General features: G+C 46.7%; 2 protein-coding genes across 3 annotated transcripts in view; one reads left to right on the top strand and one right to left on the bottom strand.

The window, feature by feature from the left end:
• The window catches only part of GABRA3 (gamma-aminobutyric acid type A receptor subunit alpha3), a 17,740-nt gene extending 2,073 nt beyond the window's left edge, over positions 1 to 15,667 (bottom strand). Inside the window, exons 1-8 of the mRNA XM_081964244.1 lie at positions 15,538 to 15,667; positions 13,222 to 13,346; positions 8,435 to 8,502; positions 4,770 to 4,990; positions 3,437 to 3,519; positions 2,495 to 2,629; positions 1,687 to 1,839; positions 373 to 584 (exon numbers count right to left, since the gene is read on the bottom strand). Coding sequence (XP_081820370.1) covers positions 373 to 584; positions 1,687 to 1,839; positions 2,495 to 2,629; positions 3,437 to 3,519; positions 4,770 to 4,990; positions 8,435 to 8,502; positions 13,222 to 13,346; positions 15,538 to 15,626 — 1,086 coding nt within the window. The 5' untranslated portion in view covers positions 15,627 to 15,667. The remainder of the gene's footprint in view (positions 1 to 372; positions 585 to 1,686; positions 1,840 to 2,494; positions 2,630 to 3,436; positions 3,520 to 4,769; positions 4,991 to 8,434; positions 8,503 to 13,221; positions 13,347 to 15,537) is intronic.
• A 14,264-nt stretch (positions 15,668 to 29,931) lies between these two features.
• LOC309397847 (gamma-aminobutyric acid receptor subunit beta-4) lies at positions 29,932 to 64,511 on the top strand (the record flags this gene model as incomplete). Of its 2 annotated transcripts, none has more annotated exons than XM_081964241.1 (9): positions 29,932 to 30,029; positions 33,188 to 33,276; positions 44,007 to 44,074; positions 52,051 to 52,271; positions 55,243 to 55,325; positions 55,841 to 55,978; positions 58,888 to 59,040; positions 62,060 to 62,316; positions 63,755 to 64,511. In XM_081964241.1, the coding sequence occupies 9 exons, from the start codon at positions 29,932 to 29,934 to the stop codon at positions 64,130 to 64,132; spliced, it is 1,485 nt and encodes a 494-aa protein (XP_081820367.1). In that variant the 3' UTR covers positions 64,133 to 64,511. The 2 variants fall into 2 exon arrangements, with proteins under 2 accessions (XP_081820367.1, XP_081820368.1); XM_081964242.1 differs by having other exon boundaries at positions 29,950 to 30,029; positions 62,060 to 62,304.
• Positions 64,512 to 64,777: the final 266 nt, after the last annotated feature.

The following is a 64,777-nucleotide window of genomic DNA, read 5'->3' as shown; positions in this document are numbered from 1 at the left end:
ATGGACTCTGGGGGATGGTAGAGGAAAGGAAGGCCTGGAGGAACGTTGTCCATGGGGTCGCGATGAGTCAGACGTGACTTCGCAACTAACAACAACACTCCTGGTATCCGGGCCCTTCAGAAACAAACTTCTAATTTTTAGGACTGGGCACCCTCTGTTGGTGGTTTTTTCTGATGCAAATGCGAGAGCTTCGGTGCTTACTCTCCTCTTTAAAGTACTGGGACAAAAAGAGATCAACTGGATGGCAAACGCCCTATTCCCTTTTGCAAGTTGTAGCTTCTTACATTGTGGGTACATGGTCAGCATTTCTCTAGGTTACTAAACCCTGGCTCCTCTGATGCCTTTCCTTCCCCTCTGCCTCTCCCTTCTCACCTTCATCTCCTGAGCCTCCAGAACCTTCTTGCCTTCCCAGGCCCAGCTGCGCTTAGTGAAATAATTGACGGCAGCAAATTCAATCAGCGCAGAAAAGACGAAGGCATAGCACACTGCCATAAACCAGTCCATAGCGGTTGCGTAGGCCACCTTGGGGAGGGAATTCCGTGCGCTGATGCTCAGAGTGGTCATAGTCAGCACCGTAGTGACGCCTGTGAAAAGGAGAACAGATCAGGGGCAGCCGAAGAAAGCAGGCGTTTCCCACCCTTAAGCTCTCTCCTCTGTCTGGGCTAGCCGGATTTTCTTTTGTCTTGCTTCTCCCTCCTTAAATTGGGAAATCACTCCGTAATCTCTCAAAACACAACATCAATGAGGTTTGGAAACCTCTATCACGAATGACAAATTCAGGCACCGTTTATCTGCTATGTTTGTAATGCCTTGTAGTAGGTGATCCTTGTCATTTTGAATGAGAACTTATAATGCTGGTGTAATAGAATATTCCATTATGTATTTGTTTTATTAGCATACTCACACACAGTAGCTGCTCATCTCGCAGGCACATGGTTCAGGGTGGTGGTGTACAACATAATAACCGTTAAAAAAACCCCATGCAATTTAAAAATAATGAAACCGATGACCTCCACCAGCGACTTCATGAAGATGCTAAATAGGAGGGGGGGGGGAGAGCCTAATCCTACAGCACCCCACACAATAAGTGTCTGACAGATCTACATAGTTTCACATAATAAGGGTCTCTGTCCTTCCCAAGGCAGCCTATGCACTTATATAGGGGTGAACTTTGACACTGTCTTTTTCTGATCTTGTAATACATTTTTCTTATGATTGTCTTCTTGCCTTGAAGGATGAGGAGGAGGAAGAGGAAGAGGAGGAGGAAGGAGAGGAGGAGGAGGAGGAGGAGGAGGAGGAGGAGGAGGAGGAAGAGGAGGAGGAGAAGGAAGGAGAGATGGCGGAGGAGAAGAAGAGGAGGTGGAGGAGGAGAGGAGGAGAAGAGGAGGAAGGAGAGATGGAGGAGGTGGAAGAGGAGGGAGGAGGAGGAGGAAGAAGGAGAGGTAGAAGAGGAGAAGAGGAGGAGGAAGAGGAGGAGGAGGGAGAGGAGGAGGAGGAGGAGAGGAGGAGGAGGAGGAAGGAGAGGTGGAGGAAGAGGAGAAGAGGAGGAAGGAGAAGTGAAGGAGGAGAGCAGGAGGAGGAAGAGGAGGAGGAGAGGCAATGTCTAGGCAAGTAAGACAGAAAAGCTCAGACTGTGAGTGCCTGCTAGCTCTCTTCTCCCTGCAGCCTACTCAAGGACACACTCACCAAACACTGTTCGGGCTGGGACACTTTCCCTGTTGAGCCAGAAGGAAACCTGGGACAGAATGACTGTCATGATGCAGGGCAAGTAAGTCTGGATCACAAAGTATCCGATCTTACGCTTGAGATGGAAGTAAGTGGTCATCACAATGTAGGTTCCTGGAGAGAAAAAGGCCACGATACAGTGATGCTAATCTCTTGTGGACAACCCAGGCAAGCAATGTGTGCTACTTCAGCTGCCATCCTTATAAACGTCCAGGGAAGCTGCTCACTGGCCTGACCAACTGCAGTGAACGGTTGGGGTGCACCTACATTCCATATCTTCACGCTTTAACAATCTGCCTTTCACGTACCCCCATCTGTAATTGTTTTGTAAACCTGGTCTTTTGGTCTCACTGGATGCCATCAATCCAGGGAAATGAAAGAGCTGGCTATGCCCTTCTCAGGGTCTTCTACACTCTCCTTTCATGAAACCATGATGGAGTCGTCAAGTCTACTCAGTGAATTGGTTCACATACTTAAACTCCTTGAATTATTGCCCTAAAGGCTGGTACAAATTTCCTTGCCTGGTCCTGCCTTCTTCTGACAGTGACGGGACCACAGCTTAGAAGGACAGGAGGAAAGGGGTTTTTCCCCTTTCTTCTTGCCACAAGAAGGACCATGTACTACAAATATAACCCCTATGGAAATCAAACACGCTTTTCATGGGATCATCCAATAGTAAGGGCCATTCTCCAAAACTACCCCCTCCCCTCATTTAGTCCTGCAGCCTGCATCACCTCTGCTTCTGGTTGCCTTCAGCCACCCGAATTACCTGTGCTAGACTCAATGGAGTCTCTGCCTACATTGTGGCCAAGGAGGTCATATTGATTGAGGCGGGAGCCACCTTCAGCCACCTCCACTTTCCCCAGAGTCCAAGTGTAGATGACTTCGGTCGTGGTGTAGGCATCTAGGAAGGAAAAATTGCAGAACAGAATGGAAGATATGGCCCAGAAGGGCTTTGCCCAACTTTGGTTGGTTGGTTGGGCTAGTGGCAACCTCATCCAGAGGGGATTGCACTAAAGACGATGCCCTCAGCTTGCCGTAATTCATTCTAGATGCGGCTCTACTTGATGGTCACCTGCAGACCTTTGAATTGGGAGTCTCCCTGAGTTGATTACAAGAGGGGTGTGTATAGATGTTTTAAATAAATAAGGAACTTGCAAAATGCAGTGGCCTGTATATAGTACTTCTGTCCCATTACTGCCATTGGAACACAAATGCTAGGTATGAGAGGCTGCTGCTCGTGACCTACACAGCCCCATACAACTCAGGGTTTCTGCAAGATTGCCTTCCCCATAGGGCAGGGGGTGTCCAAACTTGGGAACTTTTAAGACTTGTGGACTTCAACTCCCAGAATTCCCCAGCCAGCAAGTTTGGACACCCCTGGTCTAATGATTTACATCTCATGATGTTCCTGATTCTCTTGTCTGCTGTGAATATAAATGCAACATGCATTTATTGATTTGAAACCACAAGTTTGGGTCAGTGTCTCCAACTTCCTTATGTGGTCAGCTGCTGCTGCTGCTCCTCAATTCCCTGACAGAAAACATTTCGCTTCTCATCCAAGAAGCTCTTCAACCCGAAGAAGTGGGAGCAGGCCAGTTCCCAGCTCAATCTGTAGATGTTGACTGTGAAGTCACTGCAACTTATGTGGGTTTAAGCAGGCAAAAGCCTCCCTCCCCTGCAAGCTAAAGAACAACGAGGAAGTACTTACAGCTCCCAAATTTCAGTGGGCAGGCATGTACGTCCATGGGGAAATCCTCCAAGTGCATAGGGCATTCTGCGTGAATGGTCAACCTGCAAAGGAGAGGGCCCACTGTCAAGCAGGGGGCTCCCGAGGCTTAGCCCTGAGACCCATGGCAAGCCCTTGGATGATCGGTTCCTTTCTCAGCGATCCCAATTTGTCTTTCCACCAGAGACGGCGTGGACTCATAAAATGTGTGCTCTTAAAACTGAATTAAGTATCTAAATATTAGATATCTAATTCTACACATAATCACGGCCGGGAGAATGACAGTCGCACAAAACTGGAAAAATAATAACACACCAACAGAAGAAAATGTAATTTAAAAAAAATTGGAATGTGCAGAGATGGATAGGCTCACGAAAGAATTAAAAGAGAAAGAAGAATCTGACTATTGCTCCATAAGGGATTTATGCTATAATTGGCTAGAGGAAAAGAGAGGAGAGGAGGGTAGGAAAGCAAAAAAGAAAGGAAGAAAGATCAACAAATTAAGACACAACTACAAAACCGGAAAATGATTAAAAGATAGAAATATGAAATGGACTGTAGCAAATAAATAATAGGAAATGGGTACAAAATGAGTCAAATGTAATGAAGGTTGTTATACATAGAATATATAGAATGTTATATGTAGAATGAAGAAAAAAGATGTATGAAATAATATAAATGCATATATATATATATATATATATATATATATATATATATATATATATATATATATATATATATATATATATATATATATATATATATATATATATATATATATATATATGATAGTTATAGTTATAGTTATAGTTATAGTTATAGTTATATAGTTATATAGTTATAGTTATATAGTTATAGTTATATAGTTATAGTTATATAGTTATAGTTATATAGTTATAGTTATATAAGACTTATATGTACAGATAACAGAATCACAACAGATATGTAAAAGAAGTGTAATGTGTTGCAAAGATGTGATGTTTGCATAAACAAAATGAAAAGTTTTTTTAAAAACCTGCCTCCATAGCCCTACACTCCTATTTCACTAAGACGCACCGCATTGTGGGATGGGGTGTGCAAAGGTCTGCGGTCACATTCGGCAAGTGCCGTCGGGAGAGAAGCAGCGGTTAATCCAGTCCCTCCATCCGACCTTTCAGTGGTCAATCTGTGGTTGCCTCCTGCTGCCTCCAGAGTCACGGCCACGGTGCAGGAAAAGCGGCGGGTCTCCCCTCCACCAAGGCCAACGGGGTTCCTGGCAGGGCAGCCTATGCCACAACCCGAAGGACGCCCAACCCCGGAGGCCCCAGCTCACCTCATGGTGTAGAGGAGAGTGCCATTATCCACCAGTCGGAGCAATTTGTTTGGTGTGGTCATGTTGTGGGCCACAGATTTCTTCCCATTGTGGAAAAAAGTGTCCGGGGTCCAGATCTTACTGGCTAGCAAGTTATTCAAGGGCAAAATCTTCATTGGACCATCAAATTTCAACCGCTCATCTCTCCAGGATTGCCGGAAGAAGACATCGATGGTGTACTCCTGCCAGTGAAGAAAGGAGCTGAAAGTGAGGCTGCCTGAGGAACAGGCCCTTCTCTGGCGCTGCTCACCATAAAGAAGAATCCTGGGCCCCACAGACATCACAAGGTGAAACCATAGCACGCCCCTCTAGGGCAGTGGTGGGTTATTCCCCCCGTCACTACTGGTTCGGTGCTCACGGGGCCTCACGTCCTTTCATGCAGATGCGCTGTGCACGCATGCGCACTCCACCGCCCTTGCGACGCTCAGCTGCTTGTCGGAGCTCACGTAGGCGCCGCAGGCGTGCGCAATTGGCCGGTTGCTTTAAAAACCGGTATAGAATGCAAGCGGGCGGGCCAAATGAGCCACCGTACTGGTACGCTGTCAGCTGCTCCCAGCTACTACCGGTACAGCCGTACTGGGCCGTACCGGCTGGAACCTACCACTGCTCTAGGGCCTCTGTTCAGTGCATGCCTTGCTCTTGGCTGTTCAGAATGAGCATCTCACAGCCCCGCAGAGCGAAGAACCCAAAGAGGCCTTTTGTGCCACCGCCCCAGCATCATACATTGAGGTCCACTTGACCTTCACTCTGAGACCACTCATAGTCCTGCCTTCCTCCCACCCCACCCCCACCCCTGGTCACTTCTGCCCTGTCAGCTTTGCTGCAGGCGGCTTCTGCCACTGTAGCTGGATTGCTGTCTCAGCGATGCCCTAACTTGACTGATTTGCCCTGTGGCTGGACGTGGGGAGGCTAAAGGAATCCAAGTTCACTCAGGGGCGCCCTAGTTACGCTCTTGCCTCTAGAAGCAGCTCAAGGGCAGAGAAGGCTGCAGGTGCTGGCATTTCAAACCTTCTTGGGAAGAAAACTGCCAGTGAGAGCACTCAGGGGATGCCCAGTTGCTGGGTTCCCCTCAGATCACGAAAGGGTCTGTGTGGCATTTTGCCTTAAGTGTGGAGGCAGCTGGAGGAAGAGATTGCAGGAGCCTGACAGAGCATCAGCTGCACTTCCCAGAAGCCAGTTTACAGGGGAAGGGGGTGGGGAGGGGGCAATCATCAAGCCTTCTCCTCCCGGACCCTCACTCCGTGCTGGGCGGCAGGGCTATATAGGCTCAGGAGGAAGTGCTGTTCTCTGGGTGTTTCCAAGCCCCCTCCCCATCATCACGAGAAAAGGCCCAGCAACAAGTGCAGAAAAACAGGCCCCCTCCCAGCAGTTGCCATGGCAACAATCATGTGGCAAGGAGCGCTAATGATAATGGATGCAGAGCGCTGCCAGCTACAGCAGCAGTTGCTCCCCTCCCCTTCCCCCAGAAAAGCTTAGCTAGCCCCCCGGGGTCCTTGGCCCATCGCCCCGTGGAAAGAAAAGGCTGTTCTCTCTCCAGCCAGCTCCTGTCCCTGGGCGGTCCCCCGAGGGAGGGGGGGACGAAAGGGGCTGCCAAAAGAAGGCCGATGGATGAGATGCGCCGGCTAAGGAGGAGGATTTGTGCAGAAGTGAAGCAACTGCTTGCATTCCACTTTATCACCCGTCTTCCGCTGAGTAAATTTTGTAAGATCACGTAGCAGTAGAAAATGCAATTCGTTTTCAACTCTTTTGATTTCTCCTTTTCTTCACAGTTCATTATACATGCTCCCTTAATCAAATATGCTTAAGTTTAGCGTAATGACAAGGTACTCCCTGGAGGTGGAATGATTGAATATATTAAGGTTCTTGGCTTATGGTGCAACAATAAGGCAGGGAGAGAGGGGGAGGGAGGGAGGGAGGGAGGGAGGGAGAGCGGTCCAAAATGAAACGGAGTTACCTTTCTTTGCAAGGGAGGCAGCCGTCCAGATTTTGGAGCTTCCTCTTGGGGTGTGAAAGTGAAGCTTTCGCTTTCTAAGCCCAAGTAACCCTGAATCTACCCAGCAGCTCTTCCCCTGCGCCATTTCCATTGAGCCAGCTGCCTCTCATCCTTGATCCCTCACCAGGATGGGTTGCACTGTGTCGGATTGACAGATCCGGGGTAGCTGGATGCGTTAGCACCCTCATTTAGTACCCTATAGATTAGGTGCTTTGAGTCAACCCTTTGGTCGAGCATCAGCAGAGACGCCTTCCTGCTTTATTTGCAAAAAGGAGATCAACTGTAGAAACTCTGCTGGCCTGGAGAAAGCCTGCTCAACCTGCACTGATGAAGGCCACAGGGAGACTGAGCAGGGCTGGGGGCTTCGAAGGGACTCAAACGTCCCATCCCACAGGCCGAGATGGAGAGATGCGAGGGAGGCAAATTCCGATCCCTTGACTCAGGAAGAAGGCAGGTTCAGAATCCCAGCAAATAAGGGCCGATGAGCTAGCGGTCTCGGCCAAGAGCTTTTCCCTGGGGCAGAGGAAGTCAGACTTGCAACCCAAACAAACCAGAGAATTCCCATCTGGACAGCAGGCTCAGCCTGTATTAGCTGGAGAACCCCAGGAAGAATCCCCACCATAATTCCACAAAGAGGGCATGGAAAACTAGTCCTGTCTTTTTCACATGAACGGGATTTTATTTCCTGGCTGTATTTATTTACAGTGGAGATTGCTCAGATCTCAGAGCTCTCATTCCTATTTCCACTCAAAGTCTATCCAGTTCTCTCCCTTCCCTTCCTTTCCTTTCCCTTCTTTTCCCTTCTCTTCATTTCCCCTCCTTTCCCTTCGCTTCCCTTCATTTCCCCTCCCCTCCCTTCCCTTCCCTTCCATTCTATTCCATTCCTTTCCTCTCCTTTCCCTTCCCTTCCCTTCCCTTCCATTCCATTCCTTTCTCCTCCTTTCCCTTCCCTTCTCTTCCCCTCCCTTCCATTCTATTCCTTTCCCCTCCTTTCCCTTCCCTCCCCTTCCATTCATTTCCCCTCCCCTCCCTTCCCCTCCCTTCCATTCTATTCCATTCCTTTCCCCTCCCTTCCCTTCCCTTCCATTCTATTCCATTCCTTTCCTCTCCTTTCCCTTTCCTTCCCTTCCCTTCCCTTCCTTTCCCCTCCTTTCCCTTCCCTTCCCTTCCTTTCCCCTCCTTTCCCTTCCCTTCTCTTCCATTCCATTCCATTCCCTTCCCCTCCTTTCCCCTTCTCTTACATTCCCCACTAGAGTTTGCAGCCCCATAAGATCTCTTTACTGCCAACCAAAGATGGCACTTTCAGGTTCAAACTTTGTTAACCTGCTCTTCTAGGTCAGAAGTTGAATTGATAGCCTAGCTCCTGGGACTTGGAGGATTCTTCCATTGGCCATGGATGCCATTGCCTCTGGTCCTACCAAGCCCATCAACACCTACCCACCCTCACAGAACAGTCCTCAGAACCTGCTGAGCTCCTGCTGGGAATCCCTCCACTATTGCTCCCCAGCCCTCCCTCTAAAGTCCAAGCACAGGAGAGGCCATAGTACCAAAATATTTTTAAGGCAATTCTCCTCTGCCAGCTGAGAGCATCCCTGTCCCGCAGGAAGCTTGCATGTAACAAAGCATCACCTACCATGTCAGTGTCTGAGACAGGGCCAAAACTTGTCACATAGATATTGGTTTTGACTTCAGTTACTGTATCTGAAACAACATAAAGCATGACATTTATATTTACAGAGCAAATATATCTCGATATAAAATAGCATCTCGTTTGTTTGTTTGTTTGTTTTGAAATGTCCATGCTTTGGGGGATTCTTGGATGTCTACAATGATCCCATGACTTGAAAGTAAACCAGAAGCAGAATTTAATTCAAACAGAAAATTGGATTTTTATGTATGTTAATTTTACAGGATTTCTATATATACACCCATGATGTGACCCATAGCTCTCCTGTCATGCCATCGGCGATCAGTCAAGAATAATGTTTCCAAATTCTATTAAATGGCACAGGCTAACCTATTTCTTAAAGCAGATGCTTCACATGAGACTGCCTCGGAGACTTGATTAATTCATTCAATATTTGAGCCAGACAATGGGATGGGGTGCAATCCTGCCTCAACAAGATCAGGGGCCTGCAGACCTGGACAGGGACTTTCCAACCCCCCCAAGGCAGGTCATAGGGCTACCCATTAACACCTCCCCATTCAGTTCTTCAAGCCAAGGGCTCTTCTACAGGGACACGTCTTCAGGTTTTTCCCCTCCAGCCACATAACCTTGCTACAAGAACAAAGAGTCGCTCCCTTGGAAAGAGGCCAATAATCACCTTTTCAATTAAGTATCGCCCTCAACCTGCAGCATCCGAAGATTTGGCAACTATTTGCATTCTGATAATATATCCAAGCAGCCAGAAAAAAACAAACTTGTTATGCCTGGTGAGACTAAATATATATAGTGAAATGGGCAGCTTAAGTCTTGGACGTCTTTTTTCTCCCATCCCTTTTGAATCCAAAGTCATCCCAGCGATAAGTATCAGGCCTCTTGAAGAGGTACCATCCCTGCTTTGTGCCACTTTCATAGAGAAGTTTTGGGCACAGAGAACTTACTTTCACTGAGACCACTCTTTCTAGCCACACACACACACACCCCTGAAAGCACCACATTTTTTTAATTCCAAGCACTGTGGCAATGTACTTTGGCTTCCCCTCTCAGTGCCTGCCTCTTGGGCAGTTGAGAGATTCCTAGACAGATAACCTAGGCAGGCAGAGATGGACTTACTCATTTTATTTGCCTCGGTATTATGTAGTCTCTGCCTCTGACACACAGAGCCAGGGGTGGGTTCCTACCAGTTCTAAGCTCTTCTATAGAAGAGGTTCCACAAATCTCCAGTGCCGTTTAGAACCGGTTCCAGCTCCCTCCCCCCGCCCGTCCGCACATCATCAAGATGAAGAGCCAGAGGAGGAATTCTGGGAGTTGAAGTCCACAAGTCTTAAAGCTGTCAAGTTTGAACACCCCTGGGGTTTTTTTCTAAAGGGTTAGGGGTGCAAGGGTCTTGTAACTTGACAGCTTTAAGACGTGCGTGCTTCAAATGCCAGTTTCTGAGCCAACATTTTGGTTGCTAAGCGTTGTTAAGTGAATTTCACCACATTTTACAAGTTGGCCACACCCACCCGGTCACATGGCTGGCAAGCCACTCCCACCCTGGTCACATGGCTGGCAAGCCACTCCCACCCGGTCACATGGCTGGCAAGCCGCTCCCACAAAGCAGGCCACACCTACAGAAGAGGTTCTAAAAAAATTTGAAACCCACCATTGCACAGAGCCCATACTCTAGCCCCATGATGGCGAATCTATGGCTCGTGAGCCACCTCTCTGCCGGCACACGAGTCATTGCCCAGCTCAGTTCCAACATGCATGCGCCTCCCGCTGGCCAGCTGATTTTCTGTTCTCTGTTGCACATGCGGGGGATATGCGCACATGCATGGGGGAGTGGAGGGGATCATGCACGCATGCGTGGGGGGCTTCATGGAGGCCTGCTAGACCCAGGGCCGGATTTAGATGAAAGGAGGCCCTAGGCTATTCCACTTATGGGGCCCTTTCACCTCCCATTTTTAAGTTTGTAAATTACACGAGAGATAATAAAACACATCATTACTGTGCTATATATCAATATATTAAATGAAACATGTTGTAATTGGTACTAACCTTTATAAAAAATGTGGCACGGATAATAAATAAAAATAAAAGGCCCCTCTTGATCTTGAAGCCCTAGGCTGTAGCCTAGTTAGCCTATAGGAAAATCCGGCCCTGGCTAGACCCAAAACAAAATATGGTGGGGGGGGCATGCGCAAGGGTTAGGGGGAGCATGGGGGGGTCATACATGCATGTGCAGGAAGGCGGGGTGCATTGCATTGTGGGTATGGGCTCATGCATGTGTGCTGTTTCACACGAGCATGTGATTTCGGCACGTGAGGTCAAAAAGGTTAGCCATCATCACTGCTGTAGCCCATAATCTCATGGCGACTTCATGCAAGCTCCCTGTTTCTCGCTCGGGGCCATGGAGAGCCAACTCCACCGATCCAACTTTGAGCCTGGTACAAATCAATTCAAGATCAGTTTATTTGGCCTCACTGCTTTGCCGGTTCTCTTGCTGGCTATCTCTCCAGGGAGGCAGCCAACGACTCTGGCTTATTCTGCAGCATATTGGGTGGTTCAGGTGATTCCCCCCTCCCCCCCTTGCCCACAGCTTCTGCTTTGCTCCAATTCTGCTCTGCCATTCTTCTTTTGCAGCCCTTCCACCACAAGGGCTGGGTGGGTGGAACCCAAAGGATCTCTCACCTAGCAGAGGAGTTTCTCCAGAAGGCAAGGGAGGGAGAACGAGTAGGGAGGGGTTTGAGCACACGCCAAGTTGCCCTCGGTAGTCCTGGACAAACCTGGGGAGGAGCGTCCTCCTTCTCCTGCACCCCTACTTCCTTTCTAGCATTTGTCCTGCATGTTCCAGTCGGGTAACTACGCTTTCTTTATTTTAGCAACAGCCAAGTGAGCTGCACCATTTCCCAGATAGAAGGGACCCAAAGTTACAGTTCTCTCCAGGTCAGAAAGGAATGGAGGTTTGCACAAAGGGGTGTCTTGACAAGGATGTGGAGTGAGACTGGGAGCTTGAACTAGATGGAGGGTGGACGAGTGAGTGCTCTTGCTCAAAGATGCCAAGCCCCTCCTGGCTGCATAGGCAAAGGTTTAGAAAGCTAGATGTGCCTGAGAAGGAGAGCAAGGCCTGCCAATCAATGTGCTCCCCCTGTGGCTCCACATAAGCCTTTCCCCACATTGTGAGGGTAGGCCAACCTTGTCCATTAATTCTCAGGATTTCTCTCGAGTGAGCAGTTATGTTGCCATGACAGCATCATCAGGCCAGAATTCAGGAAGCCAGACAGGTTCCCATGTGTTCTTCTGAAGGCAGGAGAATAGAAATCCCATGAGTGTGTGTATGTGGATTTGAGCTCAATTAGTGGCAATGCAGAAAAGGGGGAAAAGCCTTGGCCATCCCTGGACAGGATGCCCAGGGTAAGAAAGGAGTGGAAAACCCAGACTTCCCTTCTCGGGAGATGTGGGAGCCATGTCAGGGAGCAGAAAGGGATGGGCTATGCTAAATATACCGTACAACTATGGAGTCGTGCATGCCTTCAGCAGCACCAGCTGCCCATCCCATCCACGAGAGAGATTTAAGTCATCCCTCATTGCACTGGCATTAAAACAATGTTTTCCCCTTACTCTGCCACATCCAAGGGCAAACTCAAGTTACATAAACTGTGTTAGGCTTTGTCACCTTGGAGGAAAGTCAAGCTCCATTGGCAGCTGGGAACAAATGCAACCGAGGCAGGAGTAGGATCAGCACCAAGAACAGCACCTGATCTTCTGGTTGAGGAAAAGCCCACATTTTTTGGCCATGTTAATCCACCTTGATAGTTTCTTCTTGAATGAGAATAGTGCTTAGTGGTGGCCAAGAAGCTAGCTGCATAACTAATAACATGGGCCAGCTTGACCATCCCTTCCAGGGTTGGACTGCACTGTGATAACACATATTTTACAGCTTGATGCTATTTAGACAGTGGAACATGCTTTGCAAGAGATAACTAACCAGTTAAGGAAGACCTTGTGCTTCCTTGCATGACCACAGTTCCACGGAATATTGGACCGACTCACCGTAAAACACCAGCTACGGCTTATAAAGCCCAAATCAATGTGGGAAAAGGTTTGTTGAAAGGCAGATTCTCTTCAAATTAAGCCTGCTTAATTTTAAGATCCAGAGAACTCGCAGCCCTGCTTCAGTTGGAAAGAAAGAAGGATAATGTTCTATATTTCAGAAATAGATTAAGAACATAAAAGAGACGAAGAGCATACATCCCAGCCACTGCTGGGTGAATGTAAATCCCCATCAAGTCAAAATTAAGCACCAACTAATTTTGTGTCAAGGTGACTTGGAGGAGCAGAGCTTGGCAGTGGTTTGGCTGGTCCTGCCAATGACTTGGGTTGCACCTTGTAAACAAGAAAGAGCAGGTGAGATAACCACAGTGACCCCGAGCGTCACAGACTATCAAGAAGGATCTCGGTTCTTCAAGGAGGGACTTCTCACCCACTGCCCAGAAAAGTGCAGATGCGACTTGAGGAAGTAGAGAGTGAATGCCCCACGTGGCCAGAACTGTACCCATAGGCTGTGTTGCTGAAGGCTTCAGTGCCTCTCCCCCGCCCCCCAGGCAGGAGCAGCTGCTCACGAGCACAGAACAAAGTAAGCCTCCAAGAGTAGGTCGTATCTACATTCAAATAACAGAAACATCTTATGTACAAAGAGTGCAAAGAAGTTTGAAATAGCCCTTCGGCTCCTGGATGTAGAGAAGCCACGGGAAACACAGGTAAAATGGGCTTACCTCCGAGACCAGGTCTCAGCCGGTTGTCGTAGCCATCCAACAGACGATCCAGGATGCGCGTGAAGATGGTTATGTTGTCTTTGCTGTCGTCATCAATGATATCGGGACCATGTTTTTGGGCTAGTCTGTCATGACAACGGAAACAGGGGGGGAATGAAGACACACCTTCATTTCTCACATCTTATCTCTTTAAGGGGAGTCAGTCCTATTGGGACAAGTCCCCTTCCAACAGATTTGAGGAGGAGTTTTGGGTGGTGATCAACTGTCCCAGACCCTCTCTAAATGGATTTCAGGTAAGTCCCAAAGGCCAGCCGGCATAATCTCTTCCATGTTTCCAATCCCTGCATACATTGACAAAGGCAGCTTACTGTAGACAACATCATGAATAACATGGTGAAATCTGGCCTAGTTGAAGCTTCTGTTAGATGCAATCAGCTGCACCCAAAGAGGGCTTGTTAAGGATGCCACTTCAGCTGGGTGAGGAGGCTCAGGTGAAGTGTTGCAAGGCTCTGTGCCACTGATGGAGAACCTTTTCAGCCCCGAGTGCCCAAACCACAATGCATGTGCATGTAAGCGCATGTCTGTGCCGGAAACCCGAAGGGCAGCTAGCCGATCTGTGCATGCCTGGTTTTTTTGGCTGTTTATGGCCATTTTCTGGGCTGTTTCCAGGCAGTTTTTAACCTGGAAAAAAAACGGCTCAAAAATGGCCTGAAAATGGCCTCCAAAACGGCCCAGAAAACAACCTGAAAAATGGTTTTTGGCTGTTTTGGGCCATTTTGGGGGGGCATTTTCTGGACCCTGTGAAGACCAGCTGGCATGCACGCTGGAAACCAGAAGAGCAGCTGGCTCTGTGTGCCACATCTGGCACAGATGCTTAGGTTCGCCGTCACAGCCCTATGCTGTTTAACCTTTCTATTCATGATCTGGATGAATGGGTTGAAAGAAGGATTATCTAATTTACGGATGACTCAAAACTCAGGGGGGCAGGCGGCTAACACTTTAGGGAGAAAAATGCATTTCCAAAAGATCTATACCTATTTTACACTGGGACCTTCCTCCCAAACAAAACAAACTAACACAAAACAGAAAAGCACCCAACCCAGAATGACATTTAGCGGCAGAAATAATCCAGTCCTCACTTGCCTATAGGTGTACGAAGGTGTAACAAGTGCACATTCGTGCATACCATTAGGAATGGGGAGATCTGGTTTATAACAACGCAAACGTGTTGTGGCTGTTTCTAGTAGGTCACAAAGTGAATGTGTGTGTGTGCCAGCTGTTAAAAAGGCAGGGGCTACGTTGGCTTGTCCTAACGGCATAGAGGGAGTAACGGTTCAGCTTCCCTCTGCTTTGGGATCTACTCCAGTTTTTCATACTCTGCTTAGTATTAGGTACTGCTGGTCTAAAAGAGATGTTGACAAACAAATTGCAAATTGGAGGGAGGGGGGGGCTACCACGATTCTGCAGAGACTGGGAATAGAAAGAAAGAAGGAAAGAAAGAAAGAAGCATCAGAGTGACATTGGAGGGAGGAAGAAAAGAAAGAAAGAAAGAAAGAAAGAAAGAAAGAAAGAAAGAAAGAAAGAAAGAAAGAAAGAAAGAAAGAAAGAAGCATCAGAGTGACATTGGAGGGAAGGAGAGATTTAGATGCTGAAACCTACGAGTTGCAGCCAAGACTATCTTCATGGACAAATGCAAGAAGGAAGGGCAAATGATAAACCCTGGGATTCTTTCTCTTCAAGCAACTCTCCCCTGCATTCAGAGTGGGAAGAGCCCAAGGATCCACAGATCCATCACTCTCTTGGTTGGGGTAGAGTTCCAGATTAAAGTCTCCCCAGCCTCTGTCTGAAGGTGTCCAGCCAAAAGGAGTCACCCCCCCACCCCAACCTCTGCCCTTGTGGCTGGCTGTGAGAAAGTCAAGAGGCTGGGCTGATGGGGGCCTCCCCACCCCAGGCGCCCCACTCCACTCAGTGTTGCTCTGCCTGATGGGAAGCAAATGATGAATGGAGGCCCAAGAAAGCTCCCAGCAGAACTGTCCTATTTTTTTTATTTTTTATTTTTTGGCCTCTGAGAAACTCCAGGGGCTGACCCAGCAGTACATTCAGACTGCTGAATCACCCCTTCTCTAGCACAGGAAGGGTAAAAACACAGAGCAGAGCCATTTGTCAGCCAGTCTCCAAATAAGCAAATCAGTCCTGCGGGGCCAGGATACGGGTCCAATTGGAGGCTGATGCTTCCCTCCCCAAAATCACGGCTTGGTCAGAAGGAATGATTCAGCTGCCCCGGTGGGACGAGAGACCCCTGTTCTGCCACCTTACCCTTCTGCAGGCAGGGCGTAGACGAGGAGCAGAATCCCAAGGCCAGTGGCGCAGAAGGGGGTCCTTGCCCAGAGGATCCTGAAGGCCATCCCTCTTCAGTGCAGTCGTGGAAGGTAGCAGATACTCCACACTTGCCAAAGAGGAAAAGGGGAGAGTCACCAAGGCCAGAAAGATGCTGAGGATGGGAGATTGAGGGACAGAAGGCACACGGGCAAAGACCAGCTGGAGCTTCTCTGGAGTCTTGGTCTAAAGGAATGAAAGCAGGAATCATTGGGAATCGAGGCTGGTCCAGCTAGCCATGGTCAATCCCCTATGAGCGGAACAGAAGTTGCCTCCAGAAGTTGTGAATGCCCCAACACTGGAAGTCTTTAAGAAGATGTTGGATAGCCATCTGTCTGAAACGGTATAGGGTTTCCTGCCTAGGCAGGGGGTTGGACTAGAAGACCTCCAAGGTCCCTTCCAACTCTACTATTGTATTGTATTGTATTGATGGTCCTTGTGGCCATCGGTCCCTAAATAATGTTGAGTTTGGATTGCTACTTCTAGACAGCCCAGGACAATAATAGCGCCAATCTCTCATGCTGTTCTCCCATCTTTGGCAATGGTCAATGTGCCTTGCAAAGTTTAGAAGGGAAGGAGGGAGGGAGGAAGGAAGGAGGGAGGGAGGGAGGGGGAAGGAGGGAGGGAGGATTACAGTGGTGACTAGTAGCAAGTTCAGGCTGGTGAGAGCAGTATTGGTTTTGGCTTAGTTTTGTGTGTCAGTGAATAGTGTCAAAGAACTTTCATAAGGTTCTTTTAGAAGTAATGCCTTTTTCATATTTGCTTTAGCCTTTGTTCCTCCCGATTCCGCATGTTTTCCTGGGTGTTATTTTTACCCTTTTCTTATCTAAAACCCTGCAATTAGGAGAGGTAAGTCAAAGGAGGGGTAAAACGTAGTGAATAGTAAAACGAAGGTCATGTTTTACATTTTTTTTTAAAAAAATTAATGTTGTCTCAAGAAAACGGTTGGCAATTTAGAACTTCATCAATGCAAAATGCAAAATGTTAGACTGGAATACGTTTTAAACAGGCTAGACTGTGTTCTTTCTCATCCATTGTTAGCCCCTTGGAGCAAAGAGAGCTGATGGAAAGCTTTATCTGGAATGGTTATGGAGAAGGAGGCAGCCCAACCGCTACTGGAAAATAGCTCTGGAAAATACATATTAGCCAACAAGTTCCATTACCCAGAACCTCTGAGAGAAATAGCTCAAGACAAATGTTTGAGAAGCAGCTTATGAGCGAGCCTGAAGTAACAGAAATGAACACACCTTTCTGGGATAAATGGAAACACACAGGCTGAAGCAGCTAAACGGGCACCTCAGTAAGGGAAGCAGGAGAGACCCTGGAAAAGCTGCCTCATCTCAAGAAAGGGAGGATGCTGGAGCCTGTGTGGATCCTTCAATCCCTCACCCCCCCCCCCCCCCCGGAAGGCTCAGCCTAACATCAGGCGAAGAAGAGCCAGGGGTGGAAAAGCGATTAGCCAGATTTTCTGTGGAAAGACAGTCGAGGACACTGTTTTTGCAGCACTCCTAAGCGTGATGTCTGTCCAGCTAGCTTTTCTCAAAGAAATGACTGAAACGGATCTTTCAAAGCCGCCCCTGCTTTTGAACATTCCCCATAGGCTCTCCTGTAAAAAGGTATTCACGGATAGCTGTGTGACATGCAACCATTGCCTCTGCTGATGCCCAGAAAATGAGCTCTGCAGCACCAAGAGCAACAGCCGTGCTAGTAAGAAAAAGGGGGCGTATTAAATGGCTGCCTTATTTACTACAATGTCTCCCTCTGTGTGCCTAATTATGTCAGCTCCGTCTGTATGTTGAGCTACTTGTTGTAAGCCTTAGCAGCAAAGCTTCCATCAACACCACGGGTTAGACACAGTGGAAGGGAGATGGAGGAGAAATGTAAGAACAAAACCTGAGTCACTCGTGCGGATTTGGGGGTGGGGGTGGGGAGTGGAAGTGAACTTGGTGGTTATGGTAAGCACTGGTGCGCTTAGCTAAAGGAGTATCCAGAACCAGAAATTACAAAAAGGGAAACGGGCCAAGACAGAGGAAAGGCACACAGAGAGTGCACAAGGGCAGTGCATCTCCAGCTGTGGCTGGCTGGGACCCCCCACATGGCTTGGCTATTTGTTGAGGCTACCTGGCTCTTTTTGGCGGTGGGACGATGGCTGTTCCAAAGGTCCCCTCGACCCACATTCAGAAGTAGGGCCACTGAAAGCTTGCAGGTATCCAGCACCTCCATGCCTCAGCCCGCCAGCCAACTCAGCAGGTGGCTTTTAAACCAGGGAAAGGAAGCAAATGGTGGCCCTTGATGCCACTTCAGGCAGCGCATCGTGTGCTGTTGGCAGCCTAGTGGCTGCCAGGCTGCGCCGAGTGGCTCTGGGAAAGCGTCCTTGGCAAAGGGTAGCCACCAGTGGTAGGGGGAGAAATGAGGGTTTAAGCTGCCCTCCTGTTGCCCTGCGTTGCTGTCAAAAGCTCCCTAGACACAAAACGAAGAGGCCAATCCGTATGGCTCTGGCACTCAATGTCCACCCAGCTAAGCCATGGGGACACGCCATAACCTTCTGCTCCAGGCCAGGCCCGATTCTCGGGAGCCCTGCCTCCCCAGGTCGCCTCTGGGATTGTGCAGCAGGGACTCCGGGAAGAGGCTACCGCGGACGTTTCCCTTTCAGCCTTCGATGGGAGGAGGTCTGTAGACCAGTCGGAGCTCTCGAGCAGAGAAAGACCGCCGCGGACGCAATGAGAGCCCCCCCCCCGCCAGCTGCCAGGGTCGCGGAGCCTGCAGCCCTGGAACCCAGCAATAAGCCCCTTTGGCCTGCCCGCCGCAAGTCCCCAGGGGGCACGGGAGGCTCGACCATCCCTCTGTTGCCGCGCCTTCCCGGGTTCTCTTTCCGACACAAAGAATGCCCACCGCACCCGAAGTCCGGCGCCAGCCACGTCCGTTTTGATGGCGAGATCGGGACGGCCGGGGGGGGGGAGATGCAGATTAGCGTCACTACAAGCGCTTGATTGCGATCCCGGAGCATCGCGCAGCCGGTTAATTCCCCGCGGCCACGGAGGCCGAGGGCTTGGTCGCCCCGTCTCTCCCCCGCCCTCGATCCTTTGCTGCAGCCCATTAATCAGACGGCTCTAGAACGGCCGGCTTAGAGCGCGAGAGACCCAGAGAGGCAAGGGGGCTGCGGAGGCGCGGAGCCTGTCCTCGCCGTTCCCTCTCTGGCTGCCGCCCCCCCCCGCCCGCCCCTGACAAAGCAGCCCAGCAGAGGGGAGTTCCGTTAGCGGTTGCTGTCTCGGCTTTTCCGACCGTCTCCTTGGGCAGCCCGCCTCAAGATCCTCGGCTGGGGCATTCAGGGACGCCTGGCTGGCACAGGTCTCAGACAGAGGGAAACGCGCCCACTGCCGCGCGGCCCTTTGTCCTTCTCTGGAAGTCGTGCGCGCCACTGCCCCAGCTGCCGGTGGCCCGGAAAACGAGGGCCGAGGGGCCTTGGCCTCCCCCTCCCTCCCTCCCTCCCTCGCTGCTTCCCTCGCAGCTGGCTGCTGGCGCTGCGCAACCTGGGCGGGGGCCGGTGTGTATGAGGAAGATGTGGGCTGCGGGCACCGATCTTCGAGGTCGCGCAACGGGTATAGCAAGCCGCCGGCCACCGCCGGTTTCCGCGTCTCCCGACCGGGCTTTAAAAAGGGCCCCCCGCGCACCGACAACGTCTGCCCTTCCCTTCGATGCCGCCCAGCGCTTCTTTTTTTGACCCAAAGTGCGGCGACGGTCAACAGCACCTGCCTTCCTTGCGATCCGAGTGGCCCCTTTGGGCAGAGGAGGATGCTCGAGTCCGTCGTCGGAGCTGCCGAAGCCGGAATCCTGTCGGAGCGGCTCTATGGGCGCCTACTCGCCGCCGCCGTTCGGTCTTGCTACCGGCAAGCCTCTGGCGCTGCTCGGCGCTGGCGGGTGGCTGGAGAGGGGAGAGGGGGCGGGGCAGTCTGGCGGCTGGCTAAGGAGTGGGGCGCATTTCAACCTGCGTCCCCCCGGCGGCTGCTGCTGCGAGGAGGGATTCGCGCGCTCTCGGGAGCGCGGCAGCGGCAGGGGCAGCAGCCGCCTTCCTCCGAGACCGGCGAGGGTTAGGGCGGTGTGGCGCGGCGGACAGATTTCTCCTCCCCACGCCTCTCCTCCCCCCCCTCTTTTTTTTTTCCAGGAGGAGGGCTTGGAGATCTTACGAGCGCCAGCAGAGCAAGTGCTTACTCTGACCCGGATCAGGCAAGCAGTTGGTCAGACCGAGGCAGAAGGAACGGTACCTTTAGTAAGAGCCGGGCAAGTGGCCCCATTGGGATTAACGTCACTACGAGCCTCACTGGGGAAAGAAGGTAGCTCATTGGTCTAAGCAGGCCCGCTTGAAGAGGGATTCTTCAGTCCTGCACTGCTGGAGGGCCTGGGGCTGGGGGCGCCTTGCCCGGATCAAGCTGAAGGAAGCCGGACTGGAAGAGGCGCTGCCGCTTTTGACAAGGGGGTCAGGCAGCTCGAGGGGGGAAAAGGGGGGGTTGGGAAGGTGCTGGTGCTCGGAGGTGGCCCACTGATTGCATTTTGTGGAATCTTTGCAGCCAGAAGACAGCAAAGGGAGGGGTGTGTGGGTGGGAGGTGGAAGCCTAGGAAACAATGGCCCAAGCAGGTGGTCTTCTCCTGTTGTGCCCAGGCGTCCCTGGTCTCCATGCTCTGCTTTGGCTTTCTATGGCCCCAATAGCAGGAGGGTGAAGTTGGTCCAGAAGCCAGTAGCTGGCAGGCCGATATTTGGGGAACAACCAGCCCAGGGTGTATTGCTGTGGCTCAGGAGTTTCCTTGGAGTTCCCTTGATCCAACTCTTTGACCTCTCCCTTCTCTTCCTCTACCTGCTGATGAGAAACAGAGAGGATGGTGAGGGCACTGAGGACAGGGGCCTCAAGTAGTCTCCCTGTGTTTCTGAGTTCTCTCTAGTCTGATTCTGGGTCTCTAAGCTAGTTGGGGCGTTTTTTCTTTTTCCATTCAGACTTTGAGCCTCCACTCATGGATAGGTTCTGCTGAGATAATCCTATGAAGTACCCAGGTCTCAGGGTTTCCTGTGCAAGGCCCCCCATTCGCAGAGCAAGGTTTTCCAGGTGGCATCTCAACAGTAGCACAGCAGAGTCAAACTGGCAAAGGGAAAGCTGTGTCACAGGAAAAGCACGCTCAGCAGCCGCTGCCGCAACTGCCTCCTTTTCATCCCTGACCTCCTTTGAGACAAAAGGTGCCAAGAGAGAAATGGGAACTCTGGACTTGTCTCACTGTCAGCTTCTCCCCCTTCCTGCCTTAATTAAGTGGGAGTCAGAAATTAATTAACAGGTTTCTTAAAAATAACTTCTCAGAACATTCATACTTCGGCACTGGAGATTTGGGTCAAGAGCTTGTATTGTCGTGGGAGTAATAATCACTTTGTGAGGAAGACATTGCACGGACTTGAACTTCTCAGGGGCTTTTTCCATTTGCTTAGGACATCCTGTGCCCTTGGTCCTTCATGCTTTGACCCAGATGGGCTGAGATAACCCTGAAGGCTTCATGACGTCTCCTACCCTCAGTTGAGCTGGTTGTTGGGCTCAGCACCAGAGAGCTGAAGGCCTTCCCCAAATGCTAGATTAGGTGAGAACTGGCCCTAGATCTTTACATGGGATGTGGGGGCATAAACCAGTGGAGACGATGACCCAAGATGACAATAATGATGGTCAATTTTCAGCATCACAATTGAGAGACCCCCTCCAAACAGAAGAGGAGCCGATGACTTTCCACCTCTTGGGGTTTCATAAGGACCCTGAGGCACAATGGAACCCCACCAGCAGGTCAATAGGATATAGGCATCCCTTCAGTGATACCAGGTTAATATGGAATCTTAGCTTCTTCCAAAAGCAGGCATTTTTCTCTCTGCTCATCAGAGAAACGGGATGCTGTGGAGTTGGGAAAGTCTGAACCTGGAGGAGTTTGAGCCTGAGAATAGAGCAGAGCCTTTGGGAAGGATCCTGCTGCCTGGGTGGGTAGGTGTGCTCCTCCTGCATCCTAACTTGGAAACCCTACCTAGACCTTCCCGTTGCTTTCATCTTGCCAATTGCAGTGGGTCACTGCAAGGACCTTGACAGACTTCTCAACCATTGAGGGCACCCCCTCCCCTATTAAGAAGAAGATGGCACAACTTGGAATTGGCTTCTTTCAATGCCCACCCCCTCTCCCCACATTACTCTGAGTTGGGGTGTTATTTTTTGGGTGTGTGTGTTGAGCTGCATCGTCAAAGCTCATCGATGCCAAGGATTTCATTAGTCAATTTCCATAGCAACCCATCCCCAGCTTTACTGAGATGGACCCCACCTCACCATGGTGGTCTGAGCCCTAGTCTTCCTTCTGAGGGAGTTGATACTTCGCATTTTTCAAGGGTGAAGGATCACCTGGGATAATCATAAGTTAAAGAAAACCCTGTGTGGGTTTCGTAGCGCCGCCAAACTCCATCTCTGCTCCCATCCTCCGGAGGATGGTCTGTCATCTCTGAGGAAGATCAGCCCCATCACGGAGCAGACAATGTTTGCACTGGCTTGGAAGGCGGCATCTTAAAAGGCAGCTGAAGTGTTTGCTGCAGAATTTGTCTCGTTTCTATTGCAGACATTTGCAGCCGTTCTTGGTTGCAGTTGCAAACATACTCCATCTGCATTGGAGGTTGCATGTGTGTGTGTGTGTTTGTGTGTGCATATGGCTCTGTTGCTGTTCCCCAACAGGCATTAGATTTGTCATCCTGGAACTTTGAAGAGCCCCTATGGAGAAAGGGGAAAAACAGACCCACGAGCTCATCTCCTCCTCCTTCTCCAACAATCTCCTGAAGCTTCCCGGCACACTGGCCTGTCCCTCTCAATATGATCCAATCTGATTAAGTACTCCATTCCTTTTTTTAAAAAAAAAAAACTAATTGAACTTTAAATATTTGCTGTAGCTGTTCATATTGATATCAATAATGGCTTTAAAGAGGCTGTGTGCAACCTTTACCACATTTGAGTCATTTTGTATAATATTTATTTGCTACAATCTATCTCGTATTTCTACCTTTTAATCATTTTCCGGTTTTGTAGTTGTTTATTAATCTGCTGATCTTTCTTCCTTTCTTTTTTTTTTCTTGCTCCCCCCCTCCTTTCCTCTAGCCAATTATACCATAAATCCCATATGGAGTAATATTCAGATTCTTCTTTCTCTTTAAGTTCCTTCGTGAGCCTATCCATCTCTGCACATTCCAATATATTTTTTTATTACATTTTCTTCTGTTGGTGTGTAATTATTTTGGTGCGAATGTAATTCTCGCTGCCATGATTACGTGTATAATTAAGTATCTAATTTTTTCCCCATAGTTTCCTTTTATAATTCCTAACAAAAATAAATAAATAAAAAATAAAGGCTGTTATACATAGAAAGATAGAATATTATATACATAATGGAAAAAAGTATGAAATAATATAAATGCGCGCGCACACGCACACACGCACACACATATATATGTTTGTGTGTGTGTGTGTGTGTTGTATTTGTGCTGATAAATAAATAAAGGGAGACTAGTATAGATCTATTTCAAGCTATTTAGCTCTCATCAGCTAGCCATACCCTTACTGGGATTTGAACCTGGGCTGTATTACATATTAGGCAGATGTATTAGCCACTAAGCCACAGGCTCTCCTCCTTATCAGCTGAGCCAGGGATACTAGGGGTTGTATTTGTGTTACAACCCCTGGTATCCTTGGCTTAGCTGATAAGGAGGAGAGCCTGTGGCTTAGTGGCTAACAAATCTGCCTAATATGTAATACAGCCCTGGTTCAAATCCCAGTAAGGGTATGAAGTAAGGAGAGGAGGATGAAAAAGAGAGGAAGAGAAGGAGAGAGGATAGGGAGGGGAAGAGGAACTGAAGGAGTAGGAGAAAGGTAGGGGAAGAAGGAAGGGGAAGGAGAGTAAGGAAGGGAGAGAAAGAGAAGGAGAGAAGGTAGGAAGGGGAATAGGAAGAGTAGGATTAGGGGAGAGATAAGGGAAGAAGGAAGGGAAAGGAGAGGAGGAAGGAAGAAAGTAGAGAAGGGAGGGAGGGAGAAAAGAAAGGGAAAATAAGGTGGTGCCACAACAGGAGGAAGGGACGGTAAATAAAGCAACCCAAACTGTATATTACAACATATTGAATGAAACAATAAATGTGTAAGAATGATAAATGTAAAGAAGATAACAATTATGTGAATGTATACTTAAGATGGTATGTAAGAGAATAAAAAATAAAAAATTTCAATTTCTTGAAAAAAATGCTGGTCTCTTCCAGGCTCCATCTAAAAACTGGCCTCCTTCTCCCGTCAGCTGCAGGGGTGGGGAGTGGGGTGGGGGTTGGAGAGAGAAGGGGCTCACTCATCAGCTCTTTCTACCAAATCAAACTTCAGAGGAAGGCAGCTTTGGTACTATATACTAGTTGAGATTCTGCTGCCCTCTAGTTGCCAAATGTACAGGCACAATAAAGCACACCCCAAAAAGAAAAACAACCATTATTTGAAGAAACATGGTTCTCCAAGGGATTGCGGACAAGTATTTAGCAGCCCTTTAACTGCTAGAGTACGAGCTATGTCCTGCGTGTGAAAGATGAACTGAGCAGTGGTAGAATCACAAGGTGGAGAAGAGAGGGACATTCTTAAGACCTCAAGCTAGGACGGGGACACCCCCCCCCGCCCCAGACAGCCAGTGTGACAGAATAACAGCCATTGTGCCAAGTGAATGTCTCCTTCACAATGCAGTTTCCCATTCCTCTGGCTCATAAGAATGAGAAGAAAGGCGTATCAGTTAGACTTTGCAAATAGTTGAACCTTAGCATGATAGAAACTATGAATGAGATTATGAGGAGACTTGCTTCTGTCTTCTCTCTTTGTAACTTGTGAGTTTCAGCCTTACTCCTTCAGATTCTCTTAAGAGCAGTGCATTTAATAATCTAACGGCATCTGTAACCGTCTCCTTTGTTTCGAAATCAAACGCGAAAGTTCTTCTCCTCTAACATGAATTTAGCTCATCCTGACTAAAGGTTTTAAAAGAAAGAAAGCTATAGGAGGTTGAAAACAACATCAGACCCACCTTCCATACCTTCCCTCTCTCCTGCTCTTTCCCTCCCTTACTTCCTTCTCTCCTGTCTCCTTTCTCCCTCTTTCCCTTTCTTTAGCTCCCTTCCATTCTCTATTTTACGTGGTGCATTTCCACCTTTTAGCAAACCCCATTTAATATCAATGGAATTGATAATTATATTCCCAATGAAAGAAGCGCGGGGAAACGTTTTCCATATTGCTAGTTTTTATTTTAAAGGCATACCTTTATACAAATTCCAATTGTTTCCTCTCCACCCCACCCCATGCTGGCTGGGGAATTCTGGGAGTTGTAGTCCACAAGTCTTAAAGTTCCCAAGTTTGGACACCCCTGGATTAGGGGGCACTTTCATTCACACCTTCCACAAACCTGGCTGCACAAACGAAACTGTCCTGGAAGAGCAACATCAAAATAAAAAGGAAGCAACCGAAGAAGGAGCAGCAGCTGCCCTTGGAGGACCAGGCAAGAGCAGCCAAGAGGCCTGCCTCTTTCTCTAGCTGGGGCAGCCACTGGGCTGCCTGTTACCTTCCTCTCCCTCTCACTTTTGGCATGGGCGGGTGATGTCTGACCTTTTGCACTCACATGGGTCCCAGACTCTACTCTACTTACAGCATGTCCTCAAGGCTAGTTGTGGGGAAGGATTGATTGTGTTTAGGTCTGGGAGCTTCCCCTGTGCGTCACTGGGAGATTTGGGAAGCCAGCTCCCCTGCAGAGGTCTTCATATAAATTGAACATATGAAGGCTTAGATGATGGGATGTATGTCCAGATGAGGCCCTGGGGATCAGAGGAAGGGTCATATGTGGGGATAAGATCCAGGTGTGGATGGAATGGACATGAGAATGAGGAATATGAATTTTGATAAAACATTTTCTCATGTCTTCATTTCTTTGCCTTGGCAATTAAGAACTTTGCTCTTTTCCTGTCTCTCTCACTGAAGAGGGAGGGGGGGGTGTCGTGGGGGAGCTGCCTCGGAAAAAAATGTTTGTTCTTTTATTCTGCTCTGCGATAGGAAGGAGGGGGGGGATGCACATTCACAGTGAGACAAAAGTTAGCACCTTAAAACCACTAGCCAGGATGTTAGGAACAAGAATAGCTCGCTTATTTAAAAAAAACACCCAAAACCCACATAGAGGTGGCACACTTTGCAAGATACCCATGACCTGAGGTGACAAACAAGTGACGTGAAATCCAAATGACCAATCAATATTATCTGTTATGCATGCATTATTAGGGGAAGGGCGAAGGGTTGAAGGCGACCATCCCTTGACTATAAAAACTGCTGTAAGATTCTACTCTTGGCCCTTTGGTTAGCTTTTCAAATCAGGGTCCTTGTATCTTGGTACCAAAATAAAAGTATAATTCTGTATCACACCTTGTGTCCGGTGACTTATCGGCTTTGACACCAAGCAAGAGCCAAGTTTTGGGGACAACACACATATATATGCATATATACATACCTGCAGGATCTTCCAGTGGGGAAGGTGCTTTAGAAAATACGATGCCTCAAAAGACACAGATAAAGGCCTGGAAAGAGCCATTGCTTTATTGGAAACAAAACAGGGGGGAATAGGGATGTGTATTAAGGGAGGGTGAATCCCTTAATACTCCTGATCAGAGAATCATTTATAAAAAATATAAGAATGCAGAAAAAGCAATAATGCAGCATGAACTGACAAAGCGTGCATCTGAGGAGACACTCTCCCCATTTCCAGGTAGATGGGTGCACAGCTACTTCTGGAAAGGAAGGAACACAATTTTAGACATTGAAGCCATGCCAGGAAAGAGAAATTTTCTGGGGATTCTTTTCCGGGCACTCCCAGCTTGAGAGAGGGAAGGTGGGGAAGGGCTGTCCCTGGCCACCTGGTAATATGCACTCCTCCCATCCCTGAGCTGGCAGAGAAGGTCCGAGGGTCTGATATGACCAGCCCTGAAGGTCAAGTTGTCTCAAGTCCTAAGGTGGCTTCAGAACAGGAGAAGGAAAGAGATGGATCCTCCCCCTCTCCCCGCTTCATCCTCCCTCCAGGTCAGCAAGGCAAAACAGTGCTGATAATGGTAACTTCCCCACACATATGGAGGGGAACTGCATTCACCACCAAACCTATGAGATGCCTCCCCCCAAATTGGTGAAATGTTCAGTGCCCTTGTAAGAAAACACTTGCATCATAGTGTTAAACCATAGAAATGGAGGTAGACTTTAGGAGAAACCCTCCCATACTACCACCTCTTAGAATAGAATAGAAATAGAAATAGAAATGGAATAGAATAGAAATGGAAATAGAAAAGAATAGAAATAGAAATGAAATAGAAATAGAATAGAATAGAACAGAACAGAATAGAAATAGAAATAGAATTCTTTATTGGCCAAGTGTGATTGGACACACAAGGAATTTGTCTTTGGTGCACATACTCTCAGTGTACATAAAAAGACAAGATACATGCGTCAAGAGTTTTCACAGACGTTAGCGCTTAGTGAGAAGTCACAGAAGATATAGATATAATTTGAATTAGTGCAAAAGTATCCTGATGTATTTTTGGAAGAAAGGAAAAAGAAATTTAGGATAGGCTAGGCTAGGATACTTTATTTGGCCAAGTGTGGTTACAGAATAGAAAATAGAAAAAAAGGAGACTGGTGAAAAATGTTTAATTGAGCAGCAATCTGGGAGGATATTCTCTGAACAGCAAAATTCTCAGAATCCTCAGGATTCTTCCCTTTCTGAGTTAAGGAGAGCGGAAAGAACATGGAAATTATCTAAGGAGCACCTCTCACCAAGAAACACCCTGCCTTCATCTGAACAAAGGGACTTTTCCTTGATAATTAAATAAGTTCAGGAACAGGGACTTCCAACATCAACATGTATCAGGCAGATAGTTTTCTTCTCTGTTCCCTGTCCTGTAGAAACATACAGTTTTACATGCACATGTGCGCCCAGACACAAGGCTGACTGTTCAACTACCTCTCCTTTCTGTATCTGGTCCACCATTTCTTATGGATTCCCTCCCATGTATCTAAAGGGCACTCAAGATAGGAGGGTGGCATGGAGAAGCCCAGCTGTAGCATATATCCCTCCCTCCCCCCTCCCCCGGCAGGAGGTTAGCCTACACGAGCTTCAATCTCCCCTCCTACTTATGGCTCTATGTTTAGAAAGGGGGTGTTGTGGCATCAGTTTCCCAGTCCTTGCCTCAGGGGGAGGAGGGGGTCAGGGTCGGTCTGTTTATTTTAGAATAGAAACAGGAGGAAAAATATATTAGAAAACATGTTCAGACATCAACTGAAATGAAAGTGCATCCGATTTATACTTAATAGTGGAGACAGTTGGTGGAGATGCCAAGTACCACTTCAGATTGTCTGGCTTTCCCGAAATTCCGGTAGGGAGCGGGGCAATGCCCAAAGCAGACCTGAAGAAGGAGATCTGTTGAAATAGAAATCTACCGGCAAGAAAGCAGAAGGAACCCAGCCGTGGTCGCCCTGGAAACGGGGGCTCTTCTTGGCTCAGCATGCCCTGCTTTACCCCTGGAGCAAAGCCCGCGGGAGGAGAGCATCGCAAGCCTTCTCCTGCTCTCGCTGAAGGGCACCAGCCCCTTGCCCTCGCCGGTGGCCAGCTGGAGGGAGAAGGAGTACTTACACCGGCACGGAAGAGCTTCTCCTCTTGGCGGATCCTGAGTCTAACTCAGCCCTCGATGCTACCAGGGTGGCATCTTGCGGGGTTGTTAGCAGGGTGTCCTCCTGGCTGACTAACCACAGCTACTATCGTCACTGTGGTGATGGGGAAATACTGCCGAGGGTGCCTGATTGGCTTGTGAGTGGCCAATGGTCCGCATTTCTTCATTTGCTCGCTGAGATACAAGCGCATCTCCCAGGGATCGACCAATGCCTGATTAGGATCCTTGGTCACATGAGCCCCACTTCCCTCCAAAGTGGGGAGCAGGGACGGTGGGGAAGAAAGGGAAATGAACCATACACGACGGCCCTAGGTCGATTTAAGCAGGGAAAGCTCATGCCGCCGCCGCCGCCACTGGATAAGCCCGAGAAGGGTTAACCCAGGCTAGAGCGAGGGAAAATAGGTAGATGAGTGAGGAAGGGTTTTTTAGGACACCCAAGTGCGGGAGGCGTTCTCAAAGCTGCCGGCGGGTGGTGGTGGTGGTTTGAGAAGGAGCCCAGCCCGAGAAGAGCCGTGTCGGGCTCAGTGGTGGGGCGGCAAGCGAAGGCAGGAGTTGGGCTCCCTCTCTCTTTGCCCCCTGGCTCCTCTTGCCCCTCCTCCCCCTCCCCCTCCTCGTGACGGAGGTGGTGCGGGTCGGGGAAAATCCACGGAACCATCTTCTGTTCATCCGCATGCGGGGGCGGCGTTTCCTCCTCTCCCTGGAAACGCCCCCGTCTCCCTTCCCTTTTTCTGCTGGCTCCTTGCCGCCCCTCCCGTTCCAGTTCATCCGTGCCAATCACTTTCCGCATCTCCGGCTCTGCCAATGCTACCCGGTGGGAGCGAGCCAAGTGCGCAGGCAGCCCCTTTCTAAAAATAGGGAAGGGGGACCCAGGCAGGGGCGGGAGGGGGGCTGCCGGGAGCCCGAACGGTGCGTGGCTGGCTCGCCGCTGAACCGACTGCTCGCCGTAGACCTGGTCTCCTCTTGGTCCGTCGCCCCCGGTCCCGAAGGAGGCGAGGAGGCAGGAGCGAACCTCTGCACGGCCGGGTGGCGGCGTAACGGCAGGGCAGGGGGGGCAGCAGCAGCGGCGCCCAGTAGGCAGCGCGGTCGCTCGTCTGGAGGCTCTTTTCCGCGGTCCCCCGCCCACTCTCCCTCCCTCCCTCCCTCCCTCCCTCCCGTTCTCTGCCCTCGCCGCCGCCGCCGCCGCCGCCGCCCGTGAGAACGGAGTCTACGTTTCACTGTGGCCGTTCGCGAGCGTTGCTCTCTGCTCGCTCCCGAGGGACCTGCTCCGCCGCCAGAGGAGAGCTCGCTCGCTCGCGCAACCGAGGATGGTGCTGTTGCCGCAATTGCCGCTGCTGGGGGCCAGAAGTGGCGTGCCGGGCCGGCGCTGAGGGACCCTCCCGTGCGCCCCTCCCCTCCCGCTTTCTCCCCTCCTGCCTCCCCGATGTTTAAATGCTTCATGTGATTAAAAAGCAGCCTCAGCACCCCGACGTCGGGCACCCAGGATATCGGTCGCGGGCACCGGCCCTTCCTGCGCGCCGAGGAGGGCGACGAGCGCGGGTCCCTTCCACCCCTCCCGCCCTCCCCCTTCCCTCCCTTCCATGGTCCTGGAGGTGGAAATGTGGAGATTTCAGGCATGCAGGCTGAGTGGATTCGTCTCTGCTTTGGCAGCTCTTTGTCTAGCCTGCTGCGCCCAAAGGTAAGAAGCGACGTCGGAGCGGGGAGGCGAGCTTGGGCTGCAGAGCCTTCCCCCCCCCCCCGCCCGCATTGCTTTGCGCCACCCTCGAGTCGCCGATAAAGGGGACCCGCTCAGTCCCGCGGGGCGGGGGGGGGAGAGTGGCCGTCCGGCCGACGGAGCTGGCAAAAGAGGCTGACCCCGGAGGAGGCCTGTGGCGGGGAGGGGCCCGTGGGAAGAAATTGCTGCTGGCTATTTGCCGCCGGAGCAGATCGCCGCTGTTGTTGCGCCTCTGGACCCCCGAGGGAGCTGCTCGGCGCCGCGGCGAGATGGGGATGGGATGGGGATCGGCGGCGAGGCAGAAGCGGCGCCAGCGCACCGCTGCCCTGCCAGGTTGGCTCTCGCTTGCACGCGATCCGACGCCGGGTTCGAATCGCCACGCCGGCGGGTCGGTTGCCCTCTCTGCCTGCCTAACCGGGAGAGCCGAAGGAATCGGGACCTGGAGCCCGCGTTTCTACCCAGGGATCAGATTCCTTAAAGAGACGGAGCTGTCCAGCCTTTGGCCCTGCTGAAATTGGAATCCGACTATAAATAGATTGTGTGTGTGTGTTTGTGTCTGTTGGGTTTAGATGGAGATCAATGCCCAAAGAAAGGCCTCCTCCCCACCCCCATTTTGGAAGGGAGATGAAGACTCTTCTGCAAAACTGGCAAGAGGAGCAGAAGCTGCTGAAGGACTTTTGCCAGTTAAGGGGAGTCCACCCCCTTCCCCCCAAGTCACTCTTCTGACCAGAGACCAGGCCATGGGGCAGGCCTTAAGTTCAAGTCCTTCTGTTCTTCTCCCATATCAGGGCTCTCTTTGGACACAATACAAAACATCCAGGCAGTCAAAAACTGAAAATCTGAACTGGAAAGTGGAGCTGCCCATGTGGCAAACCTTTACTTAGGCAGTTGGGGGAAGAACTGGTAGTCTAGTAAGCCTCCTATGTGAATAAGATCTCTGTGCAATTCAGAAGCTTGGGTCTATCACAGCAGGGCCACTCCTGGGCATCTTCTTCTGAGCCATTTCTATGATGCTCAGGTTAGGGTTAAGGGGGGGGGGGGATCCCGGCAAAGAGCAATCTTTATAGCCCATCATTGGCCTCTTTCTGTGTCTCTTCAAAATGCTCAACATTGCATGGAAGAGGTGAAAGAAGGATCCTGTGTGAAGGGACAGATGATGTCAGAAGGGGGCTGGAAGCTGATTCCATAAAGCATAACATCTGAGGAAAGCTTTGCAGGATTGGGCCTTTGGTTCCCATTGGAAGACCAAAGGGGATCTGAGCTGTGAAAACCGACGGGTGGAATGATCAAATCCCCTTTATTCCTGCCATGGAGTTAGGCAGTGCTTGCGCCTAGTAAGGAAGTATAGTGCCATCGGGATTTGAGTCTTCCATGTTTTCTCCATTCTCATAAAAACTGGCCAGCGCTGCCTGGGCCTTCCAGTAACAAATCCCATGAATTTCATGCTTGAGGGATAAACGCCCCTCTAGTCAGGTTCAAATCTCCTGCCACATTCCTGTGTCATGGGATGACTTCCATGAGGTCTGTTCTTTTAGAGAAAACCCTTTCCTTGATTTGATTGACCCACATTAGATATAAGTTTAGATCTTTTCCATGCTGCCAAGCGTCCATCTCCTGATCATTTGGACCACCCTTTTCTGTATGATTTCCCCTTCTTTGAGATACTTTTGAAGAGGAGGAGAAGGCCAGAAATGGTGCACAGCATCCTGAAAGGGACCGTCCCCATGAATCTTTAGAAAGGATGCACCAGGGGCACTGCCCAGCTTCATCAGCATGCCTGCTGGCTTCTTAAAGCACTGGTTTGCCTTTGCCCAAAGGCCCGGGGCCTTCTTTGGAAGACAAGATGCAAACCAATCTCCCCATGTCTTCTTGTGGACTGAATCATTAGGAAGGCCAGGAAGTGTCTTAACCCACTAACATTAGCACTAGCAGCAGCCCTGGTGGAAAAGAAAGGCTTCTGGCTAAGGACACAGAGAGAGAGGGAGGGAGGGAGGGAGGGAGAGAGAGAGAGAGAGAGAGAGAGGCCACATGCTGCTTTCATCTGCTGATTGTGTCTGAATCACATATGGGATGGTGGGCAGGAGGGATGGCTCTGGAGGGTACTCCTGCTTCCAACCCACCTTAACTGCCTGAGAGCCCTGCTGCAGCTTCTGCTCACCTTCGATCTATGGCAAAGGAAGTGGTGCCTTTGCCTTGGGAAAGGGCGAGGAGAATGAGGACTGCATGAACCAGCCTGAAGAGAGAGCGAGGAGGTCCGTGGGGCTGGATGTAGTGCAACGGTTGCAGGAGGGAGGAGCAACTGCTGGATGGTGGGTTCTTGGCCTCAGGCCACAGGCTTTTATTTCCTTTGTGCCTCAACCGCCTTCCTCCTCTCCATCCCCCTGCCCCTTTTGGAGGGGCGGAAAAGAGCATTGCCGGCCTTCTGCCTCTAAGAGGAAAACAAGAGGTTTGGGAAGGAGGCAGGCTCATCGCACCAAGACCACCGAGGCCAAGATGGAGTCTTGCCGCTCATTGGCTGTAGAAAGGCAGTGGCTCTTTAGAGCGTTTTCTGGGGTGCAGGAGTCTCCTGCCTGCCTGGCAGTGGATGGACCAGGGAGAGCAGGAATGACAGCTATATTCAGGAAGCCCCAGGAGAAAGAAGGGGGCCCGAGCAGCCTCGGTGTCTTTCTTCGTGTAAAGCCCATGGCCTTGGGAGCTGATTTCAGAAGTTGCGCCTCTCATGGGAGGTCAAGGACAGGAGGTGTTATGGGGCAGAAGCTGTGAGGCTGCCAGGGGCCTGCCAATTTGAACCAGGATGCCATGAAGTTGCAGATCCCTTCCCCATATACCCAGAAGGCTGTGTGGAGGGAAGGAAACGGCATCACAACTTCTGGGCAGAACCACCTGGGCTCAAGAGAGGCAGCGGGCATTGGGAGCAACCTGACAGGAGACGCTGGTGTGGGCGTTAGCCAACCTGCTGCAATTGAGGTGGTTGATTCCCCCACCCCCACCCACCCCAGTCTGTTTCTCTTTTATTAGCTTCTCTTGGTCACTACAGTCCAGGATCTTGTGGGATGCTGGGTGAAGATGTGGGTGTGGGGCGCTGATAGTGACCAGATCACATTACCCTTTCTGTCTTCTAGCCCAGCCACTGGGAATTTATCCGTGGTTAAAGATATTGTGGACAAATTGCTGAAAGGATACGATGTCCGTCTCCGGCCTGACTTTGGAGGTATGTAGATCCTTCTATTCCTTTCGCTTTGACTAGGGGCTTGCAAGGTTCAAAGCAGACAGAACCCCCACAAGGCTATTTAGCCTCCCTTTGCCAGAGCTACTGTTGCTCTGTAGATTTTGCAGATTTTTTCCTTCCTTTCCCTTCATCCTCACCTTGTTTCTCGGCTGGGCCAGGCAAATCATGGAGCCAGTCTTCACCAGAACCTGCTCTCAGTACTGAGAACGATGGGGGGCAAGAGGAATGAAGGCTGGCCTTGTCTGGAGGTGTCCTTTCTGCAAAGATGTAAACTCCCCGCCCCACCCTCCCCCTGCCTGCAAAGGTCAAGATGTTGCTCCTTGCCGCAGGATCCCATCAGGCCATAATGGCAGATCAGATATTCTGGCAAGGCCTCACCCGTCTATGCCCTTCCCGGGCTGAGGGATTCACACGCACAAAGTTCTTGCTGTCCAATTCTTTGAGGTTCTTCCAATATGGCATGAAAAACCATGCCAAGGCAATTAGTTGTTTGCTTAAAAGTGCGTGGATGGGTCATTGCGAAGAGGAGGAGTCCATTCAATGGCCTTCCAAATAATCTGCACTCAGGAAAACACTTCAGGGGCTGATCCTGTTAATTGTGCATTTTTGATTGACAGGATGTTAGGACTGGAACTTTTGTTACTTTGTTGCAGTGTACAGTTCTTCATTGTGTACAATTGTCATGGTCCATGGTTTCTGTTGACTTTTTTTCCCCCTTTGGAAATATTGGGTACCACTTTTATATTCATTTGGCTAAGATCCTACAATATTAGTACGACTACTAAGAGCAGAGCTAAGAGTATTGAAAGTGTTTTGTGCATACTTCATAGTTTAAACGTTGCTCGAGTGACAATGTACTAAGTAGCTGGTAGGATGAGGGCAACAGATGGTCATTCTCCTTAACGTAATCAGAGAATGTTTTATGTGGTTAAGACGGGTAAGATCATCCAAACATTCTCTTATCTTGTAAAAAGGAACAGACAAAAATCTAGGTTGTTAAAACCATAAAGGATAAGAGAAGTCAATATTTATGGTTACATCTAGTGATCATATTATATGGAAGATGATGACATAGAAAATATTTAGAGGAATTGCTGTAAGGAGCATGAATTAACAAATGAAAATTTAAAAATAGGATGAAGGATGTAAATGAAGGTGGTCTGATTTTGTGGAGTGGTATTGAACAAATATGGGCAATTTTTCATTGAGGTGTGAGATGGGGATAAGGGGATTTCATTTCTCATCTGCTGGAAATCTAATTCTACCAAGAATCAGATGCCCAGTAAATTCTTGCTCTCTTGCTGATAAATACATTTGCCAGAAGATGAAAGAAAGAACAAAGGATCTACTATCCTAGGCCAAATCCTTACTAAAAGGAATCAGCTGGTTGAAGAAGTCATGGCGACTAGTACCTTGAAGGAAAATGATCGTGTTATCCTTGAATTCATGATATCCAGGGGAGAAGGAACTAAGAAGAATCAGATCTGCATGCTGGACTTCAAAAGAATATATTTGTTGAACTCTGAGGAAAGGTAGCTTAGATCCTAAGGCTTGAAATCTCGAAGGAGAAACATGTCTAGGAATCATGGGAAAGGAACACAGTTGCAAACATTTCCAATAAGAAGAAAAATGGAAGAAATGTGACGGCTGAGAAGGTATCTGCATCATATTGGTCTTGTGTTTTTTAAAAAATTCTTGGATAGGCAATTTCAGGTCCAAGATATAATACACTAATATGTAAGACCCTTGAGGAACAGGAAGAAGATTGCAACCAAGACTGGTCAGATAAAGTTGAGCCCAGGTCAGAAATGAAATTTGAGAAAAACTTTCAGACTTGACCCTCCCTAGTTCTCTTGAAGATAAAGGGAGTTACATGCACACTTGTAAGATTGTCTTGGAGTAACCTTATTATAAAAGCAGCATTAGCATTCATAATTTTAGACTAGTCTACCTTGAAAGGCTGACAAAGTTGGAAGATGGGATAGTAACCCTTAACTTACAATACAATGAGTAAAAGAAAAGAAGATATTGCTTGGAACCCAAAGAAGAAAATTATGCTACAAAGTGCTCAAATTTGGGCGGGTGGAGCTTTGCTATTAGGAAGGATGATTTTTTTTTTTTTTGATGGAATGATAACATGAAAGAGGCCATGGATAAGAAAAATGTATATAAGAAAACAATGGCTGAAAACAATGAGGATGAGAAAAATATATTGCAGAGAGGAAACTGTTAGTGGCTAGTCATATGATGAAAACAAAGTATTAAGATTAAAGGTAGCCAAGAAAGTGCAATACAAGATTGATAAATTTAAAAAAAAAATCTTCAGTGGGGAAGAGAGCTCTAAACAAGTAGTCCCTAGCAAACTGAATAGAATTAAGAATAAAAGTGATGAAATTTCCTGAAATGAGGAAATGCTGGATAAAATCTTTCAGATCGATATTTTTATGGGTTTGGAATTGAAATGGGTGCTAGAAGGGATAGTGTTTCTAGCGTTATAAATGAGAAGGAAGTCACATATCCTGGTAAAATATTGAAAAAAATGATCAGACGGTATAGGTGGTATTAAAAAAAAATGAATGCGGCTTCCACATGGAATAGCTTGCGAATTGTTTAGCTTGTATGATGATGGCATCTATGCTTTATGGCAGGGGTGTCCAAACTTGGGAACTTTAAGACTTGTGGACTTCAACTCCCAGAATTCCCCAGCCAGCATGGCTGGCTGGGGAATTCTGAGAGTTGAAGTCCACAAGTCTTAAAGTTCCCAAGTTTGGACACCCCTGCTTTATGGCTAGAGGAAGGCTGTGATTGTTTCCCTGTATAAAGGAGAAAGTATCGAGAGGGGGTGAAATTTAGTTTGTGCCTGGGAAGATGGGAAAGGTACAAGAGTAACCATGGACAATGGTTGGGAGATGCCGTGCAGCTTCATGCCAGGCAGGGGATATGAAGATCCTCATTTTTCCCTTCAACAGGTCATTGGGAAAGTTACAAATGCAAGCAACAAGCGCTACTGCTTGTTGGATTATTTAGAGAAAGTATATGATATAAATAGGGCTGAATTGTTTTGGGCTCAATGGATAAAGAACTGGGGGGGGGGGGGGAACCCTGGAACTTTGATGTTATATATGCCAACAGCAGCAACAATACTTTAGGCACAAAAATGGAAGCAGGCTTTGATTTCTGCAATGGACGAATGGCTGCAAAAGTTGAAAGGAGTTGGCAGAGATGGCTGAATCAACTGCTCTGATTAAAGAAAGCAATACTTGGAAACCGCTTTTAAACTTTTTGCTTGACCTGGAAAAAAATGAGAGTTTGATTTGGGTTTTCTGATTAGACAAGTTTGATTTTGGCTTTTGTTGATTAGATAGGTTGCTGCTACTACATTGACTAATTTATATTATGAAGTAAAAGCAAATAAGTCCAGCTTGTACGTTATTATTACCTTGTTCTACTGTGCCAAAGAGTCAGAAGTCAATGCCTTTCTCTTCCTTTTTCCTTTCACCCTACACTTTTTCCGCTTTCTCTTCCACTCCTCTACTTTCTGATTATTTTCTTTTTTTTCTTTGTATTTCTATATTTTTATATCTTGATACACTAATAAGAAATTGAAATCAAAAGCTAAAACAGGGCTGAATTGTAGAACATTTTGCATGAATGTGAAGTTAAAGTTAGATTACCGAATGTGCTATAAACAATCCATGACAGAAATACAACACGGTGGGAATAAATATAAGGGCTGAAAAGTAATGCCTCCATCATTATAATCCCCTACCAGATGGTAGTGCTGGTTTCTCATACGTGTGTGTGTATGTGTGTGTTAGCGTTTTTTAATTTTACTTCAGTTGGTGCGAAATTGCTGCGAGGAAAGATTGTGTTGCTGTTATTTGTGAAACGAAAGCCCTGGAATGAGTACTCATCAGTGGACATGACATCTTTGGCTGTTGAAGGATTGAGATTCACTGCTGAATGCTACTTGTCTGTTATGATGTAGTCTGTAGTCTGTGCGTTGCTTGGCTAAAAATATATATATTAAGAATTAAAGATAGTGAACTGGGAGGAGTCAATTTTACGGTAAAAAATGAAGTGCTGTCAATGACCTACACCAGCAACGTCTGAGTTCCACCTGAGAAAGTCAGGTGAATCAATTGGAAACAAACGACAGATTATCCAGGGGAAATGGCTGTCCAACATAGCATTTCACAGGAGTGTTATATAAATTGGGTTTGTTTTTTGGACTGTTTCTAATTTCCTTTTAACTTTTGTACTATGTGTTTTTTAATGCTGTACGCCGCCCTGAGTCCTTGGGAGAAGGGCGGCATATAAATCTAATAAATCCAAATCCAAATCCAAATATGTAGTTAACATTATGGATCTTCAATATCAGAAAATTGATTCCAGGTGGGTTCCTCAAATCCAGGGATGATAGCTTCAAGAGGGAATCTGCCGTCCAATCGACACAGTAAGGATAAATGTAAGGAAGTACCGTTCTTCATACCATTATGACAGCCAACAAAACATAGGCTCATTTTTATTCCCCAGAAATGAAGTATCCAAAAAGCTTCACTTATGGGGGGGGGGGGGAAAGCATTCAAACCCCAGCTTTGGCAGACAGACACATGGTTACATTTTTTTTGGCATGCAGATGTGGTTATTTGACTGGATTTCTTTGAACCTGGAGCTGTGATCCACTCAGGATGGTTTAGTGCAACACTCAAAATGTTGCAACAATGATCAAGCAGAGTTTGGAAGCATCAGAAGTACATTTTATTGCTAGATGGCCTCGCACCTTATGAGCCATCCAAGAGGCAACTATGAAATTGGATCTGTCTTACCCAGCTGACATACAGGTCAGATGTGGCCCCATGTATTTCATCGTTCCCACGGAATGAAGGACTACCTTCATGGGCATCTATTTGACTCAGAGGAAGAGGTGGAAGACGTAAGTGTGGAGTTCGTTAGTGATTCTCTTTGCAGGGAATGGTGGTAATTGTGTGGACAAATACGGTAAATAGAAGTAACGAAAGAGTTCCTTTCAAGAATTATTTCCTGTTTCATTTATTATCATATACTTATTTAAATCAAAGTTATGGAGATGGAGGCATTACTTCTCCTTCAATTCTCATAAAAAAACTTTGGGAATGATCCAGTACTGGAGTAAGCAAAGGGCATCAAGGACATTTATTGTCCTCTAGATTGCTTAGAGAGTTTGTGGATCAATGTATAAAAAGTGTTTGTGGTCATTAGAAGATGGTTGAAACTGTGGATGTTGTGTTTGGCTGGTTTCATTAACCCTTTGGAACCTGAACAGTGGATTAATGGATATTTTTCTATGCAGAAAATGTTGCTTGGCTGACAGCCCAAATAATTTGTAGTGGATGTTACATATTGAGTGATGCAACAAGAAGTATTAACTGGAAATCATCTCATAAAAGACCCAGGTAGTTGTGTTTGATAGAGGGGGAAAAGTGAGCGAATCATTACAAGTTCTAGATCAGTTGAGAGCTGAACCCACTTGTGAATTGTTGCACCTTGGCATGTTCTTTATTACAACTGAAACACAGAGGGGAGGAATTTTAAGATGTGCAAATGATAGTAGGACTGCAGGCTGTTGAAGGGATTTGGAAGAAGCATGGTAGAACAAGGAGAGGAGGTCAAGAGAGAATCAGTTATGAATGAACTGTGTCTAGAAGACAAAAATGAGTGAGCAATGAAAAGTAATACTGAGGCAGTTTAAGGATATGGGGAGCATGAATGGGAATGGAATGGCCAAACAAATACACAAAGAAAGGTCAATGGGAGGAAAGGAAGGGGAAAGACTTTGAGAAGTTTAAAGAATATAAATCAATGTATGATGGATGCATAAAGCAAGCAAGGATGGAAAGAAACACATTATGAACGGGGCTGGAACAAAATAGCTTGCTTTAATAAAGCTTGCTTTATTTATTGCCCTCCCCCACCCTCCACCATTCCAAATAAATAAATAATGTTCATGGTAACAAATTTAAAATTCATAAAAACCAGAGACCAAAATAGAACAGTGTGTGATGTATATGGATGTGTGTATTACATTTTATACAGATTGTCCTATTACAGAAGTCAGACCCTGAAGTTGAGAGAGACAAGGCGGGGGGGGGGGGCTTACCTGAGACTGTGTTCATAGTAGAAGTGAGACCTGGATCTGATTTCTATCTCAGTTTCAGGATCGCTCTCCATCCCATCTGAGTGGTTTGAATGCAGTGCTTTAGATCCACTTGAGGAAATCATGTTTTCAGCTCGCATAGATTTCTGGCCCAGAAATAGTTGGAGTCAAGTCCTCCAAATATTGAAATGGAGACAACAGATCCAGGCTTCAGGGACTGGCCCTGCCATTCAACACAAGAGACTCAGATACCCAAAAGGGTCCTTATTCCAGAAAGGGGAATAAGGCCATGCAGTAGGATGCCTGGAGTCAAGAACGTGGGGTGATTATCAAGGGCTTGAACTCCCCAAGGCATGACACTCTCTTCGTTCTTGGAGGCTGCAGAGAAAATGGTGGACAGGCATTTGACAAGCTTTTATGGGACGACGGCTACTGCCTGAACTTCATGGCAGGCCTCCCCTCCACCTCTGTGGTGCTACAAGATATCGGTGGCTTCAGTCCTTCCTTTCTCAAACCAAAAGAGGCAAAATTGATTCAAGGCTTAAATCTGATGATTTGGAGATCCCGGTGGGGCACACGAATGAAACCCCTACTATTATATTTTTTTAAACAATTGAAATACTGTTATATTTCAAAAACGAACCCGAAATAAAACCTGGTAATTTTGTTTCCCTCTTGCATGTTTCCAATAGCCATCCCCTCTTGATCCAGCTTCACCCTCTTCCAATTATTCCCCCCCTCCTGCTGTCTGTTCCTCATCCTCTCCTGCATGATTCCGAGCTGTACTGCGGAGCTCAGGGGTCCTCCTGTCCCCCCTTTCATCCAGATCCTGCTCTAACATTCTGCATTCTATCATGGGTTTCTTCTCTTCTTACAGCCAAGCTAAACCAACCAATCCTTGCCGCCATCTTTTTCCCCCCATGCTGTTGATTTCTTCCTCCCTCGGCAACCGCATCGTTCTTCCTGCTCTGCCATCGTCTCACTTGGAGCCACGTGGAACATTCGGGGGAAGGAGTGGGTGACAGCAATGGTTAGACCTGTGGAGAGTAGGGATACTCTTAGAGTTGTCTGCTACAAACCTTATTTATCTGCCCAGACTTCCTAGTGTTTACTGCATGGATACTAGTAGGCCTCTGCAGCCTATTGATATTCCAGATGCTGCTAAGGTGCATTTGGAACCACCGATCAGCGACTGTAGGAAAGGGATGTTTTTCAAGTAGACCTTTAAGTAAAATAACAGAGGCTCTCTCAGCTATTAAGGCAGTGAATGACAAGGGGCAGTTGCAAAATCAGCCACTTCTGCTGGCCAAGCAGATCTCCAGCCGAATGTGATAATATGCAAGGGGAGCACGAAGGCAGCTGCTCATCTGTCATTACCTTGAAGAAAAAACATCTTCTTCTCTATAGACAGATTCCTATTTCCAGGTGTGAAATACGAGGAAAGTATATTGGTTCCCCACCGCCATCTGAAGACTTAGGCGGAGCATCAGTTCCTGGTAGAGCTTCCTTTGCTAAGCATGCAGGGATCAAAGCCAGAGGAGGATGAAGTTTACATAGAAGAACTAATCTTTCTGTTTCTGTCTGACTAATTTCAGACAAAACAAATCCACCGAGGGTTCTCGGAACAGGGAGGCACAACGTTTCCCAATCCGAGTCATGCGTTTGGCTTCTCGGTGTGTGCCAAGGGGAAATAAGCCAGGATAAGAACTGCATATGTCTGCATGGGCTTCCACCCATGTCGCAGCACTCTGCACGCGTTTCTCTGTTCCTTGCTTCTAGTCCATCTCTTGCCAGCCCTTTGAGGTGATCCAGATAAAGAAACAGGGGCTGTGAGGTGTCTTGAAAGATGCTCTATTGCAATTTTTAGGGTCTTCTTGTAACATTCTTGAAAGCCTGCTAAAACTTCAGCTTATACATAATACAAAAGGTGGAATTGTTTTTGAGTTTCTTTCAGACTTAAATGCATTTGTGATAAGGCTTGACACAGTCCTGACCTTTTTCTGAATCAAACTCGTATTCCATCACACATATTAACCAAGGTTCTCTGCTCAAATGATGAAGTTATTAAAATTGGTGAAAAACAATGTACAAAAAGTAATGAATGAATATCTTCACACTGCGAATATATATGTGTGTGTAGTATGTGTGTGTGTGTGTATTGTATTTGTGCTGATAAATAAATAAAGGGAGACTAGTATAGATCTATTTCAAGCTATTTAGCTCTGATCAACTAGCCATACCCTTACTGGGATTTGAACCTGGCCTGTATTACATATTAGGCAGATGTATTAGCCACTAAGCCACAGGCTCTTCTCTTTATCAGCTGACCCAGGGAAATAGGTACATACATACATACATACATACATACATACATACATACATACATACATAACCCTAACCTTAAAGCTACAGGACATGAAATTAATTTTGAAGGAACCAGGTTAATCTCCAAAACTGAACACTTCAACAAGAGAATAATTATGGACGCTATCAAAATAGAGAAACACCCCCACAACATGAATAAACTTGACAATACCTCCCGCCTACCAGATATCTGGAAGCCAGCCCTGGTAAACAAACGAGCCCCACCCACCACCAAGGCCATTACAACACAAAACAGCAGTGGATCCACAGCCAGCACCAATCTACCAACCATGATACAGCCACACATCCAATCAATCCACTTACTGAAACAAAGCCAGCACTCCACACACACCCCACCAAGATTTATAGAAAGACAGCAGCTCCGGTCACACTTTAAGACCAAAAGCCAGCCTGAAGATGGCAAGTGAGACCTTGCTGAAACGTTGCCAAGACAATCTCAATCTTACATGGGAAAAGACCTGAATACAACAAGACCAGCATGCATATATATAATTAAATAACTTAATTTATGTATATAATTTTATATATATAATACATATAATACATACACTTCTTATACATATAATACATAAACGTCTGGTCCCAAGCAATTCAGGGCTTCAAAAACCAGCTCAAACAGGTCTGGGAATTAGGCCAAAAAACGAACGGGCACCCAGTGCCATGAGAAGAATCCTAATGTTTATGTGATACGAATCCAATGGATAGCAGCCTCCGGCTCCAATTCAAACTAGCTGAAGTGTGTGAGGTGACCTCAGGGGAGTCGCCCGATTCTCTGGTGCTGAGCCATCTCTGCCAAGAAAGAATGGCAGCTCTAGGTAGAAGCTGATAAAGGTTTTCCTCGCCCTCAAGACCCCCTGAGGCAAGCATGGCAAGAGGAGCACAATTCTTCCCGAAATAGGCTGTACACTATTCCAGACGAATATTTGGGCTTCTGCCAACTATTTCTGCCTTGCCTGGACTTTGTTTCAATTTTCCCAGTCTCGCCCAGTTAATTGCTGTGCGCAGGCACCAGCTCAAGACGTAAATGTTCATAACTCCCTTTTTATGATCCTGTAATCCCTTAATTTGAGGTTGAGTCGAGGTGACTGGATGGAGAGGGAAAGCTGGATGCAATTGAAGACAATTCAGCCCTGATCCCTGCAAGATTTGGCACAGCCCGGTTGAACCTCAGCCTGATAAATGTCAGGCCATTGAGAGATAACTATTAATTCCTCACCATCATCTTCTGGAAACAACCAGTAACACAAGAGGAAAATTAAACAATGGAGGTAGCCTTCCCTAATTCCAGTGGTCGGGAGGAACTCCACAATTAAAGGCGCCATTGTTAACAGAATAAAAGAGTAGCAGTTTGGAAAGGACATTGGAGGTCTTCTAGTCCAACCCCCTGTCCAGGCAAGAAATCCTGGCCTATTATCATTTTGGATAAACAGTCGTCCAATCGCTTCTTTCTCATCTTGAATAAAGAGGGGCACCTTTGATCAAGGATCACCGTCTTAGCAACTAAGCCACCGAACCGTTTGAACTCTGATTACAGGAGTCCAATTAATGGGGCAAAGGGCAGCGTACTGTTTTCTTCTGTGATTTAGGAAGAAAAGCAATGTTATGTTATTCAGCGTGACCTTTGATAGAGCCTTTTATTCTGGGGTTTTATATTTTTCATAGTATTTATGCATATGCGTCTTGGGGATGCTTGAGAAAATCAGTCAAAAAACCAAACAATGAGCCTCACTGTTGCTTGTAATCATGGATTCTCCTCTACCTGAAGGAATTAATTTTTAGCCGACTGTTGGCTCCCGTTAAAAGAGGCTTCCTTCTCCCACATTCTGACATGAGGTTTACCAAGGCTTCAGTGGCATTTAGCAGAGGTTAGGCACAAACTACTGTCTTGTCAGTTTCAAAACTTGCCCATAGCAGAGAATACGAGTAGCTTGGGGCTGAACTGCTGGAGTCTTGATGCTAGGGTTAAGCTTAGGCTGGCAGTGCTGCTGTGGCCAGGGCTGGTGATGAAATAGCTGCAGGAAAACAGTCAAAATCAAAGAGCATCAAGAACTCAGCTACCCAATTCGCTTTATCCATTTTATAAGAGCTTGGAGTTTTATTCTGTAGACATAAAACTGGGTCTGTTGTGTCCATGACCGACCTAATTTAGTTTACTTTGCATGGGAACTAATCCTACCTCCTTGTGCTTCAGGTAACCCCGTTACTGTCGGAATGAGCATCCATATTTCGAGCATTGATCAAATTTCTGAAGTGAATATGGTGAGTATAAATGACAATAACAAAATCATTCTTTGGGGGAATTCCATCTCACGTAACCAATTGAGCAAACCCAATTTGAATTGAAGGGAGAAGCATTCATGTTCTCACTGGCTTCACTTGAAACAGTGTTTAGCCAGAAGTGAGGTATACCAGAGCATGGGGAATGCACAAGCAGCCACTCAAACATGGGTATAGTGTATGGATTTCAAAGAATAGAACAGAACAGAACAGAACAGAACAGAATAGAACAGAATAGAACAGAATAGAACAGAATAGAACAGAATAGAATAGAACAGAATGACAGGGACTTTGGAGGTCTTCTAGTCCAATTCCCTGCTCAGCCAGGAAACCCTACACCACTTCAGATAAAGGGTTGTCCAGTCTCTTCTTTAAAACTTCCAGTGTTGGAGCCTTTACAACTTCTGGAGGCAAGTTGTTCCACTGATTAATTGTTCTCACTGTCAGTAAATTCCTCCTTAGTTCTAGGTTGCTTCTCTCCTTGATTTGTTTCCACCCATTGCTTCTTGTCCTGCCCTCAGGTGCTTTGGAGAACAGTTTGACTCCCTCTTTTTTGGGGCAGCTCCTGAGATATTGGAACACTGCTATCATGTGATGTTGTATACAGAAAATATACTATTTAATGCCATGCTTTTGACATGGTAATTATTTGCAGCAAATTCTATTTTATCCTGATGGCAAATCTCATACAGGAAAAGACTTTTGAAATATGATAGGAAAAACCCATCTTCAGTTAATAAACGGTCTTGCATTGTATTAACAGCCAGCGGAGTTCTAACCTCTCCCTTCACCCAATGCTCTTTGCTCTTGCGAAAAGTTTTTGCACTGAATTGTTAGAATCTACCATCCTCTGGGTGAGGCTAGAATAGATGAGAAAGCTCCATCCTGTAAATTTGGTGGAAAGCTTTGCATGCTTCTCTCAATGGAGGCCCTCTCCACTGGGCATTCACGAGCAGAGGACCAAGTGTGGAGCAGGTAGTTAGAAGTCCTATTCCTTCTGCATTGAGATTTTCTGAAAAATTTCCATGGATATCTATGGGACTAGAAGTAATACTTTTTATACACTGATATGAGAATGTGTTGATCACCTTTTCTTGACTTGGATGTCCTTTAAAAGCTAGATAAAACTCTGCATGCTTTCTCTGATCTTCCTAGTTTATATTAGAAAGGAATCGGGACTAGTCATACTTTTACAGACTGGTCCCTAGATTTCAGTCACAGGAAGATGTGGATGTCCAGCTTCTGACACTTGCCTAACGTAGCAGTTGTTATAATATATTTAAGGACTGAGTCTGAAAATTAATTATTACGCAGATTCAAAATGTGGAATCCCTTCCCCTTCCACCAGTATTTGTAATCTAATTCCATCACAGGTGGGAGTATTAACAAAGAACAGTTTTTAAGCCTTAATCTTAATTGATTTGAGAAAAATATTTACAAGTTTAGATCCAGCTAATAAGGCGGAAGTTATTGGTTGATGGAAGAGGTGTGTTTTTTAAATGATGCTAGATGTTAATGTGATGGACTTGTCTTTTATGGACTATTATAGTGGACACTGAAAACTCCAAAAGGGAAATTCTGCAACTTCTTATTGATTGCTAAATGATTCATTCTATCGCCAGATCTACTGAGAACAAGCACAAGTTCATTCTAGTCCCTGGGGTTGCAATGGTAGGAGAAGAGCTGGTGATGTCTTTGCTGTGATTTATTTTGAATGGAACAGTTCCTTCACTGGGGCAAAACAGGTTAAAATATTTCATTTGAATGGGAGAGCCTCGCTTGCGCATTGTCTTTTTTTTAAAAGTGAAGGACACCTTTTTAAAGGTGAAGACACTTTCACAAAATAACGAGGTGTTCAGTTGGGAGAGATGCTAGTCAGAAGTTGTTCCATAACCATGTATGTTTGACCTAGAATCTTTCTGAAATGGGAAAGAGTGAGGAACCTGAAATGGAGTTTTGGATGATGGGAAGAATAACAGAGTAACAAAGTTGGAAGGGACCTTGGAGGTCTTCTAGTCCAACTCTCTGCTTGAACAGGAAACCCTACACCATTCTGGACAAATGGCTGCTCAGACTCTTCTTAAAAACCTCCAGGGATGGAGCACCCATATCTTCGGAAGGAGAGCCATCCCATCCCATTGACTAATTCTTCTCACTCTCTGGAAATTTGTCCTTTGTTCTAAGTTGGATCGCTCCTTGATAAGTTTCTATCCATTCTTGTTCGGCCCCCAAGTGCTCTGAAGCATAGGTCCACCCCCTCTTCTCTGTGACAGCCCTTCCAATATTGGAAGACTGCTGTCATGTCACCCCTAGTCCTTCTCTTCATTAGCCTAGACCAGGGGCCAGCAACCAGCGGCCCGGGAGCCACATGTGGGCTCCACAATTGATAGGGCTTTCGTTTAGGACAGGAAGAGGAAAAAGGATGACGCGCTAGGAGGAGACTCTATGGTGGGGGGAACCGGACTTCTGGTTGGCTCCAGAATTGAACAGGGGGCTTCTGTTTAGGACCTTTGTGGCTCTTTGAGTGTTTAAGGTTGCCGACCCTTGGCCTAAACATAACACCTAGTTCCTGGCATTGTTCCTTGTATGACTTAGCTTCCATGAACGTCGCTCTTCTCTGCAGAGGCTCAACTTCTTTTTATGTTGCTGTGACTAAAACTAGGTGCAGCCTTCCAAGCCTGGTCTAACCAAAGCGGCATCATGTGGAACTAACTTCTTGTGTAATCTTCGTACCATCCCTCTGTTGATGCAGCCTAGGACTACGTTGGCTTTTTTTTTTTGACACTAGTGGGTGTGTGTGGTGATGCAAACACAATCTTGACTTCGCTGCGTGCAATGTCTTGTTGAAAAGACAAAAGGATGGAGTTGTGATGTCACAATACAGCCTCCACAGTGCAAATGTTGTGATATTAGCCTAAAAGGAGCATCTGTTAATTCTTCAAATCCTGCTTCCAGATTTAGCAGGAAGCTAAATCACATTTGCTCTAGTCCTTGTAAGGCAGGGGCGTCCGAACTTGGGAACTTTAAGACTTGTGGACTTCAACTCCCAGCTGAGGAATTCTGGGAGTTGAAGTCTACAAGTCTTAAAGTTCCCAAGTTCGGACACCCCTGTTGTAGGGGGAGCTCTCCTACAGAGGATTCAGGGAAGCTTCCCTCCTCTTTTCGGCATTCTGGGCTTGGCTTTTGCCTCTGAAAGCAGACGGCCATCGTAAGATCAGCTTGGTAACACACCTTGCTGCCTAGAGTGGCCAGCAGGATGCTCCCCCCCTCCCCCCCAAGAAAGGGGTGGGCCACAAACCTTCCTATCTAGACAGATGGGGTTCCTAAGAAGGACGTTGAAGGAAAGGAGCTCCTGGGAATCTCTTCTCTAGGAATCTCTGTGCTTCTCTCCTATAATCTTTCCCGCTGATAGTCTCCGCCATTTCTTACGGCAACAAAATCAATAGTCTAAATATACCTCGAGAAAGTGACTTCCTTGGATATGCTAACATATCACGGGTGTCCAACTTTTGGCTAGAGCAAAGAGGAAATGTCTTGGGCTGCATATAAAGCATCTAATACATAGTTCATATGTATTAACCCTATACAATCCCAGTACCTCAGATAAAAGCTGCGTCAAATTGTTGCAGGATGCGGCTGCTGCTGAGGGATGGATGGGAGGCCACCAGGTGCAGCAGAAGTGAGGCTGGGGGTTTATGCAACCTCCCTCACGGGGTGCCAGTTGGGCTGAGTTGCTATGGAGTTCCCTGGCAGGAGAGGGTTAAAAAAGAAGGAAATTCAAATTAATTTTGCCAAAGAGTCTATTCCAGGGGTGTCCAAACTTGGCAACTTTAAGACTTGTGGACTTCAACTCCCAGAATTCTGGGAGTTGAAGTCCACAAGTCTTAAAGTTGCCAAGTTTGGACACCCCTGGTCTATTCAATCACCCGGCTGAATCCCTGGCCCATCGTATTTCTACACAGTAGCCCTACCACGTTTTTGCAACAGTTCACTTAGTGACTGTTTCAAAGTTACAACAGCACCGGAAAAAAGGGACAAGACCATTTTTTCCCCACACTTACGGCCGTTGCGTCACATGACAAAAAATTCGAACACTTAGCAACTGATTCATACTTAGGACGGCCGCGGTGTCCCGAGGAGTCCTGCGATCAGCTTTTGCCACCTCCAGACAAGCAAAGCCAATGGGGAAAGTCAGATTCACTTAGCAACCATGTTGCCAAGTCAACTGAGCTGCAGTGACTCACTTAACAACAAGAAAGGTCGTGAGATGGAGCAAAATTCCCTTAACCACTGTCTCACTTAGCAATGGAAACTTTGGGCTCGATTGTTGCGGTTGTAATCTGAGGTCTGTGACTGCGAATCCTCCCTTGAAAGATTTTGCTGGATGTGAAGGAACAGAATTCACAGTCAATTAATAAAAGGGGGTTTTGTCGGGACCAGGAGTTTGCTTCGGGCTCTCGGGAAGCCTCGGTCAGAACAGGGATGTTTGTTGTGCTACAGAGCATGTCTGGAAAACAGAGAGGTCCTGGGTAGAAGAAATTCAGGGGTGGGCAAGTGCCCCTAGGAACTTGTTCCCCTGTAGGAGCAGTCAGATCAGAAAACTGGCCTCCAGGGAGCTGTGCTGGAATAAGACACTCTAAATGCATTTCCGATTTCCTCCTTCCTCTTCTTTTGTTCCTGCCTGCCAAGTGTGAGGAAGGGGAGGCTTGGCGAGGGGAGGGGAGCACTTAGGATTCCAAGACAATAAGGCGTTGCTATGCAACAGGACAAAGGGATGCAATAAGATTATGCCGCCCCTTCTTGTTAGGTGGCCCTAGGAGAGGCTTAGGCATCTTCATCCTTGGAGCAAGCACTTCTTCCTTCCTTGCAGAAGGTTTGGCCTTCACCTGGTGCCTTCAGGTGCAGCCGGCATTTCCCTGGACCCTTTTCCAGTTCTTTCCAGCAGCTCTGCATTCCCATCTCCGTCACTTCTTCCTTACCATCATTTACACAGAATCGGTTTTTTCCCCCCATACCTCTGATTGGCACTAATTCCAGGAATAATTAAGTTTTAATCGCACTGCATTTTGGAAATTATTCTCTTTACTATGTTCTAAGCAGGACTTAAAGCAAAAGTCTTCTCCTCTTCTTCCTCCGACAGAAATGCAGATCCTATTTCTATCCAGGAAAGGAATTGAGCCTTTGGGCAGACCAGAATCTGGGCGAACCCTCCCCCCACCCCCACCCCCACCCCCAAGAGACTGAAGTGCAAGCAGCGCAAAGGAAACAGGCACTGAGGGGGACGCACAAGTTACAATACAATACAATACAATAGTAGAGTTGGAAGGGACCTTGGAGGTCTTCTAGTCCAACCCCCTGCCTAGGCAGGAAACCCTATACCGTTTCAGACAGATGGCTATCCAACATCTTCTTAAAGACTTCCAGTGTTGGGGCATTCACAACTTCTGGAGGCAACTTCTGTCCCACTGATTCATTGTTCTCACTCTCAGGAAGTTTCTCCTCAGTTCTAAGTTGCTTCTCTCCTTAATCAGTTGCTTAATCAGGGCAACAAACAATCCCACAGCTGCTTTTGTGCAGACGAGGTCACACTTACTGTTGTTTTTTTTTTAAATGGCAGGTTTGCCCACTTTATGTTCCATCAACATAAAGTGTCAACTTTTGGCGACCGCATAGATTTTTTCTAGTATGATCAGTCCCCAAGCAGGCCCTTCAGTTCTTCAAACATGCACACATTGGTGCTATAATCCATCTACCTGCTTCTGGCTGTCTTGGTTATTTCTGTTTTTTCCTGGATCACACACTTCTCAAGGGAGCTAGATCTTTACACAGGCCCAAAATATGTCAGTTTGGTTTGGAAAAAAATAATCAAGCAGTGAGCACCTAGAAATGAGAAACTAGTAGCCAGCATGGGTTTATCAAAAAGAGTTTGTCGTGCCAGACAAACTTTGGCACCTTATTTGACAAAGGGACTAAATTCGTGGATCAGGGAAATGCTGTAGACATGGTTTACCTCGATTTCAATAAGGCGCTGGATAAAATAGCTGACTTCTTAGCAAAATAGCAAAATAGAAGACCGTGGGATAGGCAGCATCGCTACTAGATGGACTTGTAACTGGCTAACCAACTGCACTCAATGGTAGTCTTCAATGGAACTAGATCTACCTGGAGAAAAGCAGATGGTGGAATACGTCAGGAGTCTGTCTTGGACCCCCCTCTTCAATTTCTTCATAAATGATATAGATAGAAGTGGAACATCAACAGAGGGATAGTTTCACGATCTTGTGAAGTGAGAGTATCACTTTATACTGCAACGGTGAGATCACATTTGGAGTACTGCATCCACGTCTGGCCTCTGAGATACAAAAACAATGTTGAGACCCTAGAAAGAGCACAGAGAAGGCCAACAAAGATGATCAGGGATCTGAAGGCTGAACCATAGGATAAACAAACGAGAGAACCAGATACGCCTAGTCTAACGAAGAGAGAGGGATGATACGATAGCAGTCTTCCGTTACTAGTTGGGCTGTCAACAGAAGAAGGGGTCAACCTATTCTTCAAAGCATCCGAGGGCAGGACAAGAAGTAACAGGTGGTAGGTCATCAAAGAGACATCCGACCTAGAATTAAGGAGAAGTTTCCTAATAGTGGGATAGTTTATCTCCAGAAGTTGGGGGCACTTCATCACTGGAAGTTTCCAAGCACAGACAAGACAACCATTTGTTCAGAATGGTATGGGGTCTCCCGCTTAAGTAAGGGGCTGGACTAGAAGAGCTCCAAGTTCCCTTCCAATCCTATTATTCTAGGTTTCATGTCTTTCTCCGATAATTCAGTTGCCATCAGATACCCTGATATTCTCTGTGCTGCTGCCTAGAAAAGACAGAATAGAATAACAGTGTTGGAAGGAAACTTATAGATCATCTAGTCCAACCCCTTGCTCAAGCAGGAGATCATGTACCATTTCTGACAGGTGATCAGTCTCTTCTTGAAAGCGTCCAATAATGAAGCACCCAGAAGATCTGAAGGCAACGTCTGTTCCGTTGCTTGATTGTGCTCATTGTCAGAAAATGTCTCCTTATTTCTAGGTTGAATCTCTCCTCAATCAGTTTCCATCCATTATTCCTTGTCTGGCCTTCGGGTGCTTTGGAAAATAGGTTGACCCACTCCCCTCTGTGGCAGCCCTTCAAATATTGGAAGGATGCTCTCATGTTTCCCCTGGTCCTTCTCTTCCCTAGACTAGCCAGGCCCAGTTCTTGCAACCGTTCATCGTATGGTTAAGCCTCCAGTCCCCTCATCATCTTCGTTGTTCTTCTCTGCACTCTCTCTAGAGCTGTGATGGCGAACCTATGTAACCTATGGCCGGAGGTGACACACACAGCCCTCTCTGTGGGCATGTGCACTGTCGCCAGCTGGTCTTCACAGGTGCTAGAAAACAGCCCCCAAAACGCCCCCCAAACGGGTCATTTTTCAAGCTGTTTTCAGGCCGTTTTTCAGGCTGTTTTCTGGACCATTTTTCAGGCTGTTTTGGGACCATTTTTCAGGCTGTTTTGGGACCATTTTTCAGGCTGTTTGGGGGGCATTTTTCAGGCTGTTTTGGGACCATTTTTCAGGCTGTTTTTCAGGGCATTTTTCTGGATGTTTACAGGCCATTTTCTGGGGTGTTTTTTAGGGCAATTTCAGGGCATTTTGGGGGGTCAAAAATGACCTGAAAACAGCCGAAAACCCCACCAAAACTGCCCAAAAAACAGACATGCATGCGCCCGTCAGTGGGTCTTTGGGTTTCTGGCACTCCTGCGCGCCCATGCACACACATGCAAGTACGTTCCAGTTTGGGCACTGGGTGCCGAAAAGGTTCTCCATCACTGCTCTAGAATCTTTTTTATAGTGTGGTGACCAAAACTTCTAGATGTGATAGCCATTCTTCTGACATTCAGCCCATGGATTCTCCACTTGTGTTCACAGGACTATACCATCACCATGTATTTCCAACAAAGTTGGCGAGATAAACGACTAGCATATAGTGATCTAGCTTTAAATCTCACCCTGGATAATCGGGTGGCTGACCAGCTCTGGCTCCCCGACACGTATTTCCTGAATGACAAGAAGTCCTTCCTGCATGGTGTAACAGTCAAGAACCGAATGATCCGGCTTCACCCAGACGGGACTGTTCTTTACGGCTTGAGGTGAGTCCAAAACAGGAGCATTCCATCTGAAATCTTCAGGCTGGGTTTTGGGCTTAAAGTTTTTAAACTTTAAGCCGAAAATACCAGCCTGAAGATGGCGAGTGAGACCTCGCTGAAACGTTGCTAAGACAATCTCAATCTTACACGGGGTAAGACCCGAATACAACAAGACCAGCATACCTACACCGGTGATATATATGAAAACATATGTATGTATGTATGTATGTATGTATGTATGTATGTATGTATGTATGTATGTATGTATTATTGTGTCACAACCCCTGGTATGCCCAAATATGGGAGGGAACACACTGCTTCCCTTTTCTGTCTTTCGCCTCACTCCAGGAGACCATCCAGGCAGAAAACCATATTTTTAATGTTGCCTTTGTTATATTTGTTTTGTATTTGTGCTGATAAATATTTATTTATTTATTTTTATTTATTTATTTTATTTACCTTTATTTATCAGCACAAATACAACATATATTTATATATTCAAATCCCAGTAAGGGTATGGCTAGCTGATGAGAGCTAAATAGCTTGAAATAGATCTATACTGGTCTCCCTTTATTTATTTATTTATAAATAAAGGCAAGCAGACCCAATGTTAGCTGCCACCTCATTCAGTATTAGCTGCCCTAAACTCTAAAGGGGCTGGATGGGATGGGACTGGGGAGGCTTCAAGGAAATGAAACTGCAGCCTCATGAGCTGTCCTGGGCACCCAAAGTATAACTGGGTGCCCAGAGGTATAACAGCTCTGCTCCGTGAAGTGCCCTGGGTGCCAGTTTGCTTCTGGATCTAATTCGAGGTGTTGATTTATTCCTATAAAGCTCTACGTGAGATTGAGCCAGGCTGCTTGTGGAACTGGCTTCACCCCATCCCATCAGCCCCCCTACCACTCCTTCAGGCAGGGAAGGCAGGCAACAGAGCCCATCAGTCAAAGAATTCCCACTTCTGCCCCCACCTCTGCATTATGGAACATCTCCCCCCCCCCCCCCAAGAGGTAAGGCAAGCTCCCAGCCTCTTGGTCTTCCAAGCGGGGTGCGGAGCCCACTACCACCACGGGTCCGGTTGGCTCTATGGGAAACATCCCCAGACACACACCCCTCCCCTTCCCATCTTGGTTTTCTCCATCTTTTGTAATCTCATAATGTGTCAGCGTTCCAAATATCATCCAGAATTAAATCAGAGTCCAAGGCAGAACTTTCCTCAAACTTCCAATTTATTAAGAGAGAGACGTTGGCACATCTGTGGAAAACCCAAATCTGAAAGCTTCCTGGGTTTTTCCACCCAGTTGAAAGTTCATTATCTTGCCCCCATACCCACAAGTCCATCCCATGGTCCAATCTTCCACTGCCACCCTGGCATTTCCACCCATCCAGTTCCGGTCAGGTGCAGATGTGCGGAGACAAAGGATGACCTTGGGCTTCTAGAAAGGAATGTTTTATTTTGACAACAACACATTCTACTCCTTCCTATTCCCCCTCCCAATTCCCCACTAATGAAACAGCAAAATAAAATAAGAGAGAGTGTGGCAGGCCAAAGATCCTAAAAGGAATATGACTGGAGGCTTGACAGGACATAATATTTTATACTTTTAAATCTTAAATTGTTCTATTCTGATATTTAATTTTATTAATTACATTGCACACCACCCAGGACCCCCTCTCTGAGGGAGACGGCAGTTAAGAAATGTGAAATATAAACAAAGCTTTCTCCTCTCAGGCAAGATCATTGTTCCGCATTGGTCAGTTCCCATCTCAAGGACGCTATGTCCAATACCCCACTTTAGCTCCATACCAAGGTACCGTTTCTATCTCCATTGCCACAATGAAGTAGGTGGTGCCAAAGCTTCTTGGTTACCCCGGATAAATCCCTCACATCCCAGAGCATCGTGGCACAGCTCTTGCAAACAGGGGAAGAATAACTAAGAAGGTGGTGCTACCCCCAAAAAACCTCCTCACTTGCTCACAGCATAGGCTGAGGGCAGCCCCGAGAAGAGACTTGCACCAGAGTAACCCCAAGGCTCCTCCATCCTCCATCAGCTGATGACCTCAACTTCTACCTCCTTGCATGATGGTCTTTCCCAGCTCTGCCAGCCAATCCGATTTCTGGAATTTCTCGCTTTGTAGTCCTCAACTTTTATCAAAAATGTTTGCTTTTCCATTGTTTGGGATCCCTCTTCTCCTGAGGTTGTGCTCCTTCTTCCGATCAAATTCATGACACAACCACCTCGCATCCTTTTGGGCAGCTTTGCAGGGCACAAAGGCATTGCAAGGGGGCCTCATTTTGACTCCACGTTGCCCTCCAAAGCTCTGGAAAGGATACCTTTCGTGGCCTCCTGAACTGGCTATTTGATATTGATGAATCTGCAGCTGTCTTTCTTTGTGTGTGCGCGTATGTGTGTGTGGTGGTGGTAAAATGCAATTGTATAACTTGTTTATGTCATTTGGATGATTTGAGGGATTTAAGACTGTGGTTGGATTGCAGAACATTTACAGAAACCACGTTGGACCATCACAATGTTTGATTAGATTTGGTTTTCATGCTCCATTTGAAACTTGAGTTTTGCTCCAAGTCAACCGATCCTCTCTGAAGAGTTAAGATGTAGGCGTTTGCCTTTGAAAAAACAACAACCTATAACTAGATTTATTTCTGAGCTTTGCCTGCACAAACACGAGTGTCTCTTGTTCACTGACTGATTTTTCTTCTTACCAATTTCTTTCTGACCCTCGTAGCTTGTTTTGGTAGAGCTGCTGGGCTGGCTGCAGTGAGTCACACATTACTTGAAACGGTGCCGTTGGTGCTGTGTACTAGCACAGCTGGTCTCCTCCTCTCATCCCCCACCTCATGTACACACCTCCCCTACACTCTCTTTTTGGTTGCCATAGGAACAGCAACCCACCATGTTAACTTTCTCTTTCTCCCTTCCTTCCTTCTTTCCTTCTCCCCCCCACCCCCTCTGCCCAGAATCACTACCACCGCTGCTTGCATGATGGACTTAAGGAGATACCCCCTTGACCAGCAAAATTGCACTTTGGAAATTGAGAGCTGTGAGTACCAGCTTGGTCTGGAATGGGCTTCCCCACTGAGTTTGAAGAGGAACATGGGGTGAAGGTGGCTGGGGAGACCCTTCTTTGCCTGCCTGTCTTTGACACTTAACCCTGCCACTGCGAAAATGTCCTTCCCCCTCTGCTTGCAGAATGCTATTTTGTCTCCTTTCCCTGCCGAGTAGGTCTAAGTGGGGTTCTGATGCGGGCATCTGTCAGTCTTCTCTAATCACACCTTTAAAAAGGGGGGTGGGTGGGTGGGGGTTCCCCTGGAAAGTATGAGAGCTGCAACAGCTTCTTCATGAGGAGAGAAACATGCTTTCTTTTTGCAGAAGAACTAGGACTTACGTTTACATTTGCGACAGGTATTAAATCCTAGTAGCACTAATATAAATCAGCATGCACCAGGATGATGCTAACTGGTGGCCTGGGAGCCTGTGGCTCCCACATCCTCTGACGATTCAGAAATACTCCGCGGGCATTGCATTGACTCTCTCTTGTGCTCCTCCTTTCTCCAGATGGCTACACTGTTGATGACATCGTGTTCTTTTGGCAAGGGGATAATTCAGCCGTGACAGGGATAGAGGTCCTCGAGCTGCCCCAGTTCACCATCATTGAGCAAAGGCTTGTCACCAGAGAAGTCAACTTTACCACAGGTGAGTTCTTCCTGCCTCCCCATACAATTACTTGGGGCATCAAGGACCCTGATGGGAACACCGAGCACATGATACAAAGACCTAGCTCCCTGGAGGAGACTTCAGAGTTGAGGACAGAAAGAAGTGACCAGCAGCAAGGGGGATGGGCTCAGGTACAATGCCGTCGGAAGTCCTGAGGACCAAGGGAGGGGCAGATCAGCAGCAGGGACGTGCGGTCAGGGGAGGCAGAGCCTCACCTTTCTTCATGAAATAATAGTATATTATTTAAAATAATATTTTAAGCCCACATTGCTTGAAGATGGCAGGTGAGATCCTGCCGAAACGTTGCAAAGACAATCTCAACCTTACACGGGAAAAGACCCGAATACAACAAAACCAGCATACCTACACCCGTGAAAATCTACGAAAACAAATATTATAATATTATATACATCCGTCCGGCCGCACCCGGGAGCTGCGGAGGCAGAAATGTCGGCGCTCCTGGATGACGAAGGCACGAAAGCGACTGGGGAACGACGAGAACCTTCCTGCCTCTGCTGGATTTCGCGCGCTCTTCGCGACTGCAATATGCAGTCGCGAGGAGCACGCAAAGTCCAGCAGAGGCAGGAAGGTTCTCATCGTTCCCCAGTTGCTTTCGAGGACTGCGGAGCGCGAGCTGGCGGAGCACGCTCAGGAAGGCGGGGAATGGGATCACGTGTGCTGGAGGCTGAGGCAGCCTGAGCCTCCAGCACACGTGGTCCCATTCCCCGCCTTCCTGATGACGTCACCAGCCTCACCAGCCATAAACCTCACCGCACGTCACTGATCAGCAGGGAGAACATCATGTGACATGTGGGAGCAGAACATGACTTGATGGCACACAATCCATTGGCCAGACGTTTTCCACTGGAGCAGAAGGAAGCAGGTAATAAGGTGCCTAACTCTTCTCCCCATTTCTTTCTTTTTTTAAATTAAAAAGTTTTTTTTATTAAACATACATTAAAACGTTGGACACATCCTGGCAGAATCTATGCCAGACACGCTAGGATATTCAGTTATACATTATAGCCACCCTGTTTTTTTTAACATTTGATCCATACCCTATTTACAAAAAGGGAAAAAGTAACCTATGTATTTCCAGCCATGTTGGTTTGTGTTTATCCGGTGTGAATTCTATTTCCTCTTCGGTTATCTCTATCAACCAGTTTGGGATATCCTGCCAGTATGTTTTGGCTTTTTGGCACAACCACCACATATGGAAGTACGTGCCTGGTTCTCGGTCACATTTCCAGTGGTTTGGCGATGAATTTCTAAACATTTTGGCAGTTCTTGCGGGAGGAAGGTGCCACCTATAAAACGTCTTATAGAGATTTTCCTTTTCCTCTTCTTCCCATTTCTGATTGCCTGTGCTTCTCTTTCTGTTGGTCTTGCTTCATAGTATATATAGGTTCTCCTCTTGGATTTTGTCTGCTGAATTCCCTGAAAGTGGAAGGAGGCTGCCTATGGATGTCAGCAAGTTCCAAAAAGCATTTGGAGGTGGCTCAATTAGCCCACCAAGTGTGGATGCTTATGAGTAATCTGTGAAGTGGGGGTGGGGTGGGGAAATGAATCAATGAATGAGCCTATCTTCTCTCAAGTTTCTGGTGGTGCAGTAGTTAGCGCGCAGCATTGCAAGCTAACTCACTGCTCATTCCAGCAGTTGGATTCTGAAGGTTGACTCAGCCTTCCATCCTTCCGAGGGAGGTGGGTAAAATAAGGACCCAGATTGTTAGGGGCAATATGCTGTCTCTGTAAACTCTTTAGAGAGGGCTGTAAAGCACTGTGAAGCTGTATATAAGTCTGCTATTGCTGTTAGCTTTTGCCGCTGTTTGGGAGAAGCTGAGGGCTGTCTTTGGAGCGGAGGGGTGAGCTGCATTTCTGCCCAGCTGCAACTGTCTTTCCCAAATGCAAACAGAAACCCCAGCTTCATTTTGTCACCGGCCTTGACTAGATAAGCATTTGGGCCCCTTTAGGTTAGATAGAATATACTACAGTTGCATCGAAGACTGAGAGACCTGTTTAGCTGAAGCCATTTTTCATAACCTTCCCATTTCACGCAGCCTCCTCCTTTCCCTCCCAAAGCGTGTCTGTCTCTCTTTGCCATGTTAGCTTCATTGTTTATTATTTATTACTACTGTTCCTATGCTGCCCAATTACAGTATTGTAATATTGCAATAAATGTCATTCACAACCATCAATTAAAATCCATACTGTAAATTAATCATTAAAGTGCACAGAGCAAAATTAAAATTAGACAACTATAAAAGCAACTGTTGTTTGATGGCAAGGGCTATATTTGCAAAAGGGTTAAGTTGCAATGAATACAAAGGCAACTCCTTTTGTCTCAGGACAGATGGTGGTTGTAGGGAGGAAGGAAAAATGATGAGAGATAGTTAGAAAAGAGCAGATGAAAAGAGTTTTAGTTGTCGGTTGCTCTTCTGATGCTTAGTGGCCCCATTTTCTGAAGAGGGATTCCCCAGATGACTGGTCCCTGCAGGGAGCTCTGAGACCTCTTTGGATCAGGTTGCACGCCCATACACAAACCCACACAATTTGGCTGAGCATTGCAGGATGTTATAATTTACGTGGCTGTGAAATAGATGGTTTCTGCTCTTTACACAACTCAGACCCTCATTGCTAGAAAGGGCTCGCAGGACATAGGAAGAATAATCTTTGTTCCTTCAAGCAGAACAGAAAACAGACAGTTGGTTTACAACTGTCATTTTATATTGTGGCTGCTTATTTGTCATCTGGATTTACTTACCATCTATTGGACAGTGTACAATATTACTTTGATGTTGAGTTCTGTGCTGTGAAAAACTAGACACTTCCACTGAGATGATTCCAAGGTTTTCTCATTCTACTGTTTTTTCCCCTTCTCTGTTTGATAGGTTCCTACCTTCGCTTGTCGCTCAGCTTTCGAATAAAACGGAACATTGGTTATTTCATTCTTCAGACGTACATGCCTTCTATCCTCATCACAATTCTTTCCTGGGTCTCCTTCTGGATCAATTATGATGCCTCTGCAGCCCGGGTTGCCCTAGGTAGGTCTTCAGATGGACATCGACTTGAGACTGAGTTGGCTACATCAGCAGAAGTATGTTGATCACGAATGTTTCAAAAAATTGGGAAAGTTTTCTAAAAGTTTGTAGTAGTAAGCTGTAGGCGGGAAGGCTTACCAAGGTGGCCAAGAAATTCCTGTTTTCTTTTTCACAGATTGTTTCTGGGAGATGTAAGTATATCAATGATGCTCTTTTCCCAGACATTCTGCAACATCTACCGTATTTTTCAGAGTACAAGACGCACCTTTTCCCCCCCTAAAAGAGGGTGAAAATTTGGGTGCGTCTTATACACTGAATGTAATCCCACCCACCCACCAGCCCAAACCCTTTGGCCTCTGCCTCCCAGCAATTTACCTCTTTGCAGCAAATGGGGGCTTGCGAGGCTTCAATAGACTATAGCAATCCCTGCAGCCTGTAACAGCTGATGAACGGGAGAAATTGAAAGTGAAACTTGCTGCTTGCTCGAGAGGCAGATTTTTTTTTTCTTGTGCTAATCAGGCTGTTTGCTGCAAGGAGGTAAGTCAACAACTATAAATGCCCATAGAATGTTCAAATGATTAGACTTATTTATTAAAGACTGCTTTATTATTATTCTAGACAACTTAACAAAATGAAGAAGCTGTTTAAAATAAATGCTTGATCTGAAGAGGCCCCATGCTATTGTTTTAAAAAGTGATATTCTTTTAAATAGCAGAGAATAACGTATACTTCCAGAAAGCACATCAATTTTAACAGCATCTGTACAAGTATAGTCTGAAATATAACACTACAAATAGTGTACATTGACTGAGGTGTTTGTTGCAAGGAGGAAAATTGCTGAGAGGCAGAGGCAGATATTTTTCCCTTGTTTTCCTCCCCAAAATTTAGGTGCATCTTATACTTTGGAGCATCTTATACTCTGAAAAATACAGTATTTCTTTGATCTGTGTAAATTGGGAGGCTAACCCAAAAAAGAAAATGTTGGCTATCATTAATAAGCCACCTACCTCTAAAGGAATCGGGCATCCGATTAATTTAACTAAATAATGATAAACAATATTTCTCCCTCCCAACTAATTATGGGAAACAATATGACCCTACCGATTTTTAAAAATTATATCTAGTATACCCACTGAATTCCATTGTAGGTACGAATACCAATCTTCAGGGTTATTTTGTTATCTGCACAACCCCTCAGTTTTGTGATAAGTGAAACTTGGGGCAAATCTGATTTGGGTAAGGATAAGGGCTGGAACTACAGTTGGTCAAAATATTACTGGGACAAGAATTAAAAGAATCTGTATAAGATAAATGTTTTTTTTAAAAAAAAAAATAAAAGTGAAGTATCAATTACATTCATATTTTTGATTGCCTTTTAAAATTTCCAGTTAATCCTGGAAATTAAACTTGTAAACGATCTGAACTTCACTAGTTCAGATTATTATTCATATTTTGGTTCATCGCACAGTCAGCCAGATGTTCGCACTAAATTTGGCGTTTTTGTTGAGCTGGGATCGGCGGGTGTGGATGTTTGAGCAAAACTGCCTCTTGCAATTGACTGATGGTTATTTTGTCAATGCCCAAAATGGTGTTTCAAATGGTGCTCCCAGTTGATTGCACCCAAGGCGCCCATGGCTATCGAGCACTTCCTTTGTTTTTCTTTTGACATTTCTATTGGCAGGTTTTTGTATTTTATTATCCTTATTTTCATTATTATTCTGTCAGTTCCCAGCAATTCTGGGCAAGTTTACAAATGCTTTAAGACATTAAAAAAAAAAACGAAGAGCAACAAAAGCAAGGATAAAGATAGCAGGATGAGAAACCAGGTGGGAACAAACGAAAACAACCTAATTCAATTCATTCTCATCAAAGACTTAGGCAAAGAGACAGATCTTCAGGGGCATGCCGTAAAAATGCCAAGCCCAGTCTAAACATCTGGCTAATTGTTCCACCAACCATAATAATATGCCACTCGACTCCCAGCGCCTCTGCATCAATCTATGCCCAAATTCACAAGACTTAGATTGCGAATCTAGTACAGGATTGTCAAGTCGATGACAGGACAACCTGAGATGTTGTCACAGTGACTATTTAATCCAGAATCTGACCATAGAAGGGGCAGGCCGCAGGGGCTCTGAGGAGAGGCGCTCCACCCAGCTTTCTTTTGCAGAATTAGTGCAGGCTTTTCATGCAATCATCTCTTCCTGGGGCCCCGTGTGTATTTTTTTTTTAATTGTCTCCAAAAGTATTTTAAAAAGTGGCTGTGCCACAGCCCTTGCTCCACTGAAAATCTTTTCCCAGTGAAGGGGAATATTAATAAGGATACAAACTGGTTGGTTAGTAGAAATATTTGTTTTCTGTAACACACATATATTATGCCTTGTATTTGTAACGCATATGCTTGAATGCTGTAAGTACCTTTTGTTCCCTGCAACTGACTTCCTGTGGCCCTGTTATTAGGGTCTGTAGAATATCTGGCAAATGTCAACACTTGTGATCCTTGCCATTTGAACTCTTATCTATCTGCAATCTACGGGCATCGAATTTATCCTGGAATGGAGCTGTAAAGAGCTGTAAAACGGATAGCTTTGATATGTTCCCCCCCCCTCCTTCTGCCTGAGACCTTTTCTCACCTTTGACCTGTGCCCTTCACAACAGGGGGCCAAATGGCCAATCCTGGGAACAGAGGAAAGAGATAATGCTGATAAGGCTAGTGAGGAGTATTGTAAAGCCAGGATGATGTCTCTAACTGTATAAAAAGAAGCTACACCTTCTCTGAAGGGGAGTTCTTCCCTGCCTATCCTTGGGGTAGGTTGGGAAGAGCTGACCCATCATGTCTTTAAGCTTTGATCAAAGATTAAATGCCGATTGTTATTCAAGCCTCCCTTTAAGTCTCATGTTTGTCTCATTGTGACTTGGATGTGCTCTCAAACCTCTATGGGTCTCAACGTATTCTCAAAACTTACACCAACAAGGATCAGTTTGAAAGCACTAAATGTGTGCCTGGACTCTCCCTCCACAGGGGTGACCACGGTCCTCACCATGACTACCATCAATACCCATCTTCGGGAAACCCTGCCCAAAATCCCCTACGTCAAAGCCATCGACATCTATCTCATGGGCTGCTTCGTCTTTGTGTTCCTGGCGCTCCTGGAATATGCCTTCGTCAACTACATTTTCTTCGGCCGGGGGCCCCGGCAGCAGAAGAAGCAGAGCGAGCGTCTCAACAAGGCAATGAACGAGAAGCACCGCTACGAGGAGAAGCGGGTGAGAGAACAGGTTGGTTGCTTTCCTCATGGCAGAATTACGGGCAAAGTACAGGTTGCATCTTGGGAGTGTTAAGTGTAGAGAGCAAGGAAGAAGATCTCCCCCCCCCCCCCAGGACATTTATATTTTTTTATTCTCTTACCTACCATTTTAAGTATACATTCACATAATTATTTTTCTTCTTTACATTTATTGTTCTTATACATTTGTTATTCCATTTAATAGGTTGTAATATACAGTTTGAGTTGCTTTATTTACCGTCCCTTCCTCCTGTTGTAACACCACCTTATTTTCCCTTTCTTTTCTCCCTCCCTCCCTTCTCTACTTTCCTCCTTCCTCTCCTTTCCCTTCCTTCTTCCCTTGCCTTTCTCCTACTCCTACTCTTCCTCTTCCCCTACCAACCCTCTCTCCTTCTCTTCATCTCCCTTCCATCCTCCTCTCCTTTCCCTTCCTTCTTCCCTTACCTTTCTTCTACTCCTACTCTTCCTCTTCCCCTACCAACCCTCTCTCCTTCTCTTCCTCTTCCTTCCATCCCCCTCTCCGCAAGGAGGAAGATCTTGAAGGTTACATTTTCCTTTGACAAACATTTATACACTTCATCATGAATTCCAATCTTCAAGTAATCATTATCTTTATAGAGATCAAACATACATACCGGTATACCAATTTCTGAAATGCTCTTTGTGGCATTCCCTTAGTTTCGTTTCATCCTAAAGCTTTTATCACTTTTATTCTTCACTCTGTTCCTCCTTGGGGTTTTCTTTACTATCTTCTATTTTTCTCTTTATAAAGGTTATACATTCCTCACTTTTGGTAGCAATCCTTTTCTTAGATGCAGGCTTTCTAATCCAGAGTCTCTTTTACTTTGTCCTTCCACCAAGTGTGGAAAAAGTATCTCTATTTTTCATTTACTGTATCGGAAGAGGGATCGGTTTTCTAATACTTGTTCATACGTGATGTTTGCTTCCTCTTCCTGCAAACGCTTTACAGGTAGTTCTTAGATGACAGCGCTGAACAAATAGTACTCACATCCAGTCCTTTAAGTGCCAGACCTCATGGCCACATATTCATGATTTTTGATGCTCCCTGTTGGCTTCCTATGAGCAAAGGCCGTGGGGAAGGCAGTAGGAAGGTAGAAGTCACAATCACATAAGGTCCTCGTGTGACTGTGAGGAGAATGACCCACAGAGTCCTTGGCTTACAACAGTAACCAGGACTGCTTGGATTGCCATTGCTAAGTGACATGGCCAGATGGCATCACTTAGCAATGGAAAATTTGCTCTCAATTGTCAGTGGTAACCTGTATTTTCACACTTGATTCTTTCCCTGCAAATTTGCGAAAAAGCCGCATCAAATCAATGTATCGTTTATGACATTGACACCTGTGTTCAGGCAACATCATCCATTGTACAGGTGAAATGTTAACCCTGTGCAATATCTTTCTTTTCAGGTGGACCCTTACGGCAACATCCTTCTCAGCTCTTTGGAGATGAACAATGAATTATTATCATCTGACAGGATGACCACAGGAGGAGAATCACGAAACTCTGTCATGTCCTACGAAGGGTCAGGAATTCAGTTTCGCAAGCAGCTGGGACCCCGAGATGGTTTTGGGCACCACGCCCCTCTAGAACGCCACGTCCCACTGACCCATCATTCAGCAGCCCGTAATCGTGCCAATTGCCGACTCCGCCGACGGTCATCCAAGCTGAAGCTCAAAATTCCTGACCTGGCAGATGTCAGCACGATTGACAAATGGTCAAGGATCATTTTCCCCATCACTTTTGGATTCTTCAACCTGGTTTACTGGTTGTACTATATAAATTGATGCCTCTGCAGACCAGAGGAAGAATAGGGGAAGACACTCAGACCATGACAACCACACAGGAGCGTGGCGATCTTCGGGGTTTGGTTATTCTCTTGATTATGACCAATTTTTTCACTCCATGCCCAGCTTTGGTTTACATTTCTGCAAATCGTTATTCCTCTTTTTCAGCACATGACGGGCACACAGAGTTTGTGTGGTGGGCCGTGTGGTTTTGTTGAAGGGGGAGGGAATGGTTTTCAGGGATTTTCGTACCTTCCCCCTCCCTCCCCCTCTCTCTTATGCTTGAAACACTTCACCCCCAGGGATGGGTATGGCGGGGGGGGGGGGAGGGAGATAATCTCTGTCTTTTTTAATTCATTATTGCAGCTAGTTTAGTTATTAGGATAGTCTTGCAAAAGTTAGCTCTAGAATGTGTTGGCAAATGCCTGGCCGTCCATCTCCATTGATTCACAGATTGTGCAGTTCCTTACCTGCGAGGTTTCTCCAATAGTTTTCCCCCCACCCTTTCTTCATGGATTCTTTTGCAAAGCATTCTCCCACAGCATGAGTTTCCTTTGTTTTGTCCCGGCCTTCTATCTTATAGCTGCATAAGAGTTTGTTTAAAACAACAGTACCTTTATTTTGCAACTGTTTGGGCAGAAAGGG

Source organism: Natrix helvetica (assembly GCF_964273705.1).
Source record: "Natrix helvetica genome assembly, chromosome: 11".
In the NCBI taxonomy this organism is placed as follows: Eukaryota; Metazoa; Chordata; class Lepidosauria; order Squamata; family Natricidae; genus Natrix; species Natrix helvetica.
Note: the sequence above shows the minus strand (reverse complement) of the source record. Positions and strands in the feature narration are given on the sequence as shown.